This window comes from Rhinopithecus roxellana, chromosome 4 (genome assembly GCF_007565055.1).
Source record: "Rhinopithecus roxellana isolate Shanxi Qingling chromosome 4, ASM756505v1, whole genome shotgun sequence".
Taxonomy (NCBI): Eukaryota; Metazoa; Chordata; class Mammalia; order Primates; family Cercopithecidae; genus Rhinopithecus; species Rhinopithecus roxellana.
This window is the reverse complement of record NC_044552.1, coordinates 50,740,689-50,812,777: the sequence shown is the minus strand read 5'-3', so window position 1 is coordinate 50,812,777 and position 72,089 is coordinate 50,740,689. Positions and strand designations below refer to the sequence as shown.

The 72,089-nt window shown below is 39.6% G+C and overlaps 1 pseudogene; it reads right to left on the bottom strand.

Moving 5' to 3' along the window:
* Nucleotides 1-25,564: 25,564 nt before the first annotated feature.
* LOC104663192 lies at nucleotides 25,565-63,140 on the bottom strand (annotated as a pseudogene).
* Nucleotides 63,141-72,089: the final 8,949 nt, after the last annotated feature.

Here is a 72,089-nt window from a genome sequence, read left to right as displayed (position 1 = left end):
TCTCGAACTCCTGACCTCAGGTGATTCACCGGCCTCGGACTCCCAAAGTGCTGGGATTACAGGCATGAGCCACTGTGCCCGGCCTGAGAAATAATCTCTTAACCTAGAAATCAGTGGAGAAGCCGAGCGATAAAGACACTTTCAGTTAGGAGTATTTGGCCTCAGTGAATGTAGGTCAGCATGCAGCTAATGAACTGGTTTCCTTTCTGATGCCCAGCATATCCGCCAACTCTGCTGGCTGTTGAGAGGCTTGTAGAGCTGCTGTTTGCAGCCCTGTTTGCAATAGCAAAAACTTGGAAACAATCTGTTTAAATAAATTGTAGAATATTCAAACAAGAACATTCTACCTAGTAGTTGAAAAAGAATGAGGTATTTATGTTCTGACACATGAATATAGTTGTCTTTTTAAAATACATTAAAAAAATCAGATTACATAATAATTCTAATTGTGGAGGGAAGAGATAATATTATATAAATATTATATATGCTTGTACATGCATTAAAAAATTATCTAAGGGTACAGAAAAACATGTTGGAAAATATCATTAGCATGAAAGGTCTGAGGAAACCAGGGGACAAGGGTACAGGAGATCTTTTTAACTTATGGACATCTATACAATTTGGGTTATTTTTAATACACACATATTATTCTAAAAATGAAAATAAGAACCAAAATGAAAAAGTGTAACTGCAACATACTTAAAATAGAAATGCTTAAAATGTTTTTAAAAGTCTAAGGCGGAGAATAAAATCCACCTGAGATTCTACTAAGTAGAGACGACTATTAATATTTTGTGATGTTCTCAAATGAAGATACACAAAAGGCTAACAGGTATATGAAAAGATGTTCAGCATCCACAATCATTAGGAAAATGCAAAGCAAAGCCACAATGAGATATCACCTCACACTTGTTAGGGTGGCTACAATGAAAACACACACACACACACACCAAAGATAGCAAGTGTTGGTGAGGCTGTGGAGAAGCTGAAACCCTGTGCACTATTGGTGGGGGTGTAAAATGGTGCAGCTAACACAGAAAACAATATTGAAGTTTATTTGTGGAAAAACCAACTCAAACTGTGTATTTTTCTGTTCTTCTACCACACGAATCAACACAGAAGACTTCTATGACCAAATACGTGCGGGTTTATTCCCGCACACCAAGCAAGCAATCAATTCTTTAGCAGACACCAGTTGGGTGTCCTCCAATTCAATCCTGACATGATCTACCTGGAGATAACATCAGATCCTGCAGATGGTGGGCTCTGTCCCCAACGTTCCCTCCCCTTCAGACACCAGTCGCAAGTCTGTGCCTCCAGAACTTCTGACTGACTGGCTTCAAATTGGGGCTCCCCGGACCTCCTCTCTGGGTTTTGTTAATTTGCTAGAGTGGCTTACAGAACTCAGGGAAACACGTAGATTTGCTGCTTTATTATAAAGGATATTACAAAGGATACAGATAAAGAGATGTGTACGGTGAGGTATGAGGAAAGGGCGTGGAGCTTCCATGCCCTCCCCGGGTGCACCACTCTCCACAAACCTCCATGTGTTCAGCTATCCAGAATTTCTCCAAATCCTATCCTCTTGAGCCTTTAATGGAGACTTAATTGGATATGCATAATTGACAATGGTGCCAAAATGTGATTTGGCAAAAAGAATGTGATCTGGTGTTAGTTGGAGTGAGGAAACCCAGCAAGGCCTGTCTGTATTAGATTCTTCTTGGCTTCTTTGCAGCATTTTTTCCGCCAGGGTAGGGGGCAGGATCCCTTCTGGAATGAAGTTATTATGCTCCACAGTCAGAAAGGCAGTGAAGATAAGAGTCCTGCTTTGGGCAGGTAAAAGGAGGTTCTGGAGAAATTCAGAGACAGAGAGAGAGAGAGAGAGAGAGAAATATTCTGTTTTTTGAGGCCGAAAGTACTCTGACATTATAATAAGGGCTGTGAGAGTTATGAGCTGGGAACTATTGAGGAAAACCTCTCTCTCTCTCTCATAAAATCACAGTGTTCCTCAAAAAATTAAAAATTGAATTTCCTTTTGATCCAGCAATCCCAGTTCTGGATATATATCCAAAAGAACTGAAATCAAGATTTCACAGAAACATTTGCACTCCCATATTCATTACAGCATTATTCACAATAGCCAAAATATGGAAACATACAAATGTCCGTCAATGGATGGATAAAGAAAATATGGCATATACATACAATGGAATATTGTTCAGCCTTTGAAAAGAAAGAAATCTTACTATTTGTGACAACATGAATGTAACTGGAAGATATTATGGTAAGTGAAGTAAGCCAGGCACAGGAGGACAAATGCTGCATGATTCCTCTTATTAAAGCATCTGAAACAGTCAGATCTAAAGAAACAGACAATAGAACAGTGATTACAAGGGGATGTGGGGAGGGGGATACGTGGAGTTGCTGTTCATTGTGTATAAAGTTATAGATGTACAAGATGAGTAAGTTCCAGAGATCTGCTGTGTAACTTAGTGCCTATAGTTAACAACACAGTATTGTGCAAATTTTTTCAGAGGGTAGACCTCATGTTAAATCTTAACACACACACTACAAACAAACAAAAGCCAAGAACTATTAAAAAAAAAAAAAAAAAGAGGAAACTTTTGGAGGTGATGGGTGTATTTATTACCTTGATTTTGGTAATGGTAACTTGAGTGTATACGTATGTCCAAACTTGAAGACTTTAATTATATTCCTTGTTTTTTGTATGCCAATTATACCTCAGTAAAACTGGGAAAAATAAGAAAGCCTGGCCAGGTGCAGTGGCTCATGCCTGCAACCCCAGTACTTTGGGAGGCCGAGGTGGGCGGATCACTTGAGGTCAGGAGTTTGAGACCAGCCTGACCAACATGGTAAAACCCTGTCTCTACTAAAAATACAAAAATAAAAATAAAAATAGCCAGGCATGATGGCACAGGCCTGTAATCCCAGCTACTGGGGAGGCTGAGATGGGAGAATTGCTTGAAGCCGGGAGGCAGACGTTGCAGTGAGAAGAGATGGAGCCACTGCACTCCAGCCTGTGTGAAGGAGCGAGACTCCGCCTCGAAAAGAAAAAAAGAGCAAAAAGAAAGCTTAAAAATATTTCCTGATGTTCCCTCTAGTGTACTTTTTGTACACACAAATGTATACTTTTAATTTGGATGAGATCATACATATGTATAGTTTGTCACTCAATATTTTATTGAATCAGCGTTTTCCCATTTTGGAGGGGGGCAGCAGCTAACTCTTATAATCTCAGCACTTTGAGAGGCTGAGGTGGGACAATTGCTTGAGGCCAGGAGTTGGAGACCAGTGTAGGCAACACAGTGAGACCTCATCTCTACAAAAAGTTTTAAAAACTAGCTGGACATGGTGGGTAGTCCTAGCTAATTGGGAGGCTGAGGTGGCAGAATCCCTCCAGACCCAGGACTTTGGAGTTACTATGAGCTATGATCACACCACTGCATTCCAGTCTGGGTGACAGAGCAGGACCCTATCTCGAGATAAAAACAAAAGCAAAATAAAATATCATTTTTTGGTGACTACATAACATTCTATTCTGTAGCTATATCATAATTTGTTTGCACATTTATCTATTTCTTTTACTTATCTTCTGAAGCTCTTTTCCTTCATTGGTTAATCAAGCATACCTGTCCTTTGCAAAACACTGGGCTCTACACACTGCGGTGTCTTCCTCCTAAGATAATGATGAGGATAACCTTGGAGACTGCCTGGCAGGCAGCTCTACCTGCTGTGGTAGTATCCCTTTAGCGTGACCTCCCCTGATGGCTATTTCTAAAATAGCATTGCCTTTCATTACTCTAGCTCTTTACTCAGCTTTGTATTATTCTTGCTGCTGTTGTTAATAGTAGTAGTGGTAATGTAGTCATTGTCTTCTACACTGGTCTACCTGATCATGCCGTCTATGTTTTCATTTATCATCTGTCTTCCCACCTGGATTGTAACCTCCATGACAGCAGGGCCGTGGTGTGACTTTGTTCTCTACTGTATACGTAGTACCTAGATCAGTGTCAAATTCATAGTAGATTGTCAATAAATTTGGGCATAAAGGATGGAGGATCTTCATTGTTTCTATTCCTCTTTTCTATTAAAAAAGGGAATTGCTACTCAATTCCTAAGTCTAAATACTGTCTAAGCAGCCCTTGTGAAACCAGTATGAAGTATTTCTTGGGTCCCTGCTGTTTGCTGTTAGAATTACCAAATGTTAGACCTAGATATGGGACCCAGTAGGTGATCTAATCCATCCTTTTACAGATGCTAGAACAATTTAGGCTCAGCACAGTAGTGATGGTTGCAGAAACGAGGGTAACGAAGAATAAAAGTATTTAACTCCTCAAGAAATTGACAACCTAGATGGAAAGAAAAGATTAAGACACTTGAGAAAATGATAATTTGAGACCACATATCTCTGTGTGTCAAATTGTGTGTGTGACTCTGTTTCTACCTTCAAAAATTTTATAATCTTGTGAAATACTATTTAAACAAAGGATATATTTACAATGTTAAATAAAGACAGAAGCAATAAGAATTGCTATAAAGGGAGAATTGCAAAGCCAAGGGATTTGGGAACAGACCAGAGGAATCTCATTTTGTCTGGAGGACTTGAGATGGTTTCATGGAGGAAGGAACATTTAAGCTGGTTAGGAGGAGTCTAAATAGTGCTGGTTAGAGGTAGGGGTGTGAGGATGAAGGCGTTACAGGCAGAGGGAACTATGCAAGTAAAGGTATGGCCAATGAAAACATTTGGCATATTTGAAAAATGGCAATTGTCCTGCACCTAGAAGATGGAGTGAGGGATATAGGGGATGCAAAAGGATGAAGAGGGCTGGCCTGAGAGGAAAGGAGGGGTTGGGCCAGATTGTAGCTGTGCTGCTGGTTTGGACTGTATCAGTCGAGTAACAGGGAGACACTGAAGGTGTTTTATTAGGGATGTGACAAGATCAGATCTGTGTCTTAGATGATTCTGACAGCAGGGTGAATGACATATTGGGATGGGGTGGGAGGAGAGCGAGAAAGAGTGAAATGCTTAGGAAATCTCTGCAGTTGATAGTTACAGAGTGAACTAGTGAAGATCTAAATTAGAGAGCGCCCTGGAAATGAAGAGATGGTTGTAGAGATAATTCCGAAGCAAACTGAGTGGAAGGACTTGGGGACTAATGAAAGTGCTAGGCATGCTTACAAGTAAGATGAGTACTAACCATGCCATCAGGTCATAAGAATCCCCAACACATTTCTAGGACCCCAACAAAAAAGCTGCACTTTGAAATGCCCAGATCTGCTAATTCATTGTTTCTGAACTCCGTTGTCCTCTCCCCTGGCACCCTTCTCAGAAGTTACTCTGAAAAGTCTCTGCCTGAATCCAAAAGGCCTTTCCCAGTTTGCACATAATCCTCCAGTGGAGTGGGCAAGGACTTTTAATGGCCATGTTGGGAAAGAGGCCATTGCAGTTCAGGATGGCAATCCTTAAGGGATGCTCTGGCATTCCCTGGGTTACAGACTTTCTCACAGCCTTGGGTTTGCTCTCACTATTCCCTCTTTTCTTTATAGACCTCACCCTGTCACTCTCACTAACCTTGTCTTCTGCTCAAACCATACCTATGCACACCATTGGTTTCCATTGCTGATAAGGCTGAGACTAGTTGGATGTGACCTTTTGCTCTTTTCTAAACTGTACATGTCCTCTTGTTGTTTTCTCAAAGTGTCTCCCTTCCAGAAGATGTTCTTGATCAAATTCTATGATTCTGCTACAAAATCTCTTGCCTACCTCTTGTTAGTATGCTGTAGTAGGTGTTTGTATTTATTGTATGTGTGCCTGTGTGCCCTGTCTCTGTGATTTGATTGTAAGCCTCTTGCAGGCTCTGCTCTGCTCAATTCCTTTTTCGTGACTACTAAATGTGTTAAAGATAAACAAAGCTAAAAACTAGTTAAAGCAGGCCGGGCGCGGTGGCTCAACCCTGTAATCCCAGCACTTTGGGAGGCTGAGACGAGCGGATCACAAGGTCAGGAGATCGAGACCATCCTGGCTAACCTGGTGAAACCCCATCTCTACTAAAAAATACAAAAAACTAGCCGGGCGAGGTGGCGGGCGCCTGTAGTCCCAGCTACTCGGGAGGCTGAGGCAGGAGAATGGCATAAACCCAGGAGGCGGAGCTTGCAGTGAGCTGAGATCCGGCCACTGCACTCCACCCTGGGCAACAGAGCAAGACTCCGTCTCAAAAAAAAAAAAAAAAAAAAAAAAAAAAAAAAAAAAAAACTAGTTAAAGTGGTAAAGACAGATTTTAATCAGTAATATACTGTTGCAATAGGAAGAACAGTACAGTGTGAATTGAACTCAACTTTGATTTGTCCTAAGGTGACTGCGTAAGTTAAATGGAGAATAAGGAAATAGGGAATGAGTGAGCAGGGGCTCAGTAGAATGTGGGAAGTGAAGAAACTTACAAAAAGCAGGAAAGGGAGATTGTCCATGTGAAATTCATCTGAGTTTTCTAACTGGTGCTTACTGAAGTTAGGCCCCTACCCTCCCACAATGACTGGTGGACAGAGGCCCTATCTTCGGGTGTTGACTGGAACGAACAGTAGATTTTTTTGCAAATCTCGAGTGTTCTCAGCAGGCACTTTAAGGAATGCTGGAGCTGTTAGAAGCTATGTTGGTGTTTGTTCAAGTCTTTATAGGTCAAGATTGGGCCTTAGTCGAGAGGAAGGCTCAAAGGATCCTGGGTCAAGTTTGGGCAAGAAGAGAATTCATGCCACAATAGGTTATGAAAATCAAGAACAACTGGGAAAATATCCACTGTGGTCTCAATAGAAGATCCTGATAAAAGGAAAGGGACATTACAAGGAAATGAGTTAAGGAATACTTTTAAATACTCTGCGCACTGAGAAGGCTGCTAAATTCCATCCACCAAAAACTAGGTGCATCCTCCACACTATGTGCTGCTAAAATCTAAACAAAAAACTATGTACCTTGTACATATCTGGTCTCTCAGTATAAACAAAAATTGATGTTGTACATTGAATTTTTGTTTAAATATCTTGTACATTATTAACTAGTTCCTAATGAAGCCTAGAAGTAGTGATTCAGATTGACTTGTCATTTAATACATTGTTTTCTTAGAATGAAAAAAGAGACAAATATTTAGCTTTATCATTTAAAAATAGTTAAATAATAGTCCATTAGCCTTTACTATTTGCACTTCGTAAATGTAGTAGGTTTCCTTTTGATTTTTTGCCTCTTTCTATTTGAAATTGGTAATTTGACTTATTTACTTGGTGTTCTGGTCGGCTGTTATTTGTGACTAGTGACATAGTGACCCTCTTTTCTCATATGATGTTCATCGTAACTCTTTCCATGGTCCAAAAGGCCAAAAGAGGAGGTAGATAAGCATGAGAATAAACTTCAAGGCTTAATGTACTTTTTAATGAAAATATAAGGATAAAAGAAGTAGAGAATGTATGATATTGTGGTTTGCAGGAAACGAATTATTTTTTAAAAAGTTGAGATATAATTTAAAGACAGTGAAGTAAAGGAGATCTGAGGTGCGTAGTTAAACCAGTGTTATCAAATGCACATGTCCATACAGCTCACACCCCTATCAAGATACGGATGTATTTCATCAACTAAGAAGTTCTCTCATGCCGTTCCCAGTCAATCCCTGCTACTTCTAGAAGCTACTGCTGTTCTGATTTCATCACGATGTTTTTTCTGCTATAGAACTTCGTATATCTGAAATCACACAGTATGTACTGTTTTGTATCTGACTTTTTTCACTCAATATAAAATTTCTGAGATTCATTCAGATTTTTACATGTATCAGTAGTTTGTCACTTTTCATTATTGAATAGTGTTTCATTGTATGAAAATACCACATTTTATTCTACTCATGGACACCTGGGCTGTTTCCAGTCTTTGGCTCTGATGAATACAACTGCTATGAGTATTCTTATTCAGGGCTTATTTGGACAGATGTTTTCATTTCTTTTGAAACTAGGATTAGAATTGTTGGATCATAGGACAGATATACGTTTAACTCTTGAAGAATGTGCCAAACAGTTTACGTTTCCACCAGTAATGACAAAATTTCTGTTTACTCCACTTCCTCATTAACACTGGTGTTTTTAATCTTTTATGTTTTAACCATTCTAGTGAGTTTGCAATGACATCTTACTGCAGTTTTAATTTACGTTTCCCCAGTGACTAATACTCTTAAGCACTTTTCCACGTGCTCATTGAATATTCATGTATCTTCTTCTGTGAAGTGCCCATTCAAATATTTGCTCATTTAAAAGCTGAGTTGTCTTTTTATTATTGTATTACAGGGCTTCTTTATATATTCCAGTCAAAAGTCCTTTGCCAGATTTATATGCTGTAAATACTTTCTCCTGAACTTTGACTTGCCTATTAATCTTAATAGTGTCTTTTGATGAATAAAAGTTTTAAATTTTGATGAAGTCATAATTTATTATTTCCCTTTATGGTTAATACTTGCATCCTCTCTAAAGAAACCATTGCCCACACAAGGTTGTGAAGATTTTTAAAATATTATCTTCTAGAAGCTTTATAGTTTTAGCTCTTATATTTATGTTTATGATACATCCTGAATTAACTTTTGCATGTGGCTTAATAAAGAGGTAAAGTTCTCCCCCAACCCCCACCAGGGCCCTAATTTTGATGCTTATTTCAGTACCATATATTGAAAACATTTTCCTTTCTCCACTGAGTGACTTAATATCTTATTAAAAATCATTCGACTCTGGCATACGTATAGCTCTACATCTAGGCTCTATTCTGTCATATTGGTTATACTGTTTATCCCTTTGCTAATACTACACTAACTGTAACTTTGTGATAAGTCTTAAAGTCAGGTAGTGCAATTCCTTTAACTTGATTTTGTTTTGGCTGTTCTAGGTCCTTTGCATTTCTATATAACTTTTAGACTCAGTTTATCAATGTCTACAAAAAACCATGAAGTCTTGATAGACTTCAAAACAACAATTCATTCGTCTTGGAAATATTTAAAGACTTCTACGTTAAACTGTTGGGAAAACAGATGGGGAAAAGATTGTGGAAGTACAGAATGAAGCAACTGATGAGGGCTGAACTTCTTTTGGGGGATGAGAATGTTTTGTGGGTTCCATCTTCTGGTTCCTGCTTTTTCAATGAAATATGTTAAAATGACCAGTAGGTAATCTTAACAGATAGGTTCTCACTACACCAGCATACCGATATTACACAGAAAATGTGAAAGTCATTGAAAATATTTTAATATTTCAATACTCCTCTCTGACCCAGTCTAAAAGTATAGACAGAAGTGTTGGAAGTTAGTTTAAAGACCATAGAAAAGAGACAACTTTCGAATAAAATTTGAAAACATTCCATTTACTTCCTCTCTTTAAACTTGTGTTGTTCCCTTGACACATAGTATCATAGTTGCTTTTCAAAGGGCAACAAAATTTCACAGACCAATTGGGACAAGCATTTCTCTGACCTCAATAATTCTCTTTAATCTAACAATAGTCTTTGGTACATGTAGATAATCACTATTTTATAACCTGAAACTAAATCACAGATTAGGCATTGTATCTTCCATCGTGTGAAGCAGTCACTTCACTTTTCTCTTAGCGTAACAAAACATTTAATGTGGAACCAATTAAGATTGAGGTGAAGTGATTAAAGTTTGCCTTCTGTTACCAACAGCGTATCTTTGTTCTCATATTGGACTCATTTGACACTTCAAATGACTGTGCAATTAATAACACTTCGCATATTTGATCAGTTCTTACATTAAAGTAATGGCTAAGTTGCTGTGAGAGAGACTCAACAATCCTATGGCTTAATTATTAAAGGTTTGTTTCTCTCTCATATATTAGACTCAAGGTGTGGGGTTCAGATCAACAAGGTGCCTCTGTTCCACATAGTCATTCAGGGATCTGGGTTCTTTCTATCTTGTCTTGCCATTCTCAAGACATTGTCCTCATTTGTATGGTTGAAGTTGGTCATAGACAAATACATGTTCCAGCTTATGAGATGAAGGGGAAGCATAGAGAAATGCATGCTGATTACCAGTTTCAGATGTGGCACACATTGCTTCTAAGCCACATTAGCTGCAAGTGAGACTGGTCAATGTAGTTTAGCTGGACATCTGTGTGCCAGTTACAATTTATTACGATGGACAAGGAGGACAAACAAGATGAGCAAATGATTATCAGACTTTGTCATATTTTCTAACTTCTTTAAAGGTTCAGTGGAGATTTCAATGGGCAATTTAGAATCTGTATGAACTTTCCATTTACAATAATCTTGAACATCAATAATGCAATTATCATATGCAGTTATCAGTCTTTCCCATGTAGCTCATAAAATAGTAGGCATTTGTGTTCTAAACAAAGGGTTAAAAAATTTTAAAAGTATGAACTACAGAACAAGAATAATCTTTGATATATGGATTGAGAAAGAACAATGAGAGGGAGAAAAGGAAAAAAGAAGAAAAGAGAAAAAAAGACTTCCAGGCAGTTCATAGATTATAACCTTCAATAATAATATAATCCCATATGGTCAGTTAAGCCCTCCACAAATCCACCAAAGGGAACATGTCAGAGTCCAAAAGACCACTTAATGTTTGAAACTTTATACCTGTGTTTTCATACTCTTAAATGTGGCTGTGCCTTTCCTGTTTCTATTTATATCTTGTATAATTTCTCACTTACCTACTCTTTATCCTTCTCTTTGACTTCTGTCATCATTGATATTGTTCTTTCAACAATCTAACTTTTTTCCTGTTAGTACTCTATTTTAATCCCCTAATTTTTTTTTTTTTTTTTTTTGAAATGGAGTCTTGCTCTGTTTCCAAGGCTGGAGTGCAGTGGTGCGATCTCAGCTCACTGCAAACTCTGCCTCCCAGATTCAAGCGATTCTGCTGCCTCAGCCTCCTGAGTAGCTGGGCTTTAATTCCGTAATTTTTAACCTACAAACCATAATGTTTTCTCCTCTAGTAGACTGCAAGTTCTTTGAGAGAAACAACCATGACCATGTGACCAGGTTCTACCTAGCAAATACTGACAAATGGTAGATTCATGGGAAATCCTGGGTGAATAAAGCAATAAAGGAAAAACAAAATCTAAAATATACCTCTCCTTTCCTACCTTATCTCTTAAAGTTCAAGTCACACTTCTTGAGTTTTAATTTTATCTGGGCTAGATTGGGGCCAGAGATTATTTTTTATGAACCTAAGTATACTTTAGTGTCTAGCGAAGCCCTGCATAAAAGTGGTACACATTTTTTTTTTTTAATCTTGTAATACTGATCTAGAAATGGTAAATAAGGTTATGTATATGAATAGTTTGAGGACATACTTTTACAGAGAGATGAATAATTTTTTTTAATTTCAGGACTTTTTAATATCAGCCATCCAAGATAATGTCTGTGAAGGACTACCTGTCTTCCTTTGCTAACACAAAGTTCTGCTGTCTGATCTCATTCTTGATACATTTGTCTCAGGAGATGTCCGCTTGTTAAACTATCACTGGTGAATACAGATAGGTAAATCATACCGAATTCTTCTTCCTTCTAGTACACATCAGTTTTGGTACAAATGAAATCAGATTAAAATGAATATCAAGGAGAACATTAAAGGGGGGAGAACAGAAGGCTTAAAATGAAGATCAAAAACAACTGATGGTCTTTTATCCTCGGTCTTTATACTTTTTCTGGGCAAACTAACTCATGTTCATGGCTTCAGTACCATTCAATGTCGACAACTCCCATCTCTCAGACCAGCTGTCTCTCAGATATCTCAGATTAAATGTGTTCAAAACAGAGCTCACTCTTTTGTATCCACTCCCCCAAAATGCATCTCTTTGTGTATTTCCATCTCCCCGGGGGTCACCAATGAAAGACACCATTTGATCTCTTCCTCTGCTACGGAGTCTATTGAGTTGATTCCTAAATTCACCTAGTCTTTTCTCTTTGTCTCCTTTCGTGTTTCTCCTGCCTTAATCCAGGGTTAAATCATTCAGTTGCAATACTTTCCTCACTGGCATGCATGCTTTGCCCTAATCCTACCCACCTTCATTCATTCAAAACCAAAATATGTGGTGCTTGTTGGATGCCAAGAAGTGGGGCAGGCCCTGGAGATATCAGGAGCACTCAGATACAGTCCTGGCCCTCAAAGGGCTCCTCATCTAATGCAAAGGGTAGATCTACAAACAAATGACTGGAGAATCAATAGAATTATCATAATTGCAGTGATAAAAATATTCCCAGCATATTATGGAAACATATGGAAGGGCAAGGACCCAGCTTGGGTGATATATATGTCTACGTACATGTGTGTGTTCCGATAAGCAAAGACTTTCTATAAGGTGGCTTGGCTGGGATTTAGGGGAGGAGGAAGGTGTGGGTGAGGTCGTGAAGACTGAGAAGAGGAAGAGAGATCAGAGGAGAAGGACATTATGGGCTGAGGAACCATTCTAGCAAAACCACAAGAGCAAGGAACAACATGATGTGTATGAGGATCTGCAAATATTTTTATATTCTGGCATATAAAGTGCCTAGTAGAAGTGGTGAGAGATGAGACTGTGTAAGTAGGCAAAGACCAGATCACAGAGGGCCTTGCATTAAGAAGTTTATACTTAATCTGGAGAATACAGGAGTTCCTTTGAAGGATCTATGCAAGCAAGTAACATGGACATGTTATCATTTTAGGTAGATTATTCTGGTAACAATGTGGAGGATAGATTTGCAGAAATATCTGCAAATAGATGTAGAATAGAACCTGAACTGAAATAGAAGTGGACATGGAGGTGGGAAATATACAGGCAGTAAAACCAGCAGGACCTGGCAATTGATTCAATGTCTTGTTCTGAGGAAGGGAGAATAGTGAGGGAAACATGGTTTTCTAGGTTGGGTGTGTGGAGGTGCCATCTTAGAGCTAGAGAATGTGAGAAGATGTGCAGATTTGGTGGAGAAAATGATGAAGTCACTTTTGGATGAGGATGAAGTGGTTGTGGGATGTCCAGCAGGCAGCTGGAAAAAAAAAAATATCTGAAAAGGAAGGGACCTGGCTTCAGATGTCCCTGCCAGCAGTCATCAGTCACCTGCAGTTGGCTGTCCCCCTAAGGCGCCAACTGGTGGCAGATGCAGCCCTGGGTGGACAGGTGCAAAGTGAAAGAAGTGCCAGTTCTCTGGAAGCCCTTCTGTGGATTTAAAACCTAGCTCCATAATTCTTGCTTTTCCATCTACTCCTGCAAAAATGACAGGTCTGTTGGCTAGTTAAGAGTGGATTTTCGTTGATGATTCTGATAACTTGAACTCTAGGAAGACAGTAAGTTAAAAATATAAACGATGTCTTAAGACCTCTTTTCATATAACAAACTTTCTGATGCTTATTTCTGATGCTTTTTGCCCCTGAAACTTGTTTATTATAATTTATCCAGCCTGTCTGGAGGCTGAATAAAGTGGACCTAAAATAAAGACAATTTCTCTCTTGATTGAAGGAGGAGATTGGGCAGCACAGAGAGAGGGGAGGGAAGCTGGTGCAGAGGTCCTTCAGGCAGACCACAGATTCTCGATTTGTTTAACCTGGTCTTCATTTGAGGTCATAATTTTTTTTCAGTCTTTTTCTCATTGTTCTGGAGTTAGATAAAAATAAAAGAGTTCTATCTGTACACTTTCATTAAACATTCAACTTTATTGGGACCTTAGTATGTGCCTAGTACTGTTGTATGTGCTTGGGATGTAAAAATGACCAAGACACAGCTCTTGTTCTTAAGAAATTCAGCTTGGAATAACACTTCTCAATGCCAGCTGCACTCTAGAATCACCTAGAACTTTAAAAACATCCTAGTGCCTGGGCCGCACTCTAGATCTATTAAATCCAAATCCCTGGGGTAGAGTTTCAACACTAGAAGTTTCTAAAAAACCTTTTTACTAAAATTCAAGTGTATATAAAGATAAAACAGTATAATGATGGCCTTTCCCCAATGTACATGTCACCCAGATTGAACAATTATCAAATCATGACCAATCTTATTTCTTTTATAACTTCCCTCCCTCACTCCAACTATTAAATTATTCTGTGGAATAAAATAATTTAAAAAGTAGAAAAGTATATAATCTCATTTTTTATTACTTTGATATGTAACTTTAGAAATTGTTTTCAAAATGCAATATCTTGATCATACCTAAAACAATAAATAAAATTGCTTATGTCACCAATAACCTGCCAGTTGTCAAATTTCCTCAGTTGTCTTTTTTTTTTTTTTTTTTTTTTTTGAGACCGAGTCTCGCTCTGTGGCCCAGGCTGGAGTGCAGTGGTGTGATCTCTGCTCACTGCAACCTCTGCCTCCCGGGTTCAAGTGATTTTCCTGCCTCATCCTCCTGAGTAGCTAGGATTACAGGGGCATGCCGTCACACCTGGCTAATTTTTGTATTTTTAGTAGAGATGGAGTTTCACCATGTTGGCCAGGCTGGTCTCCAACTCCTGACCTCAAATGATCCGCCTGCCTCGGCCTCCCAAAGTGGTGGGATTACAGGTGTGAGCCACCGTGCCCGGCCCTCAATTATATTATAAAAAGTTTTTGCTGTTGTTTTGTTTAGGTCCAAGTAGTATCCATATGCTGCATTTCGTTAACATGTCTCCTACATTTCTTTTAATCTATAGGTTCCTCCTTACTCATTTTTCTCTTCTTCACAAGTTTTTTTTTTTTTTAAACCAAAAAAGAAAACCTGGTCATCCAGGCTTTCTTTACTGGTGACAAGAAATGGGAAGCATTTGCCTGTTCACATTCTTGAATGCTATAGGGTTCTCCGAGTTGTAGATTAGAAAATGCTTTAATTTGAACTCTAGAACATTTCCAGCCAAAAGCAGCATTACATGATCTTTGTATGCCTTGAATCTTGGCATTGTCTTGGATGTGCGATGAATGTATGTATGCTCCAGCATACACTTTCAGAAAACAGTTTGTTTCATTGGCATTAAACATTTGTTCTGGTAAATATTTCTCATCCACAATTATCCTATGCAGCTCTGTTTTTTTTTTTTTTTTCTTTTAAGCTTTAGGACATTCAACATGGCACTTGCTTCCTCACTGCTGATCTTCACATTATGAAAATTATGAGCCATTTGAAGCATTGGAACTGCCCATGACTTGCTATAAATATTTGCATATAGGTGGCATCATCAGAATGTTTTTTAGTGTGTAAAAAAGAGTGGGGGCCGGGTGCATCGGCTCACGCCAGTAATCCCAGCACTTTGGGAGGACCAAGTGGGTGGATCTCGAGGTCAGGAGATCGAGACCATCCTGGCTAACGTGGTGAAACCCCGTCTTTGCTAAAAATACAAAAATTAGCTGGGCATGGTGGTGGGCACCTGTAATCCCAGCTACTCGGGAGGCTGAGGCAGGAGAATGGCTTAAACCTGGGAGGCGGAGGTTGCAGCGAGCCGAGATCGCGCCACTGCCCTCCAGCCTGGTGACAGAGCAAGATTCTGTCTCAAAAAAAAAAAGTTCTTGCCTTAGCCTGGATTGTCTGCAGTTTAAGTGGTACTTAAACTATATCTGGTACTTCTGTATCTGGTCTTCCATCCATGTGACAAGTATTTTTTCATATAATCTGTTGGCCCAGCTCTTTTCTTTCTAACAACAGTGAATTTAACCAATATGGACGACTTCACTGTGTCACTGATTCACTTCTTATCCTTTGAGATGGTTGAGATTGTGGATGTGAAAGTCCTAATTCAAATGCAATGGCTATTACTGGCTTGCCACCTTCATGCTGGGCAATTACTCTTGAGTTTTATCTTGAGAAACTTAGAAGCAATTTGCCTTCCTCTTCTTCTCATCAGGAGCAGGAGAACAGGGATGGGCATTTTGTAGACATGATAAGATTTGGAAACACAGGACTCAATATTCAAAAAATGCTGTCAACACAATAGTACACTGTAGAGTATCAGCTGTTTACCCCTGTGACCATGTAGTTGGCTGGGAGCTGTGGCTCGCTGCCGCCACCCAGCATTGCGAGTGAGAATTGTACTACATATTGCTCACAGGAAAAAGCAAAATTCAAAACTCAGACAGTTCCTACTGAATGCCTACAGCATTTGCACCATTCTAAAGTTGAGAACCAAGTCAGGGACTGTCTGCATTTTCTCCTCTAAAAAAATTCATATTTCTTAACTGTTCACAGAAAAGGCTTATACAAAATAATTAATTCAAGAGCAATGGCACCTTTAAGGCCAGACTGTAGTCTCTAAACATTGTTTCTCATCAAAAAAAATCCCCAAGCTCCTTGGAGAAATGAACAGTCCAGGTATGGAGCAGGAAAGCAGATAAACCTAGAATTTCTCTGTCTTTCTTGTATGAACTGTACCTCAAGATACACAAGGAGTGGATGAAGGAAAATTCTTTATAGAAAAATTCTAACTAATAAATGAAAAAGGAATAAAATAATTAGATTACAGCCATTTTGCAACTTTTAATGAGATAGTGGATCTAAGTAAAATATGTTTAGTTTCATTTGTTTCGTCTTATCTATTTTACTATTTTATTCTAAAAGTAGTAATAATTTTGGGATCTGCTTTATCTCAGTCTTTAGGATGTTCTGTGCCTGCCCCTAACATTCCTCTATCTTGAGCACTAAGTGGTCAGGCTGAAGTGAAAATTCTTTAGTCATCACAAGGAAGTCATACTGTTATCATGGGTGCTGGTTCAACCTTCTCATCAATGAAGTTACCCCTTCCTGGGAAACTCCTGCCAGGTCATTAATAACAATAAAGGAATTCTATTCCAGGAGGTCTTACTCCCTGGGTCTCTTGTTGCTGAAGAGTTTGTGGGATTTCCATGAGCAATTAGTGATTAACTATCCCAACAGCTGGCCATGTTGCTCCGAGAGGATTTGTCCTACTACCTAGTTGGACTTTGATCCTTGATCTGTTGATTACAACTTTAATCCATTTTGCACTGCTGTATTAGGATACCGGAGACTGGGTAATTTATAAAGAACAGAGGTTTCTTTCCTTCTTATAGTTGTGGAGGCTGGAAAGTCCAAGATAGAGAAGACTGCAATTGGCCAGGGCCTTCTTGTTGTGTCATCCTATGGTGGAAGGCAGAAAGGTGAGACAGAGAGAAGCAAGAGGGGAAGGGGAGCTGAATTTATTCTTTTATTAAGGAACCCTCTCCCACAATAACAATAGTCCGTTCAAGAGAGTAGAGCCCTCATGACGTAGTAACCTCTTAAAGCTCCCACCTCTCAACACTGTTGCACTGGGGATTAAGTTTCCAAAACACAAACTTCGCAGGGAACACATTCAAACTGTAGCGATTTCCTTCCAGAAAGGTATGGTGGCTGCTTGGCCAGATGCCTAGCTCACTGCACTAGTTGAGTGCAAAAATGGATAAATGGCCAAGTAGAGTATATGTCAGGCTTATTAGCACAGGATGCATGGGAAACATGGACATAGGGTTGGTGTCCCATTGTCCATCCTAGACGGAGCTAAACACCAGACACCCTCTTCCTTGTGCTGTGAGGCATTTAACATGAAGTACTGGTCCATCCCTCATGATCACACCCGGGTGCCACAGTAATGTGGGGTGGTATCACCTGGTCTCCAGCCCTATCCTATCAGATCAGTTTCCAGGTTGAGGGAATCACCACCCCCTCTCATAGTGTAATCAGAGGGCTGGGGTCCAAGCCTAGCAATTTCAGCTCTTTTATTAGGTGGTATACGAGTGGCAAGATTTTCCATGTGAATTTTCAGGACTGGAGGACTTCCAGCACCAGCCCTAGCATCATGGGGGTGAGGGAGATTCTGGAATCTAAGGCAACCAGAACTGATTGCCTTAAGCACAGGGTCACAGTGGTTTCCAGGGACCTTCACAGGAGGCCCACTTCTTTTCTGGGAGACTAGCCTGCAGGGGGTTGGTCTTGGGCAACTTAATTCTTTCCACTCTGGATACTTGGGTTGTTTCTGGGCATTTACTGTTGGACATAGCACAGCAATAAATAACCTTGTGCTCAACTTCTCTTGGGAAAAGTACCATCATATTTCTGATATTGAGTTCTGGAAGTGGGATTGCTAGGTCAAAAGTCTTGTGCAAATTTTCTAGATATTGCCCAACCCCCTGTGTCAGGGTTGTACTATTTCATCTGAATTTTTAAAAGTTCTCTACATGAATCCAACATGCAGCCAATATTGAGAAACGCTTTTCTAGAATAGATTTTCAAACATTTCTTATATCACTTGAAAATTACTTGGGCTTTTTGGTTTCTTGGTAAATCTCTGATTAGGTCTTCAGTTAAAACAATTCCTGCTAAGGCATGAGCACCGACATTATAGGCCTTTAAATCCTGTCTGAATTTAACAGTAATACCCTCCATTCATATAGCAGTTTCACCAGTGCCATCTCATTTCATCCTCACAGAATTTCAATGACATAAAGAAAATTGATTTTACTATCTCCATGTTACGGTTTTGGTGCATAGAGGGGAGCCAATGAACTGTACTGTAGAGCTTCTTATTCTGGGATGCTTGGACAGGGTTTCGACCGGGACCTCTGAGCCCCGTGGAATTATGTGCAGTATGCCTGTGAGTATGTTGTGGTGGTAGTGGTAATGGGTGGAGAATTTATTCATAGTTTTCATCAGGTCCTCACAGGGGGCTGTTGTCCCAAGTTGTCCCAAACAGGATAAGTGGAAAGAACAAGGGATTTGGAATCAGAGGAAAAAGTTATCCACGTATTTTCTGGCTATGTGATTTGATGTGAGGGAGACTTGGCAGGGACACATGTTGCCTGAGCTGCTCAGCCAAGTTGATGAACCTGACTTGGCTTTCCCTGGTCTAGGACTTTGACTCTTTGTAAGGGTTGGGGACAGGTAACCTAAGACCAGGCTGACAAACTCCTGCCCAAGGTCAAAACCAACACAGGTCCTCACTTCGTTGTCTTTTGCAGTGTTGACACATTTCGAATTTAAATAATTTTAGTGGGATGCACTCTCTACTTCTCTAGAGGCTCCGCCATTCCCTATTGTTTCGTGAACCTATAATTCACAATGATTATTAGGCCAATTTCCCCTGGGATTCCTTATTCCTAGAGAACTCTTCTCTCAGATCTTCTTATGGTTAAGATCCATCTCATCACTCAGGTCTCAACTCAAGTGTCAACTCTTCTGAGAAGCTCTCCTTGCTCACCCTAGATAAGTGCCATCCAAAAACCATGTCATGTGAATCACAAATGTGAACCACTATGAAAGTTTGAATTTTCTGGCCACATTTAAAAAAAGGTAAAAGGAAACATGTAAAATTAATTTTATTTATCCATTTTATTTAATCCACTATGTTTACAATGTTATTTCAACACTTAATCAATAAAAAATTACAATTGGGATATTACATTCATTCTTGTTTTTGTATACTAAATCTTCAAAATCCAACATGGTGTTTTTTTTTGAGATGGAGTTTCACTGTGTCACTCAGGCTGGGGTGCAGTGGTGCAATCTCGGTTCACTGCAACCTCCACCTCCTGGGTTCAAGCAATTCTCCTGTCTCAGCCTCCTGAGTAGTTGGGAATATAGGTGCATGCCAACACACTTGGATAATTTTTGTTTTCTTAGTAGAGACAGGGTTTCGCCATATTGGTCAGGCTGGTCTTGAACTCCTGACCTTAGGTGATCCACCCACCTCAGCCTCCCAAAGTGCTGTGATTACAGGTGTAAGCCACCACGCCCGGCCTCCAACGTATATTTTATACTTAACAACACATCTCCCCTCGGACTGGCCACATTTCAAATGCTCCACAGACAGATATAGGTGAATGGCTACCATACTGGACAACCCTCAAGCAAGGCAGCCCCCTTCTCCACTCAAAAGGCCTGTTTGATTGCTTTCAGAGTGCTTATCATGATCTAAAGTTATCTTATTTATTTCTACCTTATGCACTTACTCTTTGTCTTCCTTTCTGGAATGTAAACTCCATGAGGGCAAAGAGATTTTATTCCATTTACTGTTGCATCCCCAGCCATCAACAAATACCTTTTAGATGGATGAATGAATGAATGCTTAATTGTTGAATAGATAAATGAGTGAATCGACGATTGAAAATGGATGAAATGGACTGATCTCTATAGGTATTTGAACGTGTGACCCGTGCCTTAGGCAAACCACTGGACTTTTTGGAGCCTTTACAAAATGGGGGCAATTCCATCAACTTCATAGTCGTAAGATTTAAACAATAATGTGTATGCAATTGTTTCATAAACTGTAAAGTCCTCTGTAAATGGTAGTTATTATTACTAAATGACTTGCCCAAAATATGTAGTTTGTGAGTAGTGTAAGAGAGGGATTTTGCAATCACATGGGCCTGGCTCTGCCATTAGCCAGTGGCATGACTTGGGCACACTGTTTACCTTTTATAACCGACTAATGCAGAATCTCCTGGGAAATGGCCTGGCAAGCTGGATTTTTAACAAACATCCCAAGTAATTCTTGTTATCAAGAAAGTTTTGGAAACATGTGATACAAAATTAGTGCTCTACCAGGGCTGTCTGTGATTGCAGGTCAGATGTGGTTATCCTGTCAAGGTTAACTCCTTTTCAATTGAATGTACAGCTTCAGAAAGATGATGAGTGATGATGTGAAAGATGATAGCACCTCATCAGCCAGATGGGCATTATCAATTCTGGTGATCAATGGAATGACAGATGCTATTGCCAAATTACACTCCTTCTCTAACCTGACGGCTGAGGTCAGCTTTAGCGTCAATTAACTGGGTCACCATGTGTTTTTCAGGTCAGAAATGAAAATCAAGACAAAGGACCTTAGGAAGAGAGGAACAGAATATCTCGGTCATCTAAAAGAGCGATCCTGCCCCAGTGGCTACTGAGAAGGCACTGACTGGCTACCTATTGACAGGCCCCCAGACAGAAAGTCAGGGACCCCGGTGAGGGTCATGTACGTTGTACCAGCCCTTTTGAACTCCTGGCCTCAAGCAATCCTCCCGCCTCAGCCTCCCAAGTAGTTGGGATTACAGGTATGAGCCACCATGCCCGGTGGAATTAGATACTCTTACACTTTGCTGATATGAGCGTAAACTAGTCCTTATCCTTCAATGAGATGGGAAGGTATGCAATATGGTGATAGACATAAAAATTACAGATATATGTATCCTTGAATCCAGTAATTCCATTTCTATTATACAATATGTTAACATATAGGAATGCATACATACACAGGAATATTACTCAACTTTAAAAAGGAATGAAATTTTGATATATAGTACAACATGGATAAATTTTGGCTGAGTGAAATAAGCTATACGTGGTATATAAATAAGTGACTAGTGTAATAATAGGCCAACACAAACAAAAATATCGTATTCTCTCACTTATATGAAGTACCAAGAATGGTTAAATTCATAGAGACAGAAAGTAGGATTGTCGTTGCTAGGGACTGTAAGGAGGGAAAATGGGGAGGTATTGTTCAATGGGCATACACTTTCAGCTTGGGATGATAAAAGTGTCTGGAGATGGATGGTGGTGGTGGTTGCATGACAATGTGAATGTACATAACCACTGAATGTACACTTAAACATGACTAAAATGCACATTTTATTTTACATATGTTTTACCACAATAAAGGGCAATCATGTGTGCAAGTTTATTTGTTAGAATGCTGTTCATAATGACAAGATTTGAAACAACCTCAGCATCCATCAGCAGGGGACTGGTTACATGTCAATCATGGTATATTCATACAATAAAATGCTATGCAGCTGGTAGAAAAGGGAAATTCCTTATACATTGACATGATGTTGGATATTGTTGTTTTCCCCTCCAAATTCACTATTTACCATCTCTGCCTTATTTTGTCTGCTAGAAGTCTACCCTCTACAGAATGAATCAGCTGGGCTCCATCTTCCTCTGCCTTCCATTGGTAAGGCAGGGAGTTCCCCGGCTCTTTCTTGCCTACGCCTCAGACTGGTGGTGGCTTTGTTTCTTTCCCAAAGGCCACAGCTCCTGTTGGGCAGGGTTCTGGCAATATCTGCATCCGTACCTCACCTTTTCCAGTCTGGGCTCAATGGTGACATGCAATCACTGAGGTTGGTATATTGGAATGTCCTTGGAATACTGTGTAGGTAGCAGACCAAAGGCTTAGGAAGAGAGAAATGCTGAGATAGACTGCATGCAAGCTGCTAAGCCACCAGCTACCAGTACATCAGGGAGGTCTGCAGGTCTTTTTTCCTAAGACATTAGGAAATACATTAGTGAAAGGAAAGGAGCACCAGCATCCTTGAAAAGTTCTGTGACTGTTTTCTCTGGACTGGAATGAGGGTAGGAGACTCTGCAGTGGAGTTAGTTTCCTGATTTGATTTCAATGGCAATAACAGAATCCTGGAGTGGTGGAGGCCAGGCGGCAGCAAGACAAGGAGAGTGCATTTCTCTAACAAGTCACAAGGACTCCTGAGTAGAAATAAGAGGTTTTGACCTGCAGGGATCTGTGAAGGTGGCTTATTGATCATGGCGTCCTTAGAAATAAGAAATAGGCAGATTTCTAAGGTACTACTTGATCTGATAAGGAGGAAAAACTCTAGGAAAGGTGGGCAAAAGTCTGGCCTGGTCTCTTGTGCATTTCCCAGATCTAAGACAGTACATTGGCTTGGGAGCCCCTTGATTGGGGAGGAGGAAGGGCCTGTTGAGGAAGGACTCTGCAATGGGACCACAAACCTTCCTCAGAGGAACTTAAAATCCTTTACCAGAGTGACTATACAATGGAAAAAGTTTATATCCAGACTCTCCCGGAATTACTAGATATTGGCTCTAAAATTATGTTAGCTGTGTGCAGTACCTCATGCATGTAATCCCAGCACTTTGGTAGGCTGAGGCTAGAGGACTGCCTGAGCACAGGAGTTTGAGGTTACAGTGAGCTATGCTCATGCCACTGCACTCGAGCTGGGACAACAAAGTGAAATCCTCTCACAAAAAAATGAAAATTAAAAAAATAAATAAAAAACATGATATTAAGGTGTGGAGACCCAAATACTGCTATGGTCCACCTGTCAAGAAAGGATGTATGGAAGTTGGGTGATAGATGAAGTCTTGTTTTAAGTTCATGATACAGTGGGTCTAGTGAGATCCCTGTGCTAATTCCTCTTGTCTCAGATTGTGGAGTGGTACAGGTGTACTCAGTAAATCAATTAACCCCTGTAATGGCTCCCTGACCCGTGGATGGATGCTATTATGTAGGATGGGTTAAATAGAAGCTCCTGGAACTGCCCCCTTCCTGACCTCCAAGCCAAGATAGGAAATCAAAATCAATACCATATTCCTGGGGGAATTACAGAGATTAATGACTCAATCAAAGACCAAAAAAAAAAAAAAAAAAACACGTAATGGGTGATTTCTATCATATTTTCCTTTAACTCATCTGTTTGGTTAGCGCAACAGCCGCAAGACTTGGAGAATGACTGTGGATTATTTCAAATCTATTCAGAAGGTAATGCTATCTCAGCTGACAGTCTGGATGTAGCAACTTTACTGGCTCCAGTTAGCATTGCCTCTCCTCACCCATGGCCATATACCTTTGTTTATTGCTATCAGCAAAGAGAATCTGAAGTAGTTTGCCTTCATGGAGCAGGAAGGGTAGTAAATTTACTCTTTTATTTCAGGGCTCTGTCGGCTCTATTTCTGTCACAACATAGTCTGGAGGAAACTTTATCATCTTGATATCTCACAGAGCATCCTGTTGGTCTGCTGTATCAATAAGGTTATATTAACTGGACCTGGTGAGTGGGAAGTAGCTAATTACTCTAGATGCTACAATAAAATATATGCATGCTGGAGCACGGAAAATACACCCGCCAAGGGGCTTGCCACAGTAGGGCTGTTTCTCTGGACATCCACAGACTGGGGCACATTCACATGGCTCCCCTAAAATGAGAAGTAAGTTGCTTCACTTTCTACTTTGCACTGTGAAGAAAGGGGTACGACACTCTTTTGATTTTAGAGGCAACATATAACACGTTTGGGTGTGCTGCTCTGACCCACGCACTGGGTCCGTTTTGAGTGGGGTTCAATGAGAAGACTCTCCAGCAAGTTAAGGCTGTGGTTCGAAAATGCCCAGCCTGGCCAGGCGCAATGGCTCACTCCTGTGGTTCCAGCACTTTGGGATACCAAGGTGGGCACATATGCTTGAGTTCAGGAGTTTGAGACCAGCCTGGGTGACATAGCAAAACCACATCTCTACCAAAAAATAAAAAAAACTAGCTGGGTGTGGTGGCACGCACCTGTAGTTCCAGCTACGTACGGGGCTGAGATGGGAGGATCTCTTGAGCCTGGGAGGTGGAGATTGCAGTGAGCTGAGATTGCAACCACTGCACTCCAGCCTGGGTGACAGAGAGAGACACTGTCTCAAAAATAAAATCAAATGAAAATAAAATTAAATTAAAGTTTAAAAATCCCAAAATGTCCTGCCAGTTGGGCCTTATGACTTAGCAGATCTGGTGTCTGTGGCACACAGAGATGCTGCAGGAAGCCTCTGATAAGACCCAATAGAACAATCATAGCCCAGACCCTCACAGTTTCAGGGTAAGGACATGCTCTCTTCTCCTGACATCTCTGCTCTCTTTGAAAAACAGCTCCTTGCTTACCTCTGGGTCCTGGTAAAGACTGAATGAATGTCTTATTATAGGATACTAATTAGCCCTGTGTCCCAAATTACCCATCATGAATTGGACGTTATCTGACATACAGAATCATACAATCGGACATGTGCAGCAGCATTGCAATATTAAGTGGAAGTGAGACACTCAAGACCAGGGCAAGGAGCTCTGGAAGGCACAAATAACTGCATGATAACTCAGACTCCCATAGTACCTGAGCTAATGTGTTGCTATCTCTCATTCAACTTACACTAAAGGCCACTTGGGTATTCTTTTTGTTTTTTCTTTTTAAGGTAAAATGGTTGTCTTATTCATTGAACTTAAAGCAAAGCTAGTAAAGTGTCTGCATGATGCAGCAAATACAAGACCTCTTTCTACAAATATTAGCATAATCAGTAAATTAGGGGCCAGAGTAAAACAGAGCCAAAAGGGGCTGAGGAAATCAATAAAGTATGTTACAACTTAACCCTTCACCTCAATAACTGAGTTTTTTAAAAAAATAAGTCAAGCCTCCCTATCCCAGAAAATGGGAATATACCTTTATTACACCAATTTGTACTTTTATTTCCTATTCTCGAGGTTAGAGTCTAAATCCTAAAGATATCCAAACCAGTATTATATCTACTTCTCTATAGTCAGAGACAGCTTCTATCCTGTTGCCCTTAGCAGTCAAGGTTATTAAAATGTCTTTTCTCCAGAAAGATCCAATAGGAAAAAAGAAAGAAACATCTCTGATTAGACTCCAGCCATACCCTACCCTCGACCAAATCAACTGGATAGGCATAATGGAAACCAGAGCACGTGGTTTCCAAACCAGAAAAATCCTATGGGCAAGCGGAGGAGAGGAGAGGAAGGATTCAGCCTGAATGAAATTGAGTAATATCAATTTCACTTGTCTTCACACATCTTCAGGCTGCATGTTTGTGGAGTAGTTTAGGAATAAATCCATGGTTTGTGGAGCACTATAAAACCTAGTGGTCTGCTATGTTACATTATGGCTTTCCCCAGTAGTTTCCAAGGCAGCCACCGAGTCACTGGCAGGAGAATTTTGCTGGAACTGCATACAGTACTGCAGAGATTCCTCTCCACAGTTATGGAAAGGATTTTTCCAGGCCTGATTGTTCCAAGATTGGGTGCACCAGGTCTCAGTGTTCCGGGAGTGGTTGCTTTAGGACTGGATTCCAGGTCTGGTAAGCTCCATGTTGAATTCCTCCAGATCTGGTTGCTCCACATTGGAAGGTTCTCAGTTGTGTTCACCAGTCATCAGTAGAAAAAGTAGAGGCAGGTAGGTGCTGAGGCCTTCTGAGTCACACCATTACTACCCTTTGGCTGATTGTTTTCCTGACACCTCTTAGATTTCATTTTCTGGTTCTGGAACCAGGTCTTAACCTGTTTGTAGCTAAGGTTCTAGGTATTGGAAAGTTCTTGCATCTACTGGAGGTTGAGTTATTTCTGTCTCTGAAATCTATCACTGAGTACACACAACTGGGTGGAGAAGAACACAGTTCTGGTCTTCCTTTTCTTGACTTGGACCTTGTCTTCCTTTTTTGTGGTGCTCTTCACTGCAGAAGTGGGTTGTTTGCCTTTGGAACTAGTGGAAGAATCAGGGATGTCCAGTCTCTGTGTGAGGCATCTCAGCAGAAGACATTTGCAAGGATGGGTAGTCTTCTTCAGGCCCACAAGTCACAAGCGTTGGTGAAGAGTCTTTACAGTCGGATGTTTTGGAGCAAGGCAGGATTTGGGGACAAGCTGGATCCACACTCAGGTTATTATTGGGAAAGGGGAGGAAAAAATTTAAGAGCTGGACTATAAAAAAAAAGTCTAAGGCTTTAAGACTTTTTTTTTCTGAAAGATCTGAGAGAAATATGGCCTCCAGAAGTAAAAGTTTCAAGAAGTTGGGATGAAGTGAGTTGCCTCCAAAATAATAGGAGGCAATCAGCTCAGTCCGGCTGGGTATTCCTTATGAACAGTTAACAGAGGAAAAAAAGCTGCATGCCTGGTTATATATGGGCCTTTTTGGTGTGCAGGCACCAGCAGATGCAGATGGCTGTTGTATTTCAGCCTCACTTACAGATGGCCAAGAAAGTGTAGTGAAGGGAAATTTTCCCAAAGGATAAAACTTTAGGTGGCACATTTAGTTGTTCACTTTGCATGGAAAAGGAAATGGCCTGATGTATGGATCAGTGCTAATTTTTGGGTAGTGGCTAATGTACTGGCCCATTTTTCAGAGAAAGAATGAGACTGGAAGAGTAGGAACAAAGAAATCTGGGGGAGAGGTATGTCGATTGAATGGGCACAGAGTGTATTTTTTGATCCCTGTGAATGCTCACCAAAAGTCAAGCACTGCAGAGGAGTTTCCCAGTAATCAGATGGACAAGACAATCCCCGTCATGCATGTCAGTTAGCTTCTCTCTCCAGTTATTCTGGTGCTTGCCCAGTGGGAAAGGGTACCATGCAACCATGGCAACAGGGATGGAGGCCATGGACTTCCCCTTATTCAGGTGATCTGGCCACCACAGCTTGAGTGGTTAACCTACCAATAGCAGAGGCCAAAGGTGATCTTGTAATGTTGCATTATTCCCTGGAGGGATCACCCAGGCACCTGTGTCAGGTTGATTACATCAGAATCCTCTTGTCACGGAGGGGGCATCAATTTGTCCTTAATGAATAAATACATATTCAGACTATGGATTTACTTTCCATTCTCATGATGCTTCTTCCAGCATTTGTTGACTTAAAGGTTTATCTTTTATTGTGGTGTCCCACTCAGCATTTGCCCTGACCAGAGGCACATTTCATGGCCAAGATGTGCAACAATGGGCTTACGCTTTCAGAATAAGTTGGTCTAACCACATGTCTCATCCCTCAGAAGTAGCTGGCTTGAAAGAATGATGGAAAGACCTACTAAAATTTGAGGTGCTGTTCTAGAGGATGCAGTACATGCATGCCTTAATTCAGGGGCCACTTGACAGTGGTGACTGCCTTATAATCAGGATCCAAGGGTTTGAGAACCAAAAGGTAAGGTAGGAAGGGCCCCTTTCATTATTATTCCTTACAACACACTTCTAGAACTTCTCCCGTTAATCTCCATAACCATGGATTTGGTAGGTTTGGGGGTCCATGTAGCCAAGGAAGGAATGCTTTTCCATGCTATACAGTCAGGCAGTTCTGTTAAATGGAAAATTGAGCCCCGCTCTCTGGCCGATTTTGGCTCCTGTGCTGCTTAACCTAGAGGGAGCTAAAGGGGTGACTCTTATGGACGGATGATAGAAACCAATTAGTAATGAGAAAATGAGTTTCTACCTTACAAGGTAAGGTGCTTGAAACCCAGGGGATTCACTGTAGCAATCAGTAAACCTTCCAAAGACTGAGGTATGACAGGAAGGGCATTTGAGTCACCCTATCAGGTAAAGAACCCCATCCAGCTGAGGTTTTAGCAGAGGATAAGGGGAACATGGAATGGGTAGTGGAAGAAAACAGTCATGATTCTCAAATTAGAGTTTATAACTGGTTGGAGAATTAAGGAAAGAAGCAGCTGTTTTGTGTTAATTGTCTCCCCTAGCCCCTTCTCTGTTAATGTTTTTGCAGTGTTTTAATAAAATATAATTCACGTAACATAAAGTTCACCATTTGAAAGTACATAATTTAATGTTTTTTTCTGTATTCATAGCACCACCATCTAATTCCTGCACATTTCCATCATCTCAACAAGAAACCTCTCTCAGCAGTTATTCTCTATCGCCTCTTCCCCCATCCATTGGCTAATGGATTAGATTAATCACTAATCTACTTTTTGTCTCTATGGATTTGCCTATTCTGGACATTCATATAAATGGAATCACACAATATGTGGGCTTTTGTGTCTGCTGTAGTTTAGAACAATGTTTTCAAGGTTTATCTATATTGTGGCATGTATTAGTACTTCATGCCTTCTTATGGCTAATATTCCCTTGTATGAATATATCATATCTTGTTTATCAATTTACCAACTGATAAACATTAGGGTTGTTTCTACTTTTTCCTATCATAAATAATGCTGCTATAAACATTCATGTACAAGTTAAACTTGGCGTACAAAAACTTGTACAAAACCTTGTACAAAAACCTGTACAAAACCATGTACAAAAACTTGTAGAAAAACTTGTTGTACATGTACAAGTTTTTGTTGACATATGTTTTCTTTTCTTTTGATTATATACCTAGAAGTAAAATTTCTGGGTCATGTATTAAGTAGTAATATGTCTAATGTTTTGAGGAACTCCGAAACAGTTTTCCACAGTTTTACACCACTTTACATCCCCACCAACAATATATGAGGTTTCCATTTTCTCCACATACTTGTCATCAAAAATTATTATTATTTTTATTATAGCCATTCCAGTGAGTATGAAGTGACTTCTCATTGTGGTTTTGATTTGCATTTTCCTAATGATGAGTGATGTGGAACATCTTTTCATGAGTCTTTTGGCTATTTGCATATCTTCTTTGGAGAACTCCCATCAAATCCTTTGCCCACTTTTTAATTGTTTTTTGTTTGTTTGTTTGTTTGTTTGTTTTTTTGAGTTAGTCTGGCTCTGTCACCCAGGCTGCAGTGCAGTGGCGCGATTTTGGTTCACTGCAACCTCCGCCTCTCGAGTTCAAGTGATTCTTCTGTCTCAGCCCCCCGAATAGCTGGGATTACAGGTGCCCACCACCACACCCTACTATTTTTAGTAGAGATGAGGTTTCATCATGTTGGCCAGGCTGGTCTCAAACTCCTGACCTCAGGTGATCTGTGAGCCTCGGCCTCCCAAAGTGCTAGGATTACAGGTGTGAGCCACCACGCCTGGTGGGTTGTCTTTTAAATATTGCATTGTAAGAGGTTTTTTTGTTATGAATTTTGGATACACTAGACCCTTAGCAGAGGCATGATTTGCAAATATTTGTCTTCTATTCTGTTGGTTGTTTTTTCACTTTCTTAATGGTGTCCTTTGATACTCAGAAGCTTTAAATTTTGATAAAGTTCAGCCAATTTGTCTGTTTCTTCTTTGCTTGCTTGTACTTTTAGTGTCATATCTAAGAAACCATTACTTCATCCAAAGTCATAAAGTTTCACACTTAAGTTTTTTTAAGAGTTTTATAGTTTTTGCTCTTGATTTAGGTCTTTCATCTATTTTGAGTTAATTCTTGCATATGCTGTGCAATAGGGGTACAAATTCATTCTTTTAACATGGATATCCAGTTGTCCCAGCACTATATGTTGAAAAGATAATTCTTCTTTCCCCATTCAGTGGTCTTGGGACCCTTGCTGAGAATCAGTTAAATATAAATGTATGAGTTTATTTCTGGACTGTCAATTCAATTCCATTGATATCTATCCTTATGCCAGTACCACAATGTCTTGATTACTGTTGCTTTGCAGTAAGTTTTAAATTTGGGAAATGTGAGTCTTCCAACTTTGTTTTACTTTTTAGGAATTTTTATTATTATTTGGCTATTTCTGGTTCTTTTTATTTCTACATGAATTTTAGGATCAGCTTGTCCAGTTTTGCAAAAAAGGCAGTTGGAATTTTGATAGAAATTGCATTGAATTTGTAAATGTTCCTGCTATTTTAAACAAAGAGCAATGTAGTGGCTAAAGTTTAATGGTTTTGGAATATGACTGAATGACATTACCCTACAGTGGTGTGTAGCTGATGGGATTTTGTATGTTCCCTGTGTTGGGGATATAAATTTCTCATCTAAATAAAGGATAAAAGCAGATGCTAAGAAGTAACCAGGTGTGTTTTCTACTTTTCACCCTATATGCATGCTGCACCTTTCTCCATCCTGCTCTGGGCCCCAGGAGGCTGACCTTTGTGGACTGCATCAGCCAAGCCCCCTTGCCCTCCAGCTTTTGGTTGGATTCAACCAATAGGAGGCACCAGGAAGAGATTGGAAAGTAGGAAGAAAGAGAAGTTAGGATATTCCACAAGTTCCCTCTCTGCTGAGGTGAAGGTTGGCAGTGGCTGTGTTTTCCTCTCAGCAGCACCATCCCTATTGGGTCACCCTGTCCTGCAGCAAAAGATCTCTCTGGGTTCTGATAAACAGTCCATATACTTAAAATTTCAGGTGTAAGGATGCTATGGCTTCCTGTGGCTAGCCCTGGGTTGCATCATCATCCTTTATTGGTTTCTTCTAACCTTGCCAAAATCTTCATAAATAGTCTGTGATTTAACTCCCTTTAATCAGCTGTTTCTAGTGTGCCATCTGCTTCCTATCATCCCGGATAGTACAAAATGGAAAGATCTGTAAGATATATTAAGTTGATTGCTTTTAGGGGGGAGGAGCAAGATGGCCGAATAGGAACAGCTCCAGTCTCCAACTCCCAGCGCGAGCGACACAGAAGACTGATGATTTCTGCATTTTCAACTGAGGTACTGGAGTCATCTCACTAGGGAGTGCCGGACAATCGGTGCTGGTCAGCTGCTGCAGCCCGACCAGCGAGAGCTGAAGCAGGGCGAGGCATCGCCTCACCTGGGAAGCGCAAGGGGGAAGGGAATCCCTTTTCCTAGCCAGGGGAACTGAGACACACAACACCTGGAAAATCGGGTAACTCCCACCCCAATACTGCGCTTTAAGCAAAAGGGCACACCAGGAGATTATACCCACACCTGGCCGGGAGGGTCCCATGGCCACGGAGCCTCCCTCATTGCTAGCACAGCAGTCTGCGATCTAACCGCAAGGCAGCAGCGAGGCTGGGGGAGGGGCGCCCGCCATTGCTGAGGCTTAAGTAGGTAAACAAAGCCGCTGGGAAGCTCGAACTGGGTGGAGCTCACAGCAGCTCAAGGAAACCTGCCTGTCTCTGTAGAATCCACCTCTGGGGACAGGGCACAGCTAAACAACAACAACAAAAAAAGTAGCAGAAACCTGTGCAGACGCAAACGACTCTGTCTGACAGCTTTGAAGAGAGCAGTGGATCTCCCAACACGGAGGTTGAGATCTGAGAAGGGACAGACTGCCTGCTCAAGTGGGTCCCTGACCCCTGAGTAGCCTAACTGGGAGACATCCCCCACTAGGGGCAGTCTGACACCCCACACCTCACAGGGTGGAGTACACCCCTGAGACAAAGCTTCCAAAGTAAGAATCAGACAGGTACACTCGCTGTTCAGCAATATTCTACCTTCTGCAACCTCTGCTGCTGATACCCAGGCAAACAGGGTCTGGAGTGGACCTCAAGCAATCTCCAACAGACCTACAGCTGAGGGTCCTGACTATTAGAAGGAAAACTATCAAACAGGAAGAACACCTATACCAAAACCCCATCAGTACGTCACCATCATCAAAGACCAGAGGCAGATAAAACCACAAAGATGGGGAAAAAGCAGGGCAGAAAAGCTGGAAATTCAAAAAATAAGAGCGCATCTCCCCCTACAAAGGAGCGCAGCTCATCGCCAGCAATGGATCGAAGCTGGTCAGAGAATGACTTTGACGAGATGAGAGAAGAAGGCTTCAGTCCATCAAGCTTCTCAGAGCTAAAGGAGGAATTACGTACCCAGTGCAAAGAAACTAAAAATCTTGAAAAAAGAGTGGAAGAATTGATAGCTAGAATAATTAATGCAGAGAAGGTCATAAACGAAATGACAGAGATGAAAACCATGACACGAGAAATACGTGACAAATGCACAAGCTTCAGTAACCAACTCGATCAACTGGAAGAAAGAGTATCAGCGATTGAGCATCAAATGAATGAAATGAAGCGAAAAGAGAAACCAAAAGAAAAAAGAAGAAAAAGAAATCAACAAAGCCTGCAAGAAGTATGGGATTATGTGAAAAGACCAAATCTACGTCTGATTGGGGTGCCTGAAAGTGAGGGGGAAAATGGAACCAAGTTGGAAAACACTCTTCAGGATATCATCCAGGAGAACTTCCCCAACCTAGTAGGGCAGGCCAACATTCAAATTCAGGAAATACAAAGAACACCACAAAGATACTCCTCGAGAAGAGCAACTCCAAGACACATAATTGCCAGATTCACCAAAGTTGAAATGAAGGAAAAAATCTTAAGGGCAGCCAGAGAGAAAGGTCGGGTTACCCACAAAGGGAAGCCCATCAGACTAATAGCAGATCTCTCGGCAGAAACTCTACAAGCCAGAAGAGAGTGGGGGCCAATATTCAACCTTCTTAAAGAAAAGAATTTTAAACCCAGAATTTCATATCCAGCCAAACTAAGTTTCATCAGTGAAGGAGAAATAAAATCCTTTACAGATAAGCAAATGCTTAGAGATTTTGTCACCACCAGGCCTGCCTTACAAGAGACCCTGAAGGAAGCCGTAAACATGGAAAGGAACCAATGGTACCAGCCATTGCAAAAATATGCCAAAATGTAAAGACCATTGAGGCTAGGAAGAAACTGCATCAACTAATGAGCAAAATAACCAGTTAATATCATAATGACAGGATCAAGTTCACACATAACAATATTAACCTTAAATGTAAATGGACTAAATGCTCCAATTAAAAGACACAGACTGGCAAACTGGATAAAGAGTCAAGACCCATCAGTCTGCTGTATTCAGGAGACCCATCTCACATGCAGAGACATACATAGGCTCAAAATAAAGGGATGGAGGAAGATCTACCAAGCAAATGGAGAACAAAAAAAAGCAGGGATTGCAATCCTAGTCTCTGATAAAATAGACTTTAAACCATCAAAGATCAAAAGAGACAAAGAAGACCATTACATAATGGTAAAGGGATCAATTCAACAGCAAGAGCTAACTATCCTAAATATATATGCACCCAATACAGGAGCACCCAAATTCATAAAGCAAGTCCTTAGAGACTTACAAAGAGACTTAGACTCCCATACAATAATAATGGGAGACTTCAACACCCCACGGTCAACATTAGACAGGTCAACGAGACAGAAAGTTAACAAGGATATCCAGGAATTGAACTCATCTCTGCACCAAGCAGACCTAATAGACATCTATAGAACTCTCCACCCTAAATCAACAGAATATACATTCTTCTCAGCACCACATCGCACTTATTCCAAAATTGACCACATAATTGGAAGTAAAGCACTCCTCAGCAAATGTACAAGAACAGAAATTATAACAAACTGTCTCTCAGACCACAGTGCAATCAAACTAGAACTCAGGACTAAGAAACTCAATCAAAAACCGCTCAACTACATGGAAACTGAACAACCTGCTCCTGAATGACTACTGGGTAAATAACGAAATGAAGGCAGAAATAAAGATGTTCTTTGAAACCAATGAGAACAAAGATACAACATACCAGAATCTCTGGGACACATTTAAAGCAGTGTGTAGAGGGAAATTTATAGCACTAAATGCCCACAAGAGAAAGCTGGAAAGATCTAAAATTGACACTCTAACATCACAATTAAAAGAACTAGAGAAGCAAGAGCAAACACATTCAAAAGCTAGCGGAAGGCAAGAAATAACTAAGATCAGAGCAGAACTGAAGGAGATAGAGACACAAAAATCCCTCCAAAAAATCAATGAATCCAGGAGTTGGTTTTTTGAAGAGATCAATAAAATTGGTAGACCGCTAGCAAGACTAATAAAGAAGCAAAGAGAGAAGAATCAAATAGACGCAATAAAAAATGATAAAGCGGATATTATCACCGACCCCACAGAAATACAAACTACCATCAGAGAATACTATAAACACCTCTATGCAAATCAACTAGAAAATCTAGAAGAAATGGATAATTTCCTGGAAAGTTACACTCTTCCAAGACTAAACCAGGAAGAATTTGAATCCCTGAATAGACCAATAGCAGGCTCTGAAATTGAGGCTATAATTAATAGCCTACCAACCAAAAAAAAGTCCAGGACCAGATGGATTCACAGCTGAATTCTACTGGAGGTACAAGGAGGAGCTGGTACCATTCCTTCTGAAACTATTCCAGTCAATAGAAAAAGAGGGAATCCTCCCTAACTCATTTTATGAGGCCAACATCATCCTGATACCAAAGCCTGGCAGAGACACAACAACAAAAGAAAATTTTAGATCAATATCCCTGATGAACATCGATGCAAAAATCCTCAATAAAATACTGGCAAACCGGATTCAGCAGCACATCAAAAAGCTTATCCACCATGATCAAGTGGGCTTCATCCCTGGGATGCAAGGCTGGTTCAACATTCGCAAATCAATAAACGTAATCCAGCATATAAACAGAACCAAAGACAAGAACCACATGATTATCTCAATAGATGCAGAAAAGACTTTTGACAAAATTCAACAGCCCTTCATGCTAAAAACCCTCAATAAATTCGGTATTGATGGAACGTACCTCAAAATAATAAGAGCTATTTATGACAAACCCACAGCTAATATCATACTGAACGGGCAAAAACTGGAAAAATTCCCTTTGAAAACTGGCACAAGACAGGGATGCCCTCTCTCACCACTCCTATTCAACATAGTGTTGGAAGTTCTGGCTAGGGCAATCAGGCAAGAGAAAGAAATCAAGGGTATCCAGTTAGGAAAAGAAGAAGTCAAATTGTCCCTGTTTGCAGATGACATGATTGTATATTTAGAAAACCCCATCGTCTCAGCCCAAAATCTCCTTAAGCTGATAAGCAACTTCAGCAAAGTCTCAGGATACAAAATTAATGTGCAAAAATCACAAGCATTCTTATATACCAGTAACAGACAAACAGAGACAAATCAGGAATGAACTTCCATTCACAATTGCTTCAAAGAGAATAAAATACCTAGGAATCCAACTTACAAGGGATGTCAAGGACCTCTTCAAGGAGAACTACAAACCACTGCTCAGTGAAATCAAAGAGGACACAAACAAATGGAAGAACATACCATGCTCATGAATAGGGAGAATCAATATCGTGAAAATGGCCATACTGCCCAAGGTTATTTATAGATTCAATGCCATCCCCATCAAGCTACCAATGAGTTTCTTCACAGAATTGGAAAAAACTGCTTTAAAGTTCATATGGAACCAAAAAAGAGCCCGCATTGCCAAGACAATCCTAAGTCAAAAGAACAAAGCTGGAGGCATCACACTACCTGACTTCAAACTAGACTACAAGGCTACAGTAACCAAAACAGCATGGTACTGGTACCAAAACAGAGATATAGACCAATGGAACAGAACAGAGTCCTCAGAAATAATACCACACATCTACAGCCGTCTGATCTTTGACAAACCTGAGAGAAACAAGAAATGGGGAAAGGATTCCCTATTTAATAAATGGTGCTGGGAAAATTGGCTAGCCATAAGTAGAAAGCTGAAACTGGATCCTTTCCTTACTCCTTATACGAAAATTAATTCAAGATGGATTAGAGACTTAAATGTTAGACCTAATACCATAAAAACCCTAGAAGAAAACCTAGGTAGTACCATTCAGGACATAGGCATGGGCAAGGACTTCATGTCTAAAACACCAAAAGCAACGGCAGCAAAAGCCAAAATTGACAAATGGGATCTAATTAAACTAAAGAGCTTCTGCACAGCAAAAGAAACTACCATCAGAGTGAACAGGCAACCTACAGAATGGGAGAAAATTTTTGCAATCTACTCATCTGACAAAGGGCTAATATTCAGAACCTACAAAGAACTCAAACAAATTTACAAGAAAAAAACAAACAACCCCATTAAAAAGTGGGCAAAGGATATGAACAGACATTTCTCAAAAGAAGACATTCATACAGCCAACAGACACATGAAAAAATGCTCATCATCACTGGCCATCAGAGAAATGCAAATCAAAACCACAATGAGATACCATCTCACACCAGTTAGAATGGCAATCATTAAAAAGTCAGGAAACAACAGGTGCTGGAGAGGATGTGGAGAAATAGGAACACTTTTACACTGTTGGTGGGATTGTAAACTAGTTCAACCATTATGGAAAACAGTATGGCAATTCCTCAAGGATCTAGAACTAGATGTACCATATGACCCAGCCATCCCACTAGTGGGTATGTACCCAAAGGATTATAAATCATGCTGCTATAAAGACACATGCACACGTATGCTTATTGTGGCACTATTCACAATAGCAAAGACTTGGAATCAACCCAAATGTCCATTTGTGACAGACTGGATTAAGAAAATGTGGCACATATACACCATGGAATATTATGCAGCCATAAAAAAGGATGAGTTTGCGTCCTTTGTAGGGACATGGATGCAGCTGGAAACCATCATTCTTAGCAAACTATCACAAGAACAGAAAACCAAACACCGCATGTTCTCACTCATAGGTGGGAACTGAACAATGAGATCACTTGGACTCGGGAAGGGGAACATCACACATTGGGGCCTATCATGGGGGGGGGGGAGGGATTGCATTGGGAGTCATACCTGATATAAATGACGAATTGATGGGTGCTGACGAGTTGATGGGTGCAGCACACCAACATGGCACAAGTATACATATGTAACAAACCTGCACGTTATGCACATGTACCCTAGTACTTAAAGTATAATAAAAAAAAAGATATATTAAGTCAAAGAGGCAATATGCAAGGCAGCGTAATATGAAGTCTATAATACTCTATTATTTGTAAGAGAAGGAGTAAGGAGAATATATCTTATTTTCTTAAATACTGTATTAGTTAGGAATTAGGTTTAGCATTAAATGATAATATCCAAAAAGAACAGTGGCTTTTAAAAGATGAAGGAGCTTTTTTTGGGGGGCTGTCGTGATGATGTGGGGAGGTATTGAGGAGGAGGGATGTTGGTGGAGCTTCTGGGAGGTTCGGTATGATACGGCTAGAGGGAGGTAGGAGTGCTATCTTCTGCTCTATCCTTCACTTCCTTCCTTCCTTCTTCCTCCTTCCTTCTTCTTCCTTCCTTCCTTCTTCCTTCTTTCTTTCTGCTTTCTTTCTTTCTTTTTCTTTACTTTCTTTCTTGCTGTTATTCTTCTTGTCTTTAGTCGTTCTTCTTCTTATTTCTTTATTTCTTTCTTTTTCAGGATCTTGCTCTGTTGACCAGGCTGGAGTGCAGTGATATCATCTAGCTCACTGCAACCTCTGCCTCCTGGGCTCAACTGATCCTCTCACCTCATCCTCCTGAGTAGCTGGGAGTACAGGCAAGTGCCACCATACCTGGCTAATTTTTGTATTTTTTTGTAGAGACAGGGTCTCACCATATTGCCCAGGCTGCTCTTGAACTCCTGAGCTCAAGTGATCTGCCCACTTTGGCCTCCTAAAGTGCTGGGATTACAGGGTACTTCTCTCTGTAAACATCCAGGGCCGGCAGTCCAAGGCTGAGGGCAAGTGCTGTGCTCCATAACACGCTCAGGGATTCAGTTTCTTTCTAGTTCACCAGCCCTCCATCCTTAGGGCATGTTCTTGTCCTCCAATCTAATGTTACATCCACTTCCCAGGCAGCAGAATGGGATGGAGAAGAAGGGACAAAGGGCATATCCCAAGGAAGGTTCCTGGAAGTTGCCTCATAGCCTGTTTGTCTATATCCCATCTGGTCACATCTAGCTATAAGGGAGCCTGGGGAACATAGTTTTAATTCCTGGCAGCCAGGTTTCCAACTAAAAATTCTAATACTATTTAAGAAGAGAAGAATGAAAATTGGAAGTAATTAACAGTCTTTGTCACATATGTGCATTTAAAAGTAACTTGAGAAGAATATCAAGAAACTGTTAGCAGTGGTTATCTGGGGAGGGGAGAGGAGGTGGCAGGTGAGAACAAGACAGATGAGGAATAATAGTTGCAGAAAGAGTCTTCACTATATCTCTTGCTACATATTTTAACTATGAGCCATGTATAGGATTACCTATTTCTAAGATTTATTTAAAATTCCTTCCTAAAGATATGTAAATAAGAGAAAATAAAGAAAAAATTATTCCAGCCAGTCTAAACTTTGGTAAGAACAAACGGACCATGGAGTTCAGTGAGCTAATGGCCCCCAACTATAGGGCCATTAATGACCTAATCAGAGGAAGAAGGTATAACCAGGGTGTATTAGTTTTCTATTGCTGTATAACAAATACCACAAACTTAGCAGCTCAAAATAACACAAATTTATTATCTCACAGTTTTTGTGTTGGGAGTTTGGTTTTAACTGGGCCCTCTACTCAGGGTCTCATAAGGCTTAAATTAAGATGTTGTATAGCTGTGCCATCATCCTCAGGAGGTTCAGCTAGGGAAAGAGCCACTTCCAAGCTCACTCAGATTGTTGGCAGAATACATTTCCTTGTTGTCAACTGTAGTCTGGGGACACTCCCCACTGCTAAACACTGCTCTCAGGTCCTCGCCACATGGTTCCTCCATTTCAGCAACACGCCTTTGTCAAATTTTGCTCATACTTTAAATCTCTGTTTTTCTTCTGTGACTAGCCAAAGAAAACTCACTGCTCTTAGGTGGCTAATATGATTAAGATAGGTACACATAAATAGTCTCCCTTTCTTAAAATTAACTGTGCCCATAAAGATCAATGGAATAGAAAAGACAGTTCAGAAACAAACCCTCACATATGCAGCCAAATGATCTTCAACAGGGGTGCTCATGGGAGAAACGACAGTCTCTTCAACAAATGGTGCTGGGAAAACTGGATATCCACATGCAAAAGAATAAAGTTGGATGCTTATCTTGCAGCATATACAAAAAATTACCTCAAAACGGATTAAAAATCTAAATGTAAGGCCCAAAACTATAGAACTCCTAGAATAAAGCATAGAGGAAAAATTTCATGACATTGGATTTGGCAGTGATTTCTTGGATATGACATCAAAAGCGCTGACAACAAAAGCATACACAGACAAATGGGAATACATCAAGCTTAAAAACTTCTTTGCATCAACAGACACAACAGAATGAAAAGACAATGTATGGAATGGGAGAGAATATTTGCTAATCATATATCTGTAAAGGGTTAATATCCAGAATATATAAAGAACTTCTAACACCCAACAACATAAAAAACGAACCAAATAAAAAATGGGCGAAGAACTTGAATAGATATTTCTCCAAAGATGATATGCAATTGGTCAACAAGCATATGAAAAGATGCTCAACACTGCTAATTAGTAGAGAAATGCAAACTCAAAACCAAAATGAGACATCACCTCACATTCATTAGGATGGCTACTATTTTTTAAAAAAAGCACACAAATAACAAAGGTTAGCAAGGATGTGGACAAATTGGAACCCTTGTGCACTGTTGGCGGGACTGAAAAATGGTGCAACTGCTCTAGAAGACAGTGTGATCATTCCTGAAAAAATTACAGATAGGGCTGGGTGCGGTCGCTCACGCCTATAATCCCAGCACTTTGGGAAGCCGAGGCGGGCGGATCACCTGAGATCGGGAGTTTGAGATCAGCCCGACCAACATGGAGAAACCCCGTCTCTACTAAAAATACAGAATTAGCCGGGCGTGGTGGTGCGCACTGTAATCCCAGCTACTCGGGAGGCTGAGGCAGGAGAATCGCTTAAACCTGGGAGGCAGAGGTTGCAGTGAGCTGAGATTGTGCCACTGCACTCCAGCCTGGGCAACAAGAGTGAGACTCCATCTCAAAAAAAAAAAAAAAAATTACAGCCAGAACTACCATATGATCCACCAATCCTACTTCTGGGTATAGATCCAAAAGAATCGAAACCACAGTCTCAAAGAGATATTTGCACACCCATCCATGTTCACGGCAGCATTATTCACAATATCCAAGAGGTGGAAGCAACCCAAATATCTACTGATGGAAAAATGGATAAATATAATTTTGTAAATACATATAATAAGTCTTAAAAGGGAAGGAAATTTTATCACATGCTACAATATCATGAACCTTAAGAACATTATTCTAAGAGAAATAAGCCAGTCACAAAAAGATAAACACTTATATGAGGTATTGAAAGTATTCAAATTCATAAAAACAGAAAGTAGAATGGTGGTTGCCGGGGGCTGGGGGAGAGAGGCATGAAAAGTTGTTGTTCAAATGGGAATACAGTTTCAGTGTTGCAAGGTGAAAAAGTTCTGGAGATCTGTGGCACAACAATGTGTATATACTTAACACTACTGAACTGCACACTCTAAACTGGTTAAGATGGGGAATATTTTTTTTTAACCAAATTAAAACAGAAAGTCAACTGCCATATCACAGAAGCTAATCTGAGGAGTACTATCTCATTATGTTCTCGGGTTCTACCCACCCACACTCCAAGGGGAGGGGTTTATAAAGGGTGAGTGTCATTTCAGTGTCATCTTAGAATTCCGCCTACCACACAGGGGTACCAAAAACCACTTTTTGGGGGGACATTTCTTATCCAGATTTTCACTTCCTAGCTCTAAGTTCTAGAGGTTCAGGATTCTATTTTAAAAGGGACAGGATCCCAGCACTTTGGGAGGCCGAGGCGGGCGGATCACGAGGTCAGGAGATCGAGACCATCCTGGCTAACACGGTGAAACCCCGTCTCTACTAAAAAGTACAAAAAACTAGCCGGGCAAGGTGGCGGGCGCCTGTAGTCCCAGCTACTCGGGAGGCTGAGGCAGGAGAATGGCGTGAACCTGGGAGGCGGAGCTTGCAGTGGGCTGAGACGAGACTCCGTCTCAAAAAAAAAAAAGGGACAGGATTTCCTTTTATTAAATTATATTCAGTGCTGCCTGTGTGAATACCAGTCCTGTTAGTGGGATTTTATTTTCTGGAGTGGAATGACCTCTCATTCATGTTGTGTTCTTCATGTTAGATTGACTGGCTTGTGGAAGCTATGGTTTCATCTGGTTGAGATGATCACCAAAGCCTATGTGGGAAAACTTTTTTTTAGTCAAGAAATATTTCTTTTCTTTTTCTTTTTTTTTTTTTTGAGATGGAGTCTCTGTCTGTCGCCCAGACTGGAGTGCGTGCAGTGGCACAATCTCGGCTCACTGCAACCTCTGCTTCCCGAGTTCAAATGATTCTCCTGCCTCAGCCTCCCGAGTAACTGGGACTACAGGTGCCCGCCACCATGCCGACTAATTTTTTGTATTTTTAGTAGACACGGGGTTTCACCATGTTGGCCAGGATGGTCTCAATCTCTTGACCTCGTGATCCACCAGCCTCGGCCTCCCAAAGTGCTGGGATTACAGGTGTGAGCCACTACGCCCGGCCGAAATATTTCTTAAGAGATAATTATTTGAACACATATAGGAAATTGGGAGGGGTAAGGACTTGAAATCATTGTTGCTAGCATTTTTAACTTTGTCCCAGATCTTAATGATTAAACAATGCCCATGGGAAATTTGAATGTAACTAATATGGGGCCAGGCCCAGCACGGCGGCTCACACCTGTAATCCCAGCACTTTGAGAGGATGAGGCGGGCGGATCACCTGAGGTCAGGAGTTCGACTTCTTTAAACCATTTGTTGAAGAGACTGTCCCTTCTCCCACTGAGTGGTCTTGGCACCCCTGTTGAAGATCATTTGGCTGCATATGTGAGGGTTTGTTTCTGAGCTGTCTACTATTCCATTGATCATTATGGGCACAGTTAACTTTAGGAAAGGAAAACTGTTTATGTGTACCTGTCTTAATCATATTAGCCACTTAAGAGCAGTGAGAAATATTTCAAGAGACAAAAAATATTTTTCTCTTCTCCATTTATTTACCATTCAATCATTTGCTTATATTAGTATGGTCTCATGGATAGTTATTTTGAACTTTGGGTTATAATCTAACATTATATGATTTATTTTGTTAAATTGTTCTAGCTTTGGCCATTGGGAGCTCCTTCAGGTTGATTCCTTGTCCTTTTAAGACAATATTCTTTTTTTTTTTTTTTTTTTTTTTTTTTTTTTTTTTTTTGAGTTAGAGTCACTCTGTTGCCTAGGCTGGAGTGCAGTGGCACGATCTCAGCTCACTGCAACCTCTGCCTCCTGGGTTCAAGCGATTCTCCTGCCTTAGCCTCCCGAGTAGGTGGGACTACAGGCACATGCCACCACACCTGGCTAATTTTTTGTATTTTTAGTAAAGACGAGACTTCACTGTGTTAGCCAGGATGGTCTCGATCTCCTGACCTCATGATCAACCCACCTCGACCTCCCAAAGTGCTGGGATTACAGGTGTGAGCCACCTAGCCCAGCCAAGGCAATATTCTTAAACAGTTACAAGCTTGAGAGGATTGTGAATACAGTTTTTATGGAGCAAAGATACACAAATGAAGCAATTAACAGATGGTTTGCAGAAAGAATTTAATCACAGTATGTAAAGCCTAATTTATCTGCAAGAGAAGTGATAATAAACCTAGCAATTAAAACTTAATTTATAGCATCTAATATTCTAAAATCAAAGGAACAACCTTGTATATATCACATACATATGTGTGTATATACATATATATATTTGTACATATAACTTCTATCTAGAGAGACAAAATCCCTCTATACCTTCTTTATCTTAGTCAGAACATGAACTTTAGTTTAAGGAGCATGCAAACTGCCCACGGTTTCTCCCATCTCAACTTTTCATTTCCAGTGTCCCCAGTTTTAGAAGTCAAATGACTGACATTGTTCTTATGGGAAGGAAGATTAGTATAGCCCATTTAATAATTTGAACCATTAACCTGTTAGGTGACTTCAAATTTCATTCAGCTTAATATTCCCAAAATATCTCAAGAAATCTGAAGGGCCATTTTTCTCAGCTAACGAAAGTCCAAAGAGACTGTATCTTGGCTGTTTGCCTGGCCAGCCAGAGAATGCCAGAGAGTACCTGAGCTAATGCCTCCTCTCCAAGCAAGATGCTTTCAATTTTTCAGGAACACTCAGTGATTTGTTGCTGAGAGCATAACCCAGTTTCAAAGCTATTCTTGCCCAGGCACCACTGGAGTGTTTTCAAGCAGCCCATTGCTTGGTACCCTGGGTTGTCAACTACCGCCTGTCTCATTTCCGACCTGTCTGTTCACACTGAGAAATGGAAATACATGAATGAAGTGCCTTAATGGATCATAGTCATGGGGCTATTGATATGAGCTTTACCTGGCAGAATGGTCTGCCTATATATAATAAAGAGCCAGACTGTGTGGTCTGTGGACATGGATATCACAGGATAAATTGTCTTCTACTCCAAACTCACTTCTTCTTTGGCTTAACCTGAGGACTCCCAGAGCAACCTCCAAACTCCAGGGACATTGTCTAAATTGATCAACACCTTAAATGGCTTCTTCCCTGCTTGTGCCAAGTCTACATGTATATGACAAGAAAGCAATGATTCATTCAGATCAGCCTCAGAAATGTTTCTAAAATCATTTCTTCTCAAACACTTTGAAGGTACTATCTGATTTCTGTCCTATCGATTTTGTATTTAGATTTTTCCCCCCCTTTCTGGCTGTCAGTTGATAGTCCAGCAGGTTTTGGGATTCGACTTCTCCCTAAAAGCTCAGACTGGCACCTGAAGCGTTCAGGTGTGGGCTGGTCTGGGAAGGAGGCCTGAGAATTCTGATTTTTGTTTCTGATAAATTGCTTTCTGGAGGCACTTGCATTCTTTCTGTTCCTAGTCCTGTCTGGGGTGGAAGACAATTCTCCATGGCATTCCTACATGTTTTGGACTATCTGTTCAAAGATGTTTGCAAAGCAAAAGGCCTTGGAAGCTGGAGATAACAAAGTGTAGACATGTCTCCCTCCTCAGAGACATTCCAGCATAGTAAATCCTCCTCCTCTCCTGGGAGAGAATTGCTTAGATTCCGCAGTAAATATGTCTTCCCTCTCTCTCCGGAGGGGAGGAGGGGCAGGTCACCAACGGCCCTACATAAATCAGTTGGGGAGTTCTCTCCTGTGCTATACTCCAGTACCTGCCCCAGGTAATATCTGGTCTTCACTGTGACACCCTGTGGGGATGAGGGCTTTGGGAACGGATACACGATATACCTCTGGCTGCTGGTTTTGTTATGATGAGTAAATAGTCTTTGTCTCTGATCCAAAGCTCTTCCATTCTGTCAGTATATGTATATAAAGCTGCATGTGGCAGGCTCACCTGTAAACTTGCAAATAGGGTAACATCCCCAACCCTTCAGTTTCTGACTTAATAGCTTTTTTCAGTATTCTGATGAGACTTCAAACTCTGGAACAAGTGAATGCAGCAATGAATGAAATCCCAAATTCTGGAAAAAAATAAAACTCAGGTCCCATTCCAGATTCTTAAAATATGAGTGTTGGCATGTGGGAAGACTTACTCTCTAGATTAAAAGGCCATTTATGTTTCTCATCGTCTGTAATAAGAAAGAGCCTTTAAGAGGACTAACATCCCAGAAATAAATATAGTGGATGAGAACAACAAAAAAAGATTTACATTCAAAGCATGGAGGAAAGCAGGTTTTTTTTTTTTTTTTTTTTTTTTTTTTTTTTTGTCACAGAAATGAGTTAAACACAACATTAAAATTTGAGGAATATTGCTCAGAGGGTTTTGTGAAGCTGAGTTCAGTAAGCCAATTAGTAAAAACAAAACAAGGACATATTTTCTAATGTGCAAATATGTGGACATATTTTCTAATGTGCTATCTGATTTCAAAATATTTCAAAATATTCACATACTTTCTAATGTGACACACATTTTCTAATGTGAAAATGTGTTCAATTAATTAAGAAACAGTATACAAGCTATAGAAGTATTTTGTTTTCCTTGAAATAAAAGAATACCAAAGTCTCTGGAGAGAGTGAGAGAACTTTTTCTTCATAGAAATGTTTTGAACACCACCAAATGAGGGCTGGGCTCCTTGCAGCTTCTTAAGCATTCACACGTTTTTTGTAACCTACCTTCTTTGCCAAATAAATTAGAGCTTCCATTTTCCCCTGAAGCCTTGAACTTTTTGGGCTCCAAATAAACAGCACAATATTAAGTGATAATTGATCACATGTATTTTTTAAAGCAAACTATCCACTTGGATTTATTACTAGATTTAGGGAGAGAACAAAGGCATATTGAGTAGGTTATAGATTCGTAGCTCAGAGCTTCAAAAAGGATGCTTTAAATCAACACAACTGATATGGTTTGGATGTTTGTCTCCTCCAAATCGCATGTTGAAGTGTTATCCCCAGTGTTGGATGTGGGGCATGGTGCAGGGTGTTTGGATCATGGGGGCGGATCCCTCATGAATGGCTTAGCACCATCCCCTTGGTGATGAATGAATCCTTACTCTGAGTTCATGAGACATCTGATGGTTAAAAAGAGCTCAGCACCTCCCTCCTCACTCTCTCTTGCTCCATCTCTCTCCATGTGATGTCTCTCTCCATGTGATGTGCTGGCTTCCCCTTCACCTTCCATCATGATTGGAAGCTTCCTGAGGCCCTCACCAGAAGCAGATGCCGGCACCATGCTTTCTGTACAGCCTGCAGAACCATGAGCCAAAAATAAAATCTCTTTTCTGTACAAATTACCCAGCCTCAGGTATTTCTTTATAGCAATACAAGAATGGACTAACACAACAACCCACCACCGTGTTAGGATAATTTTGGTGTAGTCACTAGAAGTATGCATCTTGAATGCAACACAAATAAACGTGAAAGTGACCTTAAAGATTACATAGAGGAACCAGAATATCAGTGGCTTTGCAGGAGTCCACAGCTAGTTTAATAGCATGGCGAAGAATGGAAGAGTATGTGCCTTCTACACTATGCAATGTTGCTGCATTTTTACCCACTCACATAAATTAGTAGATGAAATAGTCAGGTGGATACCAGCACTTACCTATGGAGAGTTTACAAAGTAGTTTCAGAATTAATTTTTTCTTTGGTCCTTATAATCCTCATGATGGCACATCCAAGCTGACTGTTTTCTGTACCTAACATCTCATGATGCTATGGCTAGAAGCATGGACTTTGGTGTCAATCAGACCTGGATTTGAATCCTGGCTCTGCCACATATCAGCTTGTGACCTTGGGTGAGATATTTTACCTCTCTGAGTCCTCAGTGTTCTTGTCTATAAAAAGCACATAATAAGAATCTTGTTTATAATGAGTAAATAAGATGATATACACAAGGGCCTTAACATGGTGCATGGCATGCAAAAGGCATGAAATGAGTGATTACTTTTCTTACAATGATCAGACAGTTAACAATGGACCAGGAACATTCTTCATATTCAACCTGCTTTTGGTGTACACCACAATATGTGTTCTCTTCTCTTGATCAGTCTGTTGTTTCACTGTGTTCCACTTTGTGCTTCTCCCTATCTCCAGAAACCTGTTTTATGCTCAATCTTGTCTCTTCGACTTTACGCTAATTTTTCTCTCACTCTGAACAGCAAGAATAAAGTTAGCTCTTCCTTTGTCCCATCTCAAGTCTTCCTCCTCCATGAATTTTCTTCATATTCTGTAGTTCCCAAGGATTATTCCCTTCCTGAACTACTGACTTAACTCTTGCATCTATCAGCCAATTCACTGATTGCTCTAAACCTTCACGTATGCTTGTTCAGTCTCCCCAAATAGTGCAAAACTCTCTGTAAGAGTCTATTCTTTTGTTGGACTGTCTTAGCATCTGTCATAGCAGAGTGCTGAAGCTATAAAAGAGGATCAGTAAATAATTTATAGATGGCTTGATAGATCAGGCTCACCAGTGATATAAGCCAAGTTCAAGAGCAATTCAGCATTATAGGGATCCATAATCTCCAAACTAAAATTCAGGATATGTGATTTGGACAAGTACAAGCTGACTCAGGGAAACCTGGAGCAAAAGATTTGAAATTGGAACTATCCCAGAAAACGTAGGCGATCTCTTCATGGTTCAGCTACAGCACAGACATCAACATAGGAAGTTATTTTTCTCAGTGATTTTTCTTAGTATGTATAACATTTTAAAAACTCTAGTTCATAAATCCTTTGTGACCAATGAAAGCCTGATAACCCCCTCTTGATGCTTTAAAAAATTGTTTTGTGAAGAATTGGGGCAATAACACTGGTCAGGGATAAATATATTAGTTGACTACTGCTGTGTAAAAAATCACCTCGAAATTAAGCAGCTTAAAACAACAACATTTATTATCTTACAGTTTCTGTGGGTCAGAAATCTGGAGCAGCTTATCTTGGTGCTGTGGTTTAGGCTATCTTATGAGGTTGCCCTCAAGGTGTCAACAGAGCTGCAGCCATCTCCAGGCTCAACTGGAAATGAGTCCATTTCCAATTCACACTCATGGCTGTTGGCAGGAGGCTTCCCACAGATCCTTGCCTTGTGGGCCTCTCCATAGGGCAGCTCATAGCATGGATGCCTGCCTCATCAGAGCAAGAAGTGAGCAGAGCAGAGACAGGGGCTGGTAAGGGAGCATCAGCAAGACAGAAGTCACAATGGTTTATGACTTAATCTCAGAAGTGACATCTCATCGCTTTTTTTGTATTCTATTTACTAGAAGTACCACACTAGTTTGGGCATGGTGACTCATGCTTGTAATCCCAGCACTTTGGGAGGCCAGACAGGAAGATCACCTGAGGTCAGGAGTTTGAGACCAGTCTGGCCAACATGGTGAAACCCTGCCTCTACTAAAAATACAAAAAAATTATCCCAGCAGGTGGCACACACCTGTAATCTCAGCTACTCAAAAGGCCAAGGCATGAGAATTGCTTGAACCTGGAAGACAGAGGTTGCAGTGAGCCAAGATGGTGCTGCTGCCCTCTAGCCTGGGCGACAGAGTGAGATTATGTCACAAACAAACAAAACAGAAACAGCAAAAGAAGTACCTCATCAGATTCAGCCCACTCTCAAGGGGAGAGGATTATACAAGGCCATGAATACCATGAAGTATAGATCATTGGTATCCATGTGAGAAGTTGCCTAACACAACAGGAGACAAAGGTAAAGAATAAGTGTTGCGAACCTCGAAATTTTGACACAGGTCCCAGTTAATTTAGAAAGTTTATTTTGCCAAGGTTGAGGATGTGCACCCATGACAGAGCCTCAAGAGGTCCTGACGACATGTGTCCAAGGTGGTCAGAGCACAGTTTGGTTTTATACATATTAAGGAGACATGAGACATCAATCAACATATGTAAGATGAACATTGGCTCAGTCCAAAAAGGCAAGACAACTAGAAGTGGGAGAGGGCTTCCAGGTCATAGATAAATAAGAAACAAATGGCTTCATTCTTGAGTCTTTGATTAGCCTCTCCAAAGGAGGCAATCAGATATGCATTTATCTCAGTGAGCAGAGGGGTGGCTTTGAGTAGAATTGGAGGCAGGATTCCCTTAAGCAGTTCCCAGCTTGACTTTTCCCTTTAGCTTAGTGATTTGGGGGACCCACGATATTTTCCTTTCACATTTCCCCCGTTTCTTTTTAAAAATCTTTTGGAGAAAGCATTTTAGAAGAAAATGAGTCTGTGGTTTCAGGTTTCATCTAATCTCTCATGGCTAGGATGGTTTGTTCCTTGACGGGCAGGTCCTGAGTTATTAGGAAAGCTCATTTTTAGCAGGTTGTGAGGTCTCATGCCCTGTGAAGAGAAAATAGGGGGAAGAAGGGAGGAAAACAACAAACAAAAGAACAATCCTGAAAATTGAAATAGGCCACATTACTCTGAAGTCCATACATCAGCAGGCAGATATGAAAGAGGCTTATGCATGTAAATAGGTTGCTGTTATTTTCTTCTGAAGTTAAGTTGTCTAGCTTCAGTTCACAGGGCTTTCATTGACTCCAAATTAGGAAAAATGGGGGAAAAAAGAAGGACAAACATTGAAAACATAATTTTGAAGACTTGTAGCCAAGAAAAATTAGAATTCAGTTCAAACTGTAGAAAATAATAAAAATTGGAAAAAACATTAGGCAAGATTAGAATCTAACAACAGGTGTACCATAGTTTTTGAAACATAATTTTTTTCTCTCCAGTTTCCCATTTTTACTAAGGACAAATCATGGTGGGACTGACTTGCTTTATTATACTTGGCCTAATTATATGTAAACAGTGCAGCAAGAATAATTAGTTTTTACATAGGCTTTTAAACTGGCTTTGATGGAACTTTGTTCCATAAAAGGAATCTCAGATAAGACCTCTTTAAAGCTAAGCCCAGCTATGAATTTGTGCCATTAAATACCTCTGGGTTGAGTAATCCTCTCCTCTTGAGGTTTCAAGACAAACTTGGGGCTCTGGACCTGTCAAAAAGTGACACTCTTTACTTGCCACAGGTCAGGAACCCTGTAAACCCTGTACAGGGGCTATGTAGACAAAGGTACGGGGCCAATTTTTCTGAGGGGCTTTTACCAGCTCCATATGTCAAGTTTGATTCCTTAAAGGAAAGCACACCATTCCAGTCAAAGCCTTGATAAAATAACCAGTTTCTCCAATTGGGTCTTGTTACAAATGAAAACAATTCATATTGCACTTATGTAAATAACTGTATTGTCATAAATTGAGAATACTCACAAATAGTTTCCAAATTTTGGAGAAGTCAGGCAGAGGGAAACAAATATGCTCCCAATTTTGTTCGTAGAAGTATACTTTACTCAATTCTCAAAAGCTGTAAATAGCTTGAAAGAAAAGTTTCCTTGACTCTGAAAAACAAAACAAAGGATCAGCAGCTTTTTATGCAAAAAGTTAAAAAGATTACTTTGTCTTCTATTAGTTCAGTTGACACAGTTAACTCTGTTCTGCTTGATATTCACAAATATTCCAGCTCTCCATGAGAGTCCTAAAAGTTTTTTCCTCTATTCTAATGTCACAATCTCGAAAGTTATCAGAAACCAGAATACCTGTTAGGGTTCTATAGCTGATTGTAAAATCACCTTCTAAGGAGGACCAAAACAAGACAAAAATTGTTCACAGATGGCAAAAGGTTTTAGGGTAGCCATACAGTCAAAGACAAAATTGACAAAGAAATTTGGTATCTCTGTGGCACACAATAACTGAACATAACAATTATAATTTTTACTGATAATGTACACAGTCATATCAGAATTATAGGAGTTTCCCATGATTTTGGAACATACATCAATAGCATATTTATATAAATAAAATCTAAAGAAAACCAAACACTATTTCATATTTGGCAATGTTTCTTGTATAATTTTTATACCAAATAAGCCAAATTATGTCATTTTTGGACTTCAGAGAAACTAATATCTTAAATTATTAATTAGATCAGAAAAAGATGTAATTTATAATTTGATTTTGGAAAGGTTATCAAATATCAAAAGTTTAAAACACTTGATATCACAGGTCATTGTAAAATAAGTCATTCATTTGACCAAAGTGATAACTCACGGATTTCAAAAAAAAGACAAAGACTTTTATTCTTTGAGAAAGGAGATTTAATTTTACAAACAGTAAACCCTAATAAAAGCAGCATGAAACCAATTAAATATATTTTTCAAAATTTTATAAACAATTTATAAAATTTTAACCTTGACCATAAGATATAACTTCCATAAACCTTTCATAATCTTTATAACCTTTATTTAGGAGTCAGTTAATGCTTCAAGAAAACCTTGTTAATCTGACACAGGGGCCTACATGCTGTTCTTGCATCAGTGTGCCTTTGACATTAATTATTAATTTACAGAGAAACTAAACTTCTCTGTCAAAATCAGCCCTTACAATCTCATGTCCCCACCTCTTCCGTGATAGTCCCTGGGCCTTGAGGAGTTGAATAGCTTTAATTTCTGGTCCTGTGTTTCAGGAATGCAGTTTATTTTGATTGACAACTTCTATCAGTCCTGAAGACAGGGCTTTAATTGCTGTCAGTGCTTACAGTTTAGCAGGACTTGATGTCCTTTTTAGACCCAGGAGTCAAAAACGCTATAACTCATTGTCATAAGTACTTTAAAAGCACATACAAAAAGATACATGCATGTAATAACTTTAATTAAAAAATTTTTAATCTCAGTTTTTTTCCTAAGCATACCAAAACTTAATAATAATGTGACAACTTGATCATATAAGTTTTTTTGGGGGGGGGTTTTGGTTTGTCCTGAACATCCCTCCTTCTTAAACAAGCAGTCATTTCACTCAAGGACTAAATTTATTATACAAGATTCTTTCTCATATGAAATTATTTTTCTTTAAGCTTTCTTACCAAAAAAAAAACCCTCTTGATTTTTACAACTTTCTATCTTGTTTCACCTTTTTTAAAGGACACATTTTTTAGGAAGAATGTTTTCCTACAATATATTTTTACTGGAAACTACCCAAATAATGAAATATGTATTATTTAATTTAATATAACTTTAGATTCTAAATGATGACAAGTTTGTCTAAAATTATTTATCCCATTACATTTACCTAATTATTTTATTTTAATAATTTACCTAGATTATTTATGAAAATTACAATAGTCATCATTTAAAGTTATGAAACAGCCATTGCAAAATTATAACTAAGACAGTGAAAACGACCTGCCCTAACTGACCTCATCTTGCTTCTAACCTCCAAGCCGTCCTTGTTCATTCCTGGGAATAGGCCAAACTAGCTTTGGGAGGAACTTAGTTTATAGTTTAGCTTTGAATCAAAAATGGCAACAGTCCTTTCCCAAAGCAAACCTCCTTACTGCATGTGGACTAGACTGCCTAAAGTCACAGGATTAGAAGTTATGGTAATATTACTAAATTCAATATGTTTTTGAATTACTAAATTCAAGCTATTTTCATTAAACCAGTATCAATGTCTTACTCATTAAAGATTACACAAGCAAAGATCATTCTGTCTTGGGCTGAGTTTTTAGCTTTGTAACCCCTGTGCCAAATTTTGACATCTTACAGTATTTGGCAGGGATAAGTATGAAATTGTTTAATTAGTAAATGTAAATAAAAATGTACGCTGGCAAATTCTTAAGACATTTCTAATATTATTTCATCAATAATTTTAAATTCTGCTTATTTATGAAAGATTTTAAATAAGTCACATGAACTTGAAAAAGCATTTGACTAGTCTTTTTTATTTAGTATCTGATTTAAGCACTTTTATTTTTTTAAGCCAATTACTTAGAGCTCTTTTATATATTTTTAGTAGTGGAACGTTGTGTACACAACACATAAATACATAGACGTATTAGGCATGCTGATAGAAGTACACCTTATAGATTCATTAAGACCTTTTTAAAAAAAATTTTAGACTTTCAGATTCTTGATAACCTGTTTCACAACCTTAGGTAGTTGTCAGCTAAACAGCCTTAAATTTGCATCTTTAAGGAAACAACTCGGGTGAAAATCAGATAGCAAAATGTACATCAAAGGGTACGGAGAGAAAAAGGCTGGTGTGCAAGAGGGAGATTAAAGATAGATGCAAAATCAAACATAAAATTATAAAAATCTATCATAGGATTGTATAAGAAGACCAATTTTATTTAGATAGGGATTTACCTATCTTTTAACTGAATTTCTGAGCTCTGGGCGGAGCCCAGACTGAATTCTGGGTCTCCAAAAAGGAAGCATTATTATGAGGCTAGACCATGTGATGTTTTTGTAGTGCATTTAATTAATTTTTTTTTTTAAATCAAAGACATTTCTATGTGTCTAAACTACACTCTTCTTTAAAAACGCAAGAGTGGCCTCTGTGGCAATAACTATTTTAATCAATAAATCAGATGACACAATTCAAAAGTAAGCAGTTTAAAAGCTGAGATGGCCGGGCGCGGTGGCTCACGCCTATAATCCCAGCACTTTGGGAGGCTGAGGGGGGCGGATCATGAGGTCAGGAGATTGAGACCATCCTGGCTAACACGTGAAACACTGTCTCTACTAAGAATACAAAAAAAACTTAGCCGGGTGTGGTGGCAGGCGCCGGTAGTTCCAGTACTCGGGAGGTTGAGACAGCAGAATGGCATGAACCCAGGAGGTGGAGTTTGCAGTGAGCCGAGATCATACCACTGCACTCCAGCCTGGGCAACAGAGCGAGACTCTGTCTCAAAAAAAAAAAAAAAGGCTGAGATGAACTTTTTTGTTTACACTTTTGAAGTTCCATAAGAAAAAACAGGCTTCTCCCCCAAAGGGTGCAGGAGAAAGGGGAGACAGCTGAAGTCAATGAAGAAAACAGAAATCAGTCAACTGAGAAGAAAAACCTTACACACACACACACACACACACCTTGCATGTTAGCTTTTAATTAAGCTGACTTTAACCATTGAGTTCTTTTTTTTAAAAAAAGTTTTACAATCTCATTAACATATTTCAGCTCAGAAAAATTGTTGCTATTTCAGAAGTATAGCCATTGCTCTTTCAGTCTGGCCTGGCTAGCAAAAAGGTGGCTTTGTTATGTAAATAATGCCCCTTTATTTATAATCCTTTGGGTATATACCCAGTAATGGGATGGCTGGGTCAAATGGTATTTCTAGTTCTAGATCTTTGAAGAATCACCACACTGTCTTCCACAATGGTTGAACTAGTTTACAGTTCCACCATGGAATACTATGCAGCCATAAAAAAGGATGAGTTCATGTCCTTTGTAGGGACAGGGATGCAGCTGGAAACCATCATTCTCAGCTAACTGTCACAAGAGCAGAAAACCAAGCACCGCATGTTCTCACTAATAAGTGTGAATTGAACAATGAGAACACTTGGACACAGGAAGGGGAACATCACACACTGGGGCCTGTCGTGGGGTGGGGGTAGGGGGGAAGGATAGCATTAGGAGATATACCTAATGTAAATGACAAGTTAATGGGTGCAGCACACCAACCTGGCACATGTATACATATGTAACAAACCTGCACATTGTGCACATGTACCCTAGAACTTAAAGTATAACAAAAAAAAGCCAAAAAAAGATTAAAAATGTAAAAAAAGATAATAATGCCCCTTTAGTAGTCAAAATCAAAAATTTTTTTCTCTTTTTATTTTTTCTTTCTGCTGGTTCCTTTTTCTCCACCATGCCACTTTTTTTAGGGGGGGGATGGGAATTTAACCACTTGAGAGGCCTTGTTCCCCACGATTTAGAACTTTCCTTTGGATTTTATTAAGTCAGATGGAGTTGATCCAACACAAAGGCAAAAAGATAGCAATAACAACAAAAACAGGAACAAATAACAGCAAAAAACAGTTAAGCAGAACAAATGATCGCACAACTTGTATGACTACTGAGCACTCCAATGGTGAGAAGAAATGAAGACCAGCTGGTTGTTAACTTTAGCCAAGACAAAACCCCAATTCAGTTACTTATGTAGTAATGGGTCTCAGGCTGTAGACTGCTCTTTGCCATCCTAGAAGCCGAGAAAAAAACCTCATCTTCTCTGTTGGAAATGGTAGACTGCTCTCTGCCATCATAGAAGCAGAGAAAAAACCTCATTTTCTCTGTTGGAAATGAGCTTAAACTCCATGAAGGAGTTACCTGCCTTCCATCGTTATGGAAGCAGGAAAACTTGCCTTTCTTATTGGAAGCAAGTAAAACGTCAAAAAAGGGAGTTGTACAGCAAAATAAACTTTAGATCTCAACCACAGTTTGGGAAATCAGGGATTCTCTGGAGGGGGTCCTCCAAGACCTCAGTAAATTGTCCAATTGGTTTGAGCCATAAAGTTAGCTCATGTTAGTACCAAGCACCCATAGGAGATTTGTCAAAGGTCAGGCGCACCCCCACTCAGAATCCCTTCATGGTTACCAAAATGTGAACCCCCGAAAATTTAAGACAGGTCTCAGTTAATTTAGAAAGTTTATTTTTTTTTTAAGATTTCTTTTTTTATTGTTATACTTTATGTTTTGTGGTACGTGTGCAGAACGTGCAGTTTTGTTACACAGGCATACACGTGCCATGGTGGTTTGCTGCGCCCATCAGCCCATCATCTACATTAGGTATTTATCCTAATGCTATCCCCCCCCTAGCCCCCCAACCCCTGACAGTCCCTGGTGTGTGATGTTCCCCTCCCTGTGTCCATGTGTGCTCATTGTTCAACTCCCACTTATGAGTGAGAACATGCGGTGTTTGGTTTTCTGTTTCTGTGTTAGTTTGCTGAGAATGATGGTTTCCAGCTTCATCCATGTCCCTGCAAAGGACATGAACTCATCTTTTTTATGGCTGCATAGTATTCCCTGGTGTATATGTGCCACATTTTCTTTATCCAGTCTATCATTGATGGGCATTTGGGTTGGTTCCAAGTCTTTGCTATTGTGAATAGTGCCTCAGTAAACACACATGTGCATGTGTCTTTATAGTAGAATGATTTATAATCCTTGGGGTATATACCCACTAATGGAATTGTTGGGTCAAATAATATTAGTTTAGAAAGTTTATTTTGCCAAGGTTGAGGACACATGCCTGTGACAGGGCCTCAGGAGGTTCTGACTTCATGTGCCCAGGGCGGTCAGAGCACAGTTTGGTTTTATATTTTTTAGGGAGACATGAAACATCAATCAACATATGCAAGATGAGCATTGGTTCCATCTGGAAAGGCAGGACAACTTGAAGCAAAGGCAGGAAGACTTGAAGAGGGGAGGGAGCTTCCAGGTCAAAGGTAGACAAGAGACAAATAGTTTCATTCTTTTTAGTTTCCGATTAGCCTCTCTCAAAGGAGGCAATCAGATATGCATTTATCTCAGTGAGCAGAGGGCTGGTTTTGAGTAGAGTAGGAGGCAGATTTGCCCTAAACAGTTCCCAGCTTGACTTTTCCCTTTAGCTTAGTAATTTGAGGGCCCCAAGATTTATTTTCCTTCTACAGTGTTAATCTGGATCTTTGCATCTCAAGATTGTGTGATGTATCTTTATGCAAAATGGAGTGGAGAACTTCCTAACTTGTGTTTCATATATTTGTATCCCCTTAGAAAATCCTTGTGGAGACTACCCATTTAGTTATTTTAGCATTAAGTCCTCATCCTTCATGTTCATTCATAAAATCATAGATTGAACCTGCGAGTGTCAAGGAAGAAGAGATCATAAAAGGAAGGAAGCTGGAATTAATTTTTTTACTATAAAAATGTTAATGTGCAGAAAACTAGAGAAAATCATACATGGAACCACCAAGTATACATTACCCAGTAGTTCCTGCATTTATTGAGTGCCTGTGCAAATCATTGTACAAAATATTTCTGAAACACTGTTTTCACTTTATTCTCTCAACAACCTTGTAAAATAAATGTCATCTTACTTAACGGTAAGATAAATATTATATCTTATATATGCAGAACACTGAGACTCAAGTTGGGTAAAAAATTGCTCGAGGCTACACAACTCATAATTTTTAGAGCTAGAATTTAATTTTATTTATTTGTTTTCTCTCTTTTTTCTATCCCATTATTACTCATTTTCCTCCCTAGTCCATTATGCTATTATTGCCCAAGTACATCTTTATATGTTATAAACCCATCAATAGTTTTATAAGTATTGCTTTATGCAGTTGTCTTAAGTCAGAAAAGTTACAAGCAAACACACATTTATGCTTTTATAAGTCACCTATGTAGTTATCCTTATTGGTGCTTTTTATTTCTTTGTGAGGATTCGAGTTACTGTTTAGTGTCTTTTCATCTCACTTGTAGGGCAGTTCGCCAGCAGAGAGCTAGGATTAGAATCAAGGTCTTCTAACTCCAAGTTAAAGACTATTTCTGTCACATCTCAGGGGCAGTGAGAGCCCATGAGTTCCAGGACTGTCTTTCCATGAGGAGCTCAGTTTCATCATTCTGGATATTGGTCCTGCCAGAATTTCTCAACACTCTTATGAATCCTTTTCACCCTTCATTGCTACAGAAGTTTTAATCGGCAAGTAAGTCGTACTGTTTTCTTGGTTTATTTTCCAGCACCACATGACTATAGGTGAATGAGATATGGTTAGCAATCAGCCAGATGTTAAGAAGCAGTGAGGCAGGGGAGAGGTGGGAACTGAAACCCACAGGTATGATGTGAGTTCAGGTAGCCAAAGACAAATGGATAATCTCATTATGAATCTAGTTGTGAGAAAAGCAGTATTTGCTAAACTCAGTAGTGAGATTAGGAACTGAGTCTTTAGATCAGAGAGAAGGCAGACTAAAGTAGAGCCAAATATAAGCAAGTAATAATCTATGAGCATTATAATTCAGAGAGATCTGTGTGTTGGATGACTAGGGCTAGTTCCAGAAATGGTACATAAAAATTAGTTGCCTTTTGTTCAATGCTTGCAGTTGTAGGTGGAAGTGTCAGGGCTGCATAGTGTTTGCCTGGTAGAAAGTTCTAAACTGGGTATGATCCAGGAAGGGGAAGGAAGCCTCTAGGATCCCTCCTCTGAGCCGTATTCTTCCCAATGTATTAAATCATTATTTCTTAATTTCGAATAATGTATGCAGAGCTTCTCAAGAAGAATGGACATCTTGAAGTCCCAGCTATAATTTTAAAAAGAAGAAAACTCCCTATAATTTAAGTGTTTAATCATTTTAATATATTTCAGTTACAGCATGTATTGAACTCATTTGGAGAGGACATAAAAAATCTAAGTTTATGGTCTTCATGAGTATGAGACCCATGATTACAGGGCCTTCTGGTAAAAGTCCCTCTCCTCAGCCATCCCCTGCAATAGCTCAGACGTCAGGGACCCATTCAAAAATCATTGGTTTTATAAAACTGATACATGCTTATCACAAAAAGTGCTACAGAAGAGTATATAGAAGAAAGTTAAAGAACAAAACCAACAAGCAAAACCCCCACTATCAACTGCCCAGAAATAATTATCATAACATTTGGCAACATTATCCTAGTTCCTGGTGATCTCTCTATGTATATACCCATATTCATACACAGACATAATTCTATAAAAATGGGACCTACCATAAATGTTTTTTTTTTTTAAAAAACAAAAAGCATTAAACTTGTCTTTCCTTGAACTAAACTGGAGAAAAGCTAATGCAATTGGTAGAATTGCTCAATCTCAGATTAATGAGTTTCTTCACATCAAGCAATTTTATTTTCCTAGACGATAACTCTAAAATTTCAAGAGATTTTTTTACTTTAAAAAAACCCAATCACCAAAAAGCTTCAATTCAAGCAGATCTATGAATCTGTCTGCACTGAAGGTAAGGAACATGACACCGTCTTTCTAACCTACCCCTACAACACCATATTTCTGTTAAGTGTATTATTATCTTTTCATTATCAAGATTCATAAATTTGCTCTGTCCTATAAGCATAATTCTCAGCTTTGCTTTTTCTTTAAGCCACTGAATGGGTTTAGTGACCAACCTTCCACTTCAGGATTTTAATGTTTCACTTAACAATTGGCTTGCTGGGTTTTGTTGCTGGATGACTTTTTCAAAAATAATTCATAAGCACTAAATTTCATGAATTGTTGCTTATTCTAAAGTCTGTTTCCTGCCTTCATGTTTCAAGCGCAATTAGTTGGACACAAAATTACCTTTTTTCTTTCCTCAGAATTGTGTAAGCAGAACTCCATTGTCTTCTGGCATTGAATGCTGCTGCTGAGGTGTTGGGGGTCAGGCTCATCTGCACCTCCCTCCCAGCCCTTACACTTCGAGGAGCTTTTCTTTTTCTACATGGATGTCCTTAAACCTTTTAGTTTATTTCAGGATATGTGTAAGCATTAAATATTCTTTATCAGATTTTCCTGGGAAATGTTTTCTAGTGCTTTGTGTTCTCTTTTTGTTATTAAATCTTTTACTACCTTTTCTTCCACTATTTGCTTTTTAAAATTTAAGAATTCCCATTATTTTTATGTTAGAACACCGTTGTCTAGATTCCATATTAGTAGTCATCATCCGTCTAGTAATTTTCATCTTTTTTCCATTTCATATTTTAATGTTTGCTCAAGGCTCTCTTTTATCAACATAATGGTTTTGTGTCATACATATTTTACTTTTGATTGCTTCTGTGGTCTTTAGCTATGAAAAGATTGATGAGCCTCCTGGACTGGCCTCTCAATACTTTGGGTATTATCACCATGGGTTCATAGTTTTTGGCTTTGCTCATTTTTTTTTTTTCCTTAGATCAGCCTCCTTGCTCCACTTCTTGCATGAGTTAACTCATCTCTTACCTCTTCAACAGTGGCAGAAAATTTGGATAGTTGTTTGTAATCCATTACTGATTTCTTGGAAACCTAAGGAATGGGAAAAGTTGCAAGACAGTAGGTGAACTGGGGAAGAGAATTCCAAGAAGGAACAGCATGTGAAAGATACTTGGAGTAGAAAAAAAAAGTGGAGCTTTTGAGGCAATGAGAGAAGGATTACGTGGGTCAGGAAGCATGAGCCTGAGAGACAGCAGTGCTAGGTAAAATGAGGGAGGCCAGATAACATAAGAGGCATTTTAGGCTATGAAGTTTGGATTACATCCTTAGAGTATTGGGCTGGGGCAAGGTAGAGGAAGTGGTGGTTACTAAAGAACTTTAAACAAAAAAGGACAAGCATTAATTTTTTTTTTAAAAAAATGATAGCTGTAGTTGTAGGGTAGAATGAAGAATAGAAAGTAGATCCGTCAAGAAACCCTTACACCTACTCATAGAGGGTGGTTGATTAGCAAAGGTGTTAAAAACGGGAGGAGGAAACATAGAACTTTTTTAAATGGAGGAAACTGGAAGGATTAAATATATGTTTGCATCCATACTAGTTTGACTTATAATAGAGAAAACATAAAAGGAATTAAAATGTTTATCAACAGGTAAATTTAAACAAATTATGATATTTCCATACAACAGAATACTACTCAGTCACAAAAGTAATGAACTAATATATACAAAACATAGATGAATCTGAAAATAATTATGGTAAGTGAAAGAAGAATGAAGAGTTTATACTGTATGATTCTATTTATATAAAATTCTAGAAAATACACACTAAGCTATCATGATGGAAAGCATACCAGTGGCTGCCTGGGGGTGGGAGTTTGGGGAGTAGGGAGTGGTGGGCCAGAGGGATTACAAAGCAGCATTAGGAAACTTTCGGGGTGATGGAGATGTTTATTATCTTGATTATGGTGGTAGTTTTGAATGTATACTTGTGTCAAAGCTTATCAAATAATGTGCTATAATTATGTACAGTTTATTTCAGTTATACATCTGTAAAGCTGTTTTACTATTAAAATGTAATTTTGAGGTAGTTTAATAGCATTTAGTGAAGAGAATGAGGGATAGGGAGACAACAAAGATTATTATAAGGTTTCTGGAATGAGATATTTTCTGTGGAGATATTTAAAGCCCTGGCAATGGATGAGACCCCCAAGAGTAGGAAAGGAAGAAGGTCTAGGATTGAGTGTAGAGGAAAGCTAACATTTACAGGCTGTGTGGAGAAGGAGCAGAGGTCTAACTTCATTGTGTGGGTGCGTCATTGTTGATTTATCTCTTATTGAGAGAGATCATGTTTATTTCTAACATTTTTCATTTCTAAGCTGTAACGAATAACCTTATATATTTTGGAAGTGTGTGTACATGTAATCTGTAAGATAAATCTTTAGATGTAGAATTTTCTGGATCAGAGAGTATGAGTAGTGATTTTGGTAAATAATGCTAAATTCCTCTTCATAGAAGTTGTACCTATTACATTCCCATCAGCAATATGAAAATGCCTCTTTCCCCACAACCTCATCAGCACAGAAGATTATCAAATTTTTGATCTTTCCTAATTTCACAAGTGAAAAATGGTAGCTCAGGATTATTTTAATTTGCATTCTTTAGCTATGAGTGAGATTAAGCATGTTTTACTGGTTAAGAGCCATTGGGAAGATTGTTGTACGTTTAAAAAAATTGAGTTGTTGTTTTTTTAACACTTTATACATGCTTTCTTTATATAAGGAAAAGTAGCCCTTTGCTTCCAATATATCGTGCATATGTATTTTCCCAGTTTGTTGTTTGTCATTGAAATTTGTTTATGGTAGCTTCAGCCTTGTAGAAATGGTTGATTTTTGTATTGTCAAATGTATAAATCTTTTTGTTTATGGTTCCTGAGTTTTGTGTCATAGTTAGAGAGGCTTTTCCAACTCTAAAAGAAATCTCTCGAGATTTCTTAGAACTGATTTATAGTTTCATTATTTACACTGAAATCTTTGATTCAGTTGTATATTTTCCTGGTGCAAGTGGGAGGTGTTAAGACAATTTTAGTTTTATTTTTAAATGGCTACCTGGTTTCCCGAAATCATTTATAAAATAACTCTGTCTTCTCACCATGGACTGGAAGATTTCACCTTTATCTTTATTAGCTAAAATAGAAGGCTTTATAAATGAGTGTTTTAGAATATATTTGAATGCTGACACTTAAATCCCCAATGCAACAGTGTTGGGAGTTGGGGCCTTTGGGGATATTTAGGTCATGAGGGCTCCACCTTCATGAATGGATTAATGTTTTATAAAAGCCCTTATGAAGGAGTTTGGTCCTCTGTCCCTTCTGTCTTCTGCCATGTGAGGACACAGTGTTTCCGTTCTTTGGATGACACAGTGTTCAAAATGCCATCATGGAAGCCAGGAGCAGCCCTCACCAGATGCTGGTACCTTGATCTTGGACTTCTCAACCTTCAGAATGGTAAGAAATAGATTTCTGTTCTTTATAGATCTGTGCTATTATACTAGCACAAAATGGACTAAGACAATGAACATGTATGCAGATATGTTTAAATTTCATGGTGGGAAGAAAGATGACTTCTATTTTCCTGTTGTAGTAGAGGGTGTTGATGGATACAAGGCAGCTAAGTCCATTTCTGCTATAACGAAAGCACCATAGACTGACAGCTTAAACAACCAATATTTGTTGCTCACAGTTCAGAAGGCTGGAAGTCCAAGATCAAGCTGTCAGCAGATTTGGTGTCTGGTGAGAGCCTGCTTCCTTGTTCATAGAGAGCTCTCTGCTTCCTATGTCTTCACCTGGCAGAAGGGGTAAGGTAACTCACTGGGGCCTCTTCTGTAAGGGCATGAATCTCATTCATGAGGGCTCCACACTTACGACCTAATCACCCCCTAAAAGCACCATCTCTTAATTCTATCACCCTGGGGGTCAGGATCTCAGCATTCAAATTTAAGTTGGGAAACACAAACATTCAGATCATGGCATAAACCAACCTTTCTAATTGCACTATTTTCTCTAAAAAATCAGCTGCCTCTGTGTGGGCAAAGAAAAGGCCTATCTGCCTTGGAAACAAAGCTTTGGAAAGCTCGTGGCTGGTCTAAAGAAACAGACAATTGAGGCCAGGTGCTGTGGCTCATGCCTATGCTCCCAGCACTTTGGGGAGCCGAGGTGGGAGGATCTCTTGAGTCTAGGAGTTCAAGACCAGCTTGGGTAACATAGTAAGACCCCATTTCTACCAAAAAAATTAATAAATTAGCCAGGCATGGTGGCTTGTGCCTGTGACCACAGCTACTCAGGAGGCTGAGGTGGGAGGACTACTTGAGCCTGGGAGGTCAAGGATACTGTGAACCATGATCACACCACTGCGTTCCACCCTGGTCAACAGAGCAAAGCCTCATGTTAAAAAAAAAAAAAAAAAGAAGAAGAAGAAGAAAAGGAAAAAATAAAGAAAAAATGAAATACACAATTGGACAGTAAAAGAGCCTTTAAAGGGGAAGCAAAGAAGAGGCTAATAGGGCATTGATGACTAAGAACCCATTTTGCAATATTCTCTGGAGCTGGCCTTGCATTTAGAAATGAATGTGAACCTGAAACTCTTCAGGGTTCAGGGCAGAGGTTGGCATATGATCTATTTGCCTACACTTTGCTTCAGCTGACAGCAGCTGGCAGGTCATGATCCCTGTTTTCTCCCCAGGATTTGGTGTCTCAGCTGCCAGATGACAGTGCTATTGGGCTGCTCCTAACTATGATCACTCCTTAGCCTGTCCTCGGGTAGCTCTTGCTTCCAGGTGATTTTATTAACCCACACATCCCAGTTGGCTTTCTGGAAACCCACACCCACCCACTCTGTGAACTGGTGATGACTGTGGGCAGTGAGAGCAGCAAGTGGGACACAGTCTCATGAAAGAGAGAAGAATGTGAGTCAGCTGGATAGACTGTATTATATCAAAGAAAGAAGATGCATTGGGAAAGTAGGATAAGCCTCATTCTTTTAATAAATACTCATCAGAAGCTGATTACAGAGTAGTACTGGATTATAAGATTGAAGTTCCTCCTAAGCCGTTCTCTTAAAGATAGGAAGCATGATTTCATCTTTCATTTCATCTTTGAAGATATTGGTTACTGGTCCTCATATGAGCTAAGCGCTCATTAAATGGTTGCTGAATGGATTAATAAAGGAGGGACTATTTAAGTGTCTTTGCTTGTGCCATTCTCTCCCTGGAACACTTTCCCTTTTCAAATATAACTCCAGAAATTCCACTTTTGTCTGCAGGCTCCCCCTCCTCCATGAAGCCTTATGTGACTAACTCCTGCCTAAAGTTAGCCTTCCCCTTTCTAATGTCTATAGTACAGATAGTTGAGTCTATATCGATAACACATCCTGTTTAATATTTTGCTTCCATATTCCTCTCTCCCACTGTGGATCTTTCTAATGCTGTGTAGATACAGAAATACACATTCCTACTCTCCAACAAGTGTGTGCATTTCTTAAATGCAAGGATGACATCTTTGACTTCTTTCCGAATGTCCGTGGTTCCTGATAGAGTACTGGGCACAAAGTACTGCCCTTGAAGTACTTATTGATTTGACTTCCTATTATGCCTATCTAAAGCAAATGTCGTTAGAAAAAAGCTGAGGCTTATTGTTGGCACATATAGGACAAAGAATTGTAACGATTTTTCTTCCTAATCCTTAGCTTAATCCTCCTAATCCTGTAGCTTAAACCCTGAAAATGTTTGCATCCTTGATCTATAAGGAATGTTACAGCAAGTTACTCTATTAAGTGTGGAAAATTGAAAGGCAAATTAAAATATTTTTATCTGGCAGCATCATGAAACTGTTGAGGTCTGCAGACATAATCTTCATATGAATGCTAAATGTAATACTCATTATCAGTAGATGTTCAAGTCCAGTGTTACTGAGCTGTGACTGTAGCAATTCACTAATCTTCCTTTGAACATACACTATTTACTTTTTAAAGTGTACATTAAAAAATCAATTATTTTTTCTCTCCAGTGAATATTATGATGTTTTTGCTTTATATTATTCAACCTAAAACTTCTGAGATTTTTAAAACACCAACAGCAGGTAGTGAATGTTCAAATCGACAAAATTACAAAGTACACATTCATTACTGACTTAGCTCAACTTCCGGAGATAATCAGAAGTTAAATTTCATCAGCTCTCTCTACCTGAAGACTGTGGTACTACCACAAAGATAAATTCTTTCTTTTTCTTTTTTTTTTTTTGAGACAGAGTCTTGTTCTGTCTCCCACGCCGGAGTGCAGTGGCGTGATCTCTGCTCACTGCATGCTCCGCCTCCTGGGTTCACGCCATTCTCCCGAGTAGCTGGGACTACAGGCACCCACCACCACACCCGGCTACTATTTTGTATTTTTAGTAGAGACGAGGTTTCACCTTGTTAGCCAGGATGGTCTCGATCTCCTAACCTTGTGATCTGCCCGCCTGCTGGGATTACAGGCATGAGCCACAGCACCCGGCCCCACAAAGATAAATTCTTTGAATCAGAGAGAATGGATGCCAATGTTAGAGTTGAGACAAGTAAAAGGGCACCAGAAGGATTATGGGGTGCATAGAAGAGGAGGCTTTGACGATCTAGATACTCTCTCTCCCAAGCCCAAGTATGTATTATTTTGTACTGTTATTACTCCTTCGTCATAGCCTGGAAGCTTATGTCAGGATTTAGTGACTCTTCAAGTCTCATTATCAATCTGCATTTAAGATTTAACAGCAAAGTGTGAGATTGAAATATTACTTGTTCAGACATAAAATAACTTGATCTTCTCGTGGAAACTCAGCTTTAAATAAATAAATAGGTAAATAAATAAATAAATAAATAAAATAACAATAGATTTCAACAGTAAAGTCTTTGTTTGGCTGGGCACAGTGGCTCACACCTGTAATGCCAGCATTTTGGGAGGCCGAGGCGGGCAGAAAACCTGAGGTCAGGAGTTTGAGACCGCCTGACCAAGATGGTGAAACTAATCTCTACTAAAAATACAAAAATTAGCCAGGTGTGGTGGTGCACACCTATAATCCCAGCTACTCAGGAGGCTGAGGCAGGAGAATCACCTGAGCCCAGGAGGCAGAGGTTGCAGTGAGCCGAGATTGCACCACTGCAGTGAAGCCTGGGTCACAGAGTGAGACTCCATCTAAAAAAAAAAAAAAAAGGCTGAGAAAAGGGTAAACATGTAAGTCTTACTACATTGTTTTTATATAATGATTATATATTAATAAATATATAATCATATATTATCAAATAAATTTTAATTTGATATATATCATATATATCAAACAATAAATATATTCTGTATGGTTAGATACAAGGATATAACTAGACTTTTGCTTACAGTGGCATGTACATCATGAGGGAAGATGTGACAGGAGTCAAAATGCTCTAAGATTGAGATGATTATATGTCCCAATTTGTCCAGGAGAGTTCATGCTCGGGCCTGTTTTCCCAGTGTAATAGTTAATACCACCCCCTTATCTCAACAGCATCCTAGCTTAGATGATAAATTACTTGGCTACTTTACACATATAGGACTTAGTGGCCTGGTTGGGGAACAAGCAACAGAGCAGAGGCAAAGATAAAGTTAAGATCTCATTCCTGGTTGTCTTATCATGTGGTAGGGGCCACTGACATAAACACTAGGTAAGCTTGTGAATACTTGTCTCAAATCTGGAACTTCTAGTAGGATCTTTCCTAAGACCACCCATTCCAATTATTTGGGTTATTAATTGTTCTGAGGCATTTCAGTTAGTTAAATCTAACCTATTGTCCCTCAGTTCTTCTTTGAGTACGTAAGAAAACCTAAGAGACTCCCAAGTTGACTGTACAGCTGAGAGTTTTCCACCGAGAAGCCCAAAAAGCCCCTGTTGTTATCAACCTAACGTCTACCATGATAGCATCTATAATTCCAAGTTAACTCAGGGAGGAAGGGGCTCGGGTTTCTATTTGCATTAAGCTATCAAGAATAGGATGAATCCTTTCCTATTTAAAAAATAATTTTTTTAAAATGTGAATATTCCATAAACCAACAAACAGAAATGAAATTTAGAATGTGCTCGCTGAATTAGTCAGTTTAGTAATAACTATGTTGGTGATTCTGGAGAAGGGCGTGGAAGAGACAGCTTGGGGAAGAGAACAGTGCTAGGACAAGAACCAGAAGGCGTGGATTCTGGCTTTGACTGTGCCCCTTCTGGCAATGGGATCTTGAATAAGTCATTTATCTTCTTTAAATTGCAGTTTCTTCTATAAAATGAATTAAGAGAAAAATTAAGAATATTTGTAAGCACTAGCCATGTGTCGGGCACTAATCTAAGCACTTTATGAATCTCTAAAGCAAACCAATGTATTTTTGTCATTATTCCCATTTTAAAGATGAGGAAACTGAAGCATGGAGAGATGAGTTAACCTTCCTAAGATCACACCCCTTCTCAGTGGCACCTCTAAGATTTGAAATTGGGCACTATGCTTTAACTCTCCTGACTACCATCGGGTACGCCCATTCACCATTTTCCATTCTGCTATACGTCTTGGGAAAATGACCCATGTGGGCGTCCTTGCTCTCTGGCTTCCAGTTGGGTTCCCAGAGTGACAAGAGATTAGAGAGTGGGAGGAGAGATTGGTTTCTTTCTCTTCCCATTTGCCTTCCTAAGAGGCCACCACAGATTGGCTGATTCTTTTATCAAGCATGGTGTCTCTTGTCAAGTGCCCTCTCCACACAGTCAACCTATACCAGTTCTAAAAACTGCTTTTTTTTTTCCTCCTCCATTCTCTTTTGGTCTAAGAATGGTAACAGCTCTTTGATCTTGCCAGGCTGGGATACTGCACCATCCTTTGCTGTTAGAATCCTTTCTGATTACACATTGCAAGCTCTAAAGTTGCACATGATGTACTCTACCAGAAGGAAATTGATTTTGAGGTCACAATACTATCTGTCTGGAGTGGTGGGGGTTCTGCTTAGTAAAGACTCCCCTAGTTGGGTCTGTTAGAATAGAGAAAGCTGAACCATGTTGCAGCTGACAGTTTCAGGACTGAGATATTTGAGAAAATCAGGAGGGTGCTAAACAGCCTTGTTTCTTAACTTCCTGGTCAGAATTTGTAGATTTTCAGTACCTCCCAACCTTTCCAGATGTATTTGGCTCCTATACAGTAACCTTCTTTCACTACTGAATGTGTCTTTGAGTTGACACATATTCTTCCTTCTGCCTGAAATCTTCTTTCTTCTTTTTGCCTACAAAACTCTTTCAGATATCAGCATGAATGTTACTTGCTCAGGGTTGCCTTCCCTGGAACAAACCCCTCATTCCTGCCAGGATGGATGAGTATCCTCATATATGCTCTAGTAGCTTTTTGAGCCTTTCCTTCACAACCCTTAACATAGTTTATAATTATGCATTGGTGATTATTTGATCCATGTCTCCCCTCTCCCTAGAAAGGAAGTTCCAAAAGGTTTCAGGTTGGTTTTGACCTTGCTTGACATTAAATTTCCAGAACTGAGCACAGTTACTGACTTGGTGATCACTGAAAAATGCTTTCCATGTATCTGTGGACAGATGTATGACTAAGCATCATGTAAACTGGTGACGATGGTAGACTGGGAAGAATAAGAGGAGAGCGCTGTCTAGTGGCACTAGGTGCAACAAGCAAAATGGGGCCAAGCTTTTGCTTGAGGCCTTACAAAAGTGTTGAAATGCTTGTGGAGAAAGTTTTCTTTTTCTCAGGAGTGACATCAGAAGTGACTAGACTGATGTCAGTAATGACATGAGGAAGAATATATCACAAAGTTAACAGGAAGATTGACTCCAATCACAAGAAGTGAGGGCTGCAGAGGCCATGAAGGGATGGAAAACGTTTTCTTAGTATGATTGCTATTGGGCAATGGGCAGAGCCCAGGAGACAGAGAAGAGAACAGGCCATATGGAGCACGTGTCAAGAACCCAGAGCTTCAGAGCACTTGGTACTGCAAGAACTCTGGAACCCAGATCCAGGGAGAGTGAGGAAACACCAGTGATTTCATTGGTATTAGGCTTGAAATAATGACGATTTTCTTTATTCCGTATTTCATATTGTCATCCACTTACCCCTTCTCACTACATACCTCACCAGGTGTAGGAAATGTGTGTTAGAAGATGATGTCTTTTGACTTAGCCATTTATTTTAATGATCATTTCATCCTCTCTTCTCATCCAAAGTGACCTTTCAGAGTCAATTATGGCTCATTCCATAATCATCTTTCTCAGACTACTTCTGTACATTGGTACCATATCTGTAATGAACCATCGACTCATCTACTTCCTAATTCATTTGAATCTAGAATTTGGCAAGTCTTTCTTTTTTAATGTGTTTTTAAATTTGACTCTGTATTTTTCTATTTAGGTTGCACACTTGAAGAAAAGCTTTAACCCTTTTTTGAAAAGTTGGCAGATGCTATTTTTTTATTTTTTTATTTTTTATTTTTTTTGAGACAGGGTCTCACTCTGTTGCTCAGGCTGGAGTGCTGTGGGGCGACCTCGGCTCACTGCAACCTCCACCTCCCGGGCTCAAGTGATCTTCCCACTTAGCCTTCTGGGTAGCTGGGACTACAGACATGTGCCACCAGGCCTGGCTAATTTTTTGTACTTTGTAGAGACAAGATTTCGCCATATTGTCCAGGCTGGTCTTAAACTCTTGAGCTCAAGCATTCCACCCACCTCAGCCTCTCGAAGCACTGGGATTGAAGGTGTGTGCCACTGTGCCCAGCCACAGACGTCTTAATGAAAATGAAGCATTATAGTAATATACTAGGGTAAGGGCAATTTGTTCATTATTGACAAGCAAATCACTAAACTATGTAAATTACTGGATTAGACAGGCAGAATTACTTTTCTTTCAGAGCAGAATCAAATATTACTTTAAAATGTTCATTTGTTTAAGTTTTTGGCTTTAGATCCAGAAAATCCAAACATTTGAATTTACATCTATTAAAAACCAAATTCGGCCGGGCGCGGTGGCTCAAGCCTGTAATCCCAGCACTTTGGGAGGCCGAGGCGGGTGGATCACGAGGTCAGGAGATCAAGACCATCCTGGCTAACATGGTGAAACCCCGTCTCTACTAAAAATACAAAAAACTAGCCCGGCGTGGTGGCGGGCGCCTGTAGTCCCAGCTACTCGGAGCCTGAGGCGGGAGTATGGCGTGAACCCGGGAGGCGGAGCTTGCAGTGAGCCGAGATCGCGCCACTGCACTCCAGCCTGGACGACACAGCAAGACTCCATCTCAAAAAAAAAAAAAAAAAAAAAAAAAAAAAAAAAAAAAAAAAAAAAAAAAATTCAACCTCGAGACCGAAGTCCATCATTCGTAGTCCACAGTAGAATATATGAAACCACGAAGATTTTTAATTTCCCTTAATAAAGCTGTTTACTGAGCATTTCCATTTCCCCCACTTTCCCCCTATTTTTGTTTTAAAACATCCTTTCATGAAAGAACAATATTTAAATAAACCTTTGAGGAACTGATAGAGCTGTTTAACAAATGAGGTAATTATATATTATCATTCTCCCATGCCAGGGGTTTATAAAGGATTTAAAAGTTTGTTTCTGCATTTGTTTTCAAGGACTTGACCAGGCACAGAAACTCCATATATATCAGCAACTAGGGAAAATTGATTCTAATGGATTTTTATTCCAAGAACAGGAATCTTTCTATTTCATATTGCACATGAATATTAAGTAAACTACCTGCTGGAAACAGAAAAAAAAAAAGCTTTACTCAAATATAAGTTGCTGATTTAAATAAACTATGGTACCTTAAATAGAAAAAACTCTACATATAAACAATCAAGTAGCATTTCTAAGTGTAGCTACTAGGTTTATTACTGAATTCTGCAGGGAACTGAATGACCTAACCCCAAATACCACCCTTTTATGACCAGTTTGTGTGGACGGTTATAAATAGTGCAGTGAACTCTGCCTACAAGGCTGTAAGCCAAAAATTTTTGAGTGAATAAAGGGACTGCTGTTCTTTGTGAATAAGCAATTATTAAATGTTGTTTCTGAAACTGGAAGCTGAGTAAAGCCGTTTGTCAGTAGACAGTCTAATATAAAAGAAATTAATTTGATAAAAGTTGCCTCAAAAATGGTTTGTGTACTTTTCATACTAAGTATGGCTCTATTTACACATGTAAAAATTACTTCCATGTCGACACAGCATTGATATAATATTTATTCATTAAAATTTATTCATTAGAATAAATTACATAGTGTCAAAACTTTGGGAACATTTCAGTGTAAGAATTGTTTGTGCTCTTAAAAAACTATTCTGTTTATAATTGGAATACATATTCATTGGAGAATGTGCAACAATAAATACATACTGACCAAAAGATGAATGAAAACTATTCAAACTCTTACCATCTAGAAGCAATCAAGTGTACCTTACCTCTTTCCTGTTAGTGAATATAGGTATACATCTCCATTTTAAATTGCTGCTGTTGGCATAATTGATTTTTACAACCAACTTTCAAAACCAACTTGTATAAGCCCAGATTTTAGTTGGGACATACAATTCTAGGGCAGCAAGAGTGGAGGAAAATATACAGGAAATAGTGACACAGAAGGAGCAACACCATGCAATGTGTTTTGCTTCCTGATGATACTCTCAGGGGCAAGGTCTGTTCCTTAGCAGGGGCACTTCCTGGCTCAGGCACTATGTGCTCAGAAAGGCCGTATGGAGAAATCCTATCTTGGAACAGTCTTTTAAAGGAAAGAAGGGGAAGGAATTTATCTGCTGCCTCCTTTTGACTTCTTTCTTCCACTGGTCAAATTTTGTCTCATGAGGAAGTTTACTCCCTCACGTTACTCAGCATCTTTGGGAGTCACTTGCCAAACCACATCCCACGTCCTGAAATGAGATTCTCTGTCTAAATTTGGAAGTGACAGGACCAGAGACTGTAAATGCATAGCTGATGGCCCCAGGAGGTAGATTTTTATAGGTCTACACCTAGCAGGTCAGCCATAGTAAGTGCTTAGGTAAAACAAAGTGAACCAGGGCCAATGAGACAACTAAGAAAACCTGTGAAGGCAAATAAGGTATATACTGAAGAAATAATTTAGGTTATTTTTCACAATAACTAAGGCTGCAGTGAAAATCTTTTTGCATATATCTTGTGTACTTCTATGCGTATGGTCTTAGAATAAATTTCCAGGAGATGTATTACTGAGTCAAAAGTTACAATTACTATAACTGTGATACACTTGAAAAATTGCCCTCCGGAAAGGTGAGACCAATTTTATCCATCCAACAGTCACAAGAATACTCATTTCCTCATGAACTTGCCAGTGCTGTCGTTTGTGTCAGTCAGTGTTTGTGAGATTATGCTGTAGCAACTAATGACCGGCAAATGGCAGTGGTTTACAACCAACATTTTTTTTCCTTTTCACCTATGTTAACTGCAGATTGATTTAAGCTCTTCTCCATGTGCCATTGATCTCAGGGCTCAGACTAAAGGAGCAGCCCCGTCTCAGTCTGATGCCAAAGGAAGCAGAGGGATAATGAAACTCCAGAATGACTCTTACAGTCTCTGCTCAGAAATGACACGTGTCACACTTGCTTATGTTT